Source organism: Rhinatrema bivittatum, chromosome 2 (genome assembly GCF_901001135.1).
Source record: "Rhinatrema bivittatum chromosome 2, aRhiBiv1.1, whole genome shotgun sequence".
Lineage (NCBI taxonomy): Eukaryota > Metazoa > Chordata > Amphibia > Gymnophiona > Rhinatrematidae > Rhinatrema > Rhinatrema bivittatum.
The window spans coordinates 492,671,254-492,743,342 of record NC_042616.1 but is presented as its reverse complement, the minus strand read 5'-3'; the positions used below and the strand labels follow the sequence as shown (position 1 = coordinate 492,743,342).

General features: G+C 44.8%; 1 protein-coding gene across 10 annotated transcripts; it reads right to left on the bottom strand.

Annotated features, from left to right (window-relative positions):
- Positions 1-18,876: 18,876 nt before the first annotated feature.
- LY86 (lymphocyte antigen 86) lies at positions 18,877-64,189 on the bottom strand. 10 transcript variants are annotated; one of them, XM_029590603.1, is made up of 7 exons: positions 63,984-64,189; positions 53,581-53,701; positions 46,033-46,119; positions 43,883-43,893; positions 24,720-24,772; positions 21,418-21,541; positions 18,877-19,118 (listed from the first exon to the last, which is right to left on the bottom strand). In XM_029590603.1, exons 2-7 carry the CDS (start codon positions 53,639-53,641, stop codon positions 19,035-19,037), a joined length of 420 nt encoding a protein of 139 aa, XP_029446463.1. In that variant the 5' UTR covers positions 53,642-53,701; positions 63,984-64,189; the 3' UTR covers positions 18,877-19,034. The 10 variants fall into 10 exon arrangements, 7 of the variants coding, with proteins under 7 accessions (XP_029446463.1, XP_029446464.1, XP_029446460.1 ...); XM_029590604.1 differs by lacking the exon at positions 63,984-64,189 and adding an exon at positions 56,126-56,190; XR_003854700.1 differs by lacking the exon at positions 53,581-53,701 and having other exon boundaries at positions 43,883-44,011; positions 63,984-64,177.
- Between the last annotated feature and the right edge of the window lie 7,900 nt (positions 64,190-72,089).

Below are 72,089 nucleotides of genomic sequence, written 5' to 3'. Positions count from 1 at the left end.
AATCACCCCATCAATGAGAGAGGCAGGGATTGTTGTACTGCCTAAGGAAGAGAAGGATAAGACAAATTGTGGTTCATATATATGCCCATTCACTGCTGAATATAGTCATAAAATTGTTAGCAATAATTTTAGCTAACAGACTAGCTAGTAAGATCCCTGGGTTGGTGCATGCAGATCAGTTGGGGTTCACCCCTGGTAGACACACAGCAGATAACATTAGAAGGGTGCTAAATTTAATTTGAGCAGCACAAATGGATAAAATTTTGGCGGTATTATTAACAATCGACACTGAAAAGGTTTTCGACAGGGTGCACTGGCAGTACTTGTGGGCGATTATGCAGAAAGTAGAGTTGGGGATAATTAGTGTAAATGGGTGAGGCAACTTTACAATGCTCCTACAGTGAAGCTGCGAGAAAATGGAGGGTATTCTGATTCATTTATTTTGGGAAGGGGGGTGAGACAGGATTGCCCTCTGTCTCTGCTGCTCTTTGCTCTTGCCTTGGAACCTTTTGCAGCAAATACACGGGATTCACAAGTCCTCACAGGTATCCTGGTGGGATCCAAGGAGTACTGAATATCATTATATGCAGATGGTGTGCTGTTTACGTTGAAAAACCGGGTAGAATCTTTATATGCTTTGATGCAGGAAATAGATATGGGAGGATCTCGGGTTTTAAGGTAAACCATACAAACTCTGACATCCTGAATATAATGGTCCCTTGGAGGAAGATTGAGTCAATTAGGCGGCAATTCGTTTTTAAGTGGGTGGTTCAAGCCATTCGGTACTTGGGTATTAATCTCTCTGTGCATAGACATCAGCTATTGGGGTTGAACTATGGTCCTTTACTGAAAAAAATATAGAGAGATCTGCTGGTCTGGAACAACGAGCCTATCTCATGGCTAGGAAGAGCTGCTGTATTGAAAATGAATGCGCTGTCTCGTCTTTCATATTTGTTTCAGATACTTCCAATTGAGCTGCCAAAAACAATGCTTAATCAAATTCAGAAGAAATTTTTGGGATTTGGAGGCATAGACCCCCGAGAGTCAGTCATCATATTCTCTATTGCCCCAAGGGCTTAGGTGAGTTGGGTGTAGCTCATATAGAAAAGTATTATACTGCCTTCCAATTGCAAGCATTTGTGGAGTGGCATCAGAGGGGGGTAACTAAACAATGGGTAGATATAGAGCATGGGTTTGTGCATGGGACACCCCTGCGAGTATACCCTTGGGTGGAGAAAAAAATGTTTGATATCTGGGAAAATATTATATAACCCTTACATTAGACATACTTTAAGGATGTGGGACCGATATTCTCAGCAGTTAGTGTCTTGGGGGGAGGATCTCTCCTCTCACACCTATATTTTATAATAGGGGATTTGTGCCAGGAGTACAGAGGGGGATTTTTCAAAAATGGGATTGGCTGGGTTTAACTGTACTAGGGCAATTAGTCTTGAAGGATACCGTGGTAAGCTTTGACGAACTGAAGGATAAGTTCCATGTACCCAATACAGATTTGTATGCGTTTTTCCAAGTATGAAATTACCTTAATCACAAAGTTGGGCAGGTTTGACTAGAGAAAATGGCTACAGAGATGGAAATGCTTTGCTCAAAGAATAATAGTCTAAAGGGTCTGACTTCCAAGGTGTATAAAATACGGTAGTTCTCAGTAAACCCAAGGCAAAGTTATGTCATGAACGAGTATAGGAACGAGATCTGCAAATTCATTGGGACATTAAGAAATGGGAAAATATAAGGGCCTCGGTGATAAAAGCTTCTCTTTCAGTGCAATCGATGGAGAATACACTTACAGGTAGATTTTAAAACCCCTGCGTGCGTAAATTCTGGGGTTTACGCGCATGGCCGGGCCTTATGAGCGCCGGGCAAATTTTCAAACTGGCCCGGCCATGCGCGTAAACCTCAATATGCGAATAAGTGCCGGGGCTGAAAAGGGGTCGGGCTGGGGGAGGCAGGGAGGGGCGGGACTGAAGGCGGCAGGTACAGCGGCCATTTGCTGCTGTGCCGGAGAAGTGCGCATTGACAGCCTGCCGGCGCATGCAAGTTGCTACTGCTCCTAGAAGGGTGCAAAAGCTAAAATAAAAAATTGGGGGTTAGCTAGGATAGGGATAGGGGGCGGGGAGGAGAGGAGAGGGGAAGAGGGAAGAAGGTCAGTTAGATGGGTTGTGAAAGTTCCTTCCTAGTCCGCTCCTTTTATAAAATTTGGCCCCCTTGCGTGCACTGCCTGCACATACATGCAGCCCATGGGTTTTATAACAGGCACGCACATGTTATAAAATCGGCACGTCCATGTGTGCGTGCCAGGAAGTGGGCGAACATGGACACGCGCGCACATATCTTTTAAAATCTACCCCTTAAGATGCATTATAGATGGTACCTAACTCCTCACAAGCTACATAAAATGTACCACAGAGTGTCAGGAGGGAGCTGCTGGAGGGGGTGTGGAGCAGAAGGCACAATGGACATATATGATGGGGATGTGAAGCAATAGTGGTTTTTGGAAGGAGGTTCATAAATTCATACGTACTCTATCGGGGCGGCAACTAAGATGGGATCCCCTAGTGTTTCTTTTTAGTGTAGCTTTGGAAGATGCCCCACATGAAATAAATAAGCTGATCTCTCAAGTACTCAATGCAGCTAGATGTGCCCTTGCTGCTAATTGGAAAAAGGTAGAGGCTCCAGTTCGTATAACTCAAGTTTATAGAAGACTGGAGATGATATACAAGACGGAGAAGCTCCCTGCAATTAGGAAAAATAAACTGTGTATGCTTATGACCATTTGGAAACATTATGAGAAGTGGCAGGCCTAAAGGGGGAGGGGGACAGAAGAACAGAGAAGGGGGGGGGGAAGCTATTGGGGTGGGGGGAGTGTCAACATTATGGGAGAGAACCCTCACTGTATTAAATGTTGCCTTGACATTGTATAAGTTGTTATTGTTACGGATTCTCAATAAATTATTAGTGAAAAAAAGAAAGTCAAAACAGTCAACAACTCCTGCTGCTAAATATCTTTATATTTTTTTTTAGTTATGTCTAAGGTCTTTGAACAGGAGGATGTGGATTTGATTGAATATGCTACATTAATTATAAGTTTGTATTGGAATCTGATAATGATTGGTTATGTAAGCTTTTTTTTTCACTTAATTTCAAAATGTGCATATTTCAGATGTGGCTAGGACTTTTTTTCACATTTGTTAAATAAAGTTTCCCTGCCATCCTCCTCCCCACCCGCACTCACAATAGCACGTAACTCCCTGGTTGTTGGATTTTGAAGATCATTTGTGTGGTAGTTGGAGACAGAGGGTTTTTCTTTTGGTGTTTCCTCTCTATTACATGATAGTGCACAAAGAGAATTTTTCTACCCTCTACAAGGGAAGGAATTTTGGATTCAGTGAGAGGAGAAAGGGTTCGAAGACTTTGTACCATGGATAAAGATGCTTTAGCTTTTGGCATCATGATTATTCTTCTGTTTATGATTTTTTGCAATATTGAGCTGAATCTCTTATTCTTTAAGTTAAAGTAAACTGTTTTTTTCATTGAACACCAGCATTGCCTCTTCGTTATTTTAAGTGGCCTGTCATGCTAAGAGAAGCCATTTACTGGGAGTATTTTGCTCAGTGATTGAGAAGTGTATGAAATTGATTGACTATTTAGACCACACCCACTCCTGCACTAAGGGCCCCAGAGATGTAGACCTCCTCTCTGCCAGTGAACCCCCTGCATTCCAGGAGCAAAGTGATGGAGAAGAGAATCAGAGGTGCGGGGCATTGATAGCCTCCTGGGAATTGTGTGCCCCCCTCCCCCTTAAAGCAGTCTGCCAAATGCTGGGAAGGTTACACACCTCCTCCTCTTCCTGGCCAACGCTTCTTGCTTCTGCCTGTACCAGGTAAATCTTTCTCTGGCTTCTCAGGGTGGAGTGGGCCATGTGGAGCATGAGGCGGGGCTTTTCTACACCTCCTCAAGGTAGGCCGGGTGAGTAGGCTGATCTTCCCTTGGCTCTTCCAGGTTGGTTGAAATAGGGAAGGGAAAAAAGGACTCTGTTGCTGCTTGGAGTGGAGGAGGCCTTCCATGATTCCTTGAGTTCCTGTTTCCCTGCCTCCCCCCCCCCCCCCTGCATAGCTGGCAGAAGGAAGGCGCTTAATATAGCATCAGCTTGTATCTTGCGCGGGGTCAGTCTTGTGGTATGAGCCACATGGTTGGCTCATATAGTGCGATTGACCCCCTCAAAGGAATCTGATCCTGTGTTAAGTGCTGCTCCATCTGCCGGCCACGTGGGAGGAGGGTCGGTGGTGGGGTGATCATTGCAGCTGTGCCGCTTTTTTCAGCTGCAGTTGGGGGGGGGGAGGAGTAAGGCGAGAGAGAGGGAGAAACAGCTTCTTTGCTGTTGTGCACTGCCTCCAAGAATGCTTCTGCACAATGAGGGGAGAAATACATGTACTTAAAGAGCAGACAGTAATCCAAGCCACCATTTGCACATTGTTTTACCCACGGAAATACCTTTCATTATTTATATATGCTCTCTATATATGAGTGGGTGGGACTGATCCCTTTATCTTTATCCTTTACTATAGCACAGAGTCTTACATGCAGTCAGTAGTTAACAACCTTGCTTCTTGTTGTGTGAGGTAAGGACACAATCTAATCTTCCAAAACTTTAAGAACACTTTCTCCCTTTACGTCTGCTTTCTTAGCAGTAAGGCTTTCCATCTGACATTAAATTATGTAATTGAATTTTCCATTCTGCAAATGGAGGGGCTTCTTCTGACCTCCAACAGATGAGAATTGACTTTTTTGCAATTAAGAAAGGCCTTTCTATAAAACAACTTTTTAAGTCTATTCTCAGGTCCCAGGGATGTCAAATCATCAAACAGCACCATCTGCAAAGAAGCCTGGAAAGAAACTTTTGCAACTCATATCTGTATTCAAGAAAGCCTGGGCTAATAAGCACAGAGGATCTCCGAGACAGCGACAAGGATTGTAAAGCTGAATAGTTGGCGTGGATGGGCAGACGAGGCAGGCCATAATGGTCTTTTTCTGCTGTCATGTCTCCATATTTCTATTGCAGTATTTCTCCCCAAAACAGAGTAGAATGATCGCAAAATGAGGAAGAATGATCTATTTTACATTTGACACAAATGAGGACCCTTTGGGGTCTCCACTAGCAGGTGCCATAGCCTCTGACCCTGTAGGGAGTATAGGAGTTACAGTAACCACCTGTGTGGTGGCTGCAGTGGTGGGTGCCTGCCTACTCAAGAGCAGGTGGCATTAGAGATCAGTGTGACATTTAGGTTCAGCTTTTGAAGGAGACGTATCTTTTGTTGATCTCCTGTTTCAGTGTGGATGGTCCTTACACCCCTGGCTGTACCGAACAGGAAGTGAGACTGTACTGTACTAGCCCAAAACCTGCCCAGTAAGTGTGTCTTAGTGTTTTTGGATTGTCTCGTGATTTTTGGATTATATTTTTGCGCTTGTCCCAGATCCCCTAGTCCTGGCTGAGGGAGGGAAATCCCCTGACCTGGGAAGGATGGGGAGAGAGAAGGCCTGCTGATTATGACTAACACCCACGGCTTGGACAGTGGTGACTCCATGCCAGTAGAGCTGCTTGAATATTTTTTAGTGTGTTTTGCCTTTTTAGTTTTGGGAAAAAGATTGTGCCCCCTCTTCCTACCCAGAAGTAGGGAGAGAGAAGAGTTTTCCCTGCTGTGCTGATTTTGGATCTATCAACCAGAATGATCCACTTTAACAGCTGAATGGAGAATGAAGAAGAACGAAGGATTTCATCCAAATTCTCTACCCCTGGAACAGAAAGGACTTGGAGAACTGGAGTCTGTCAAAGCACCCGTGACCTCATATTTTTATGTTGGACATGGATATAAGTGAGAGAAAATGTCTGGTGCCAGCTGATAACCGTTCAAGACTTACTACAGTAAACTTTTGATTTGGAATGCCCTTGTCAAGCATCTAGCTTGGTCATTTGAAACTGCTAAGGAGAAATCAAAGATGCAAATCATCACCCACTGTGGTGATTTTACACCTTCTGCACCTTGAGTCACCTACTTTCAGAGAATCCATTTCCCGGAGTTGAGACTTTGTAAGGAATTAGCCCTATGACTGAGTTTGTCTTCTTGATTTACTACCAGAAGGGTTACACAAGTATTTGTATTATCTATACTTGTTATTTTGTCTTTAAGGCCCAACTTTGATAGATATGAGTCCTTCTCAAACATTTATATTACATTTCTCTTAAAAGAATATTATCAATTATTTCTTTAATACATAAAAAATCATTGCCTAAACTGATTTGCTGTTAAATTTACATTTTTTTCGGCTTTCCACTTATTTAATAAACCATTGATTTTAGTTTCTGGGTCTGTGTTTCCCAACACAGAATAAAGAGAAGAAAAAAATTATTTTTTCCTCCCACCTTACACCAAAGGATATTATCAATATTCTGTTTTTGTGCAACAATCGAGTTGTCCTTGCCAGGCCTGGCGCGACTGGGTTTGCATTCTGCGCATTTGCATGGGGTGGCACACCTGGAGGGCAGCGGCAGGAGCAGGAGAGGCTGTGCAGCCGTTGGCAGAGCACAAATTGCTGACAGCAGAAGAAAAAGAGAGGCCACCTGCGGATCCCAATCCACTGGCGAACGAAAATGAAGAGAGGCCGCAGGCCACCAGTGGACCACAGCCCTCTGGCAGCTGAAATGAGGAGAGGCCACGGGCATGCACGCACAGCTCTCTCCCCACCAGCGCAGAAAGACCAATGGTGCCATGGTGGAGCTCATCCTATCACATGTGTGTTTGTATGTGAGAGCTTGGGTGTGTCTGTGTGAGAGCCTGTGTGCTTGTGTGTGTGTCTGTATGAGAGTCTGTATGCATGTGTGGCTATATGCATGTGTGTGCATGAGCCTGTAAGAGCCTATGTGTCACATATAGGCTCTCACATTCATTTACACACATATAATTTGTCTATGAGGGAGAGAGAGCCTGTGTATGTGAGAGAGGGGGCGTATGTGTGTCAAGATTTGTGGCTTGCAGCTCAGCTCCGGCTACAGGGACCGGCGCCTAACAATGGCAGAGGCATCATCAGAAGCGCCGGTCCCAGATTGCGGTAGGAGGCCACTGTGATCCTAGAGACCAACTTGAAAGAAAGGTATGGAGTGGGAGGGAGAAGTGGAAGTATCGGTGTAGGCGTGGGGAGGTTGCAGATTTGAAATTTTCAATTTATAAGGGAAAGTTAGAGCAGGGGGTGGTGGAAAGGGCAGGGGTACTCCCAGCGCCAAAAATGTAAGTTTGTACATTACACAGCCCTTTTGGGGGGGGGGGGGGGGATGACTTGCTCGGCCCCGTATGTCCTTGGCAACTCAGGTGGTGGGAAGGAGGCAAGGGACAGGCCACAATTTTTTTTTTTAAGCGAACATAACTTAACCAGATATATTCTTTTTTGAATATATCCGGTTAAGTCCAAAGATATATGGCCCCACGAGATCAAATAACTTTATACCTGCTTCCAGCAGGTCTAAAGCTATGCGGCTAACTTAGCTGGATGTACCCAATATTCGGCTAAGTTAGTCAGATAGCAGAAGCCCTCCCCAGAATGTCCCTAAAACTACCCTTTTATATCTGGCTAAATTAATGCCAGATAAGAACATATCTGGCTATAATTTAGCCGGATAATAGGCTCAATTTGCAGTTTAACCCATTTAGATGGATAACGTGTGAGTTATCCATCTAAATGGCTTTTGAAAATGTACCCTTTGCTGTTCCTAAGGGGCTGGATCAACTCTGGCAACTCTGTTACTGTCTCTTTCCTCCAGGCTTGGAGTACTTTGTTGATGGGCGGGGGGAGAATTTCTCTTCCTGGGCCGAGTGCCTTTAGATTTCTTTTCTCTGGGAGAGATAAAGTCTCTTGTCCCACAGTGGGTGCTGTTCATGCCAAAGAAACATTCGGGAGTCACTGACTGAGTGTCCAAACTTAAAAGTCTTTTTCTCATGGTCAAACAGATGAAATATGGCACAATAACTCAGCCCTCAGCAACTCAGAATTTCTTTTTAATTACAGTCCGTTCACTCTATCTGTGCGTGGGTCTCAGTTACCAGGGCCGTGAAAACATCCATCCTCCAGGTCTTGGCTAAATGGAGTTCCCGGGTGAGCAGGGTACCCTTGGATGGGCAGGATAACCTCTTCAAAACTGGTAAAAGGGAAAAAATACAGTCTCTGCACAGAGAGTCCAAATCCCCTTTCTCCCCAGGGGTGAAGACTCCAGAAAGGGGGGTCCTCAATGCTCTCAAAAGCCTCTTACTCACAGTTAGTTGTTTATTCTTTGTCTTTCTCTCACTTTATCAAATCCCTGACGTGAGGGATCCTCTCAGGAACAAGCAGCTCCAGATTTTCCTTAGTAGGGTAGGAAGAGGGGCAGCCAAAACTGCCTACCTGCATACCTGGGAACGCTCCGGATTTGGCCCGGAGACTCAGGAATTCTAAAAGAATTACCGGGTCTCTGGGCCAATACCGGAAATCTCCGGGTGCTGCAGCAAAACCAATCTGCTTGGATCCCGAAAGAAGAAAGGAACGTCATTGGTCTTGCGCGACTGAAAAAGGAGGAACTCGACAGTGATTTCTACCAACTCTGGACCTTTTTAACTCTTGACTTCGCTTCCTCGTGACACCGCCTGCTCCTGCACAGCCTGTTTCCTGTATCCAGCCACTTGTCTGCCCCATCCTGTTTGCCTTGGCCAATCGATATTGTGATTTCCTGCCCGTGCATCAAACGAAGAGTAAGAAACAGGCAGCGTCCACTTCTGCAGCACAGGAGGAGAAGGAAGAGGCTTCTGCTGCTCCAGGAGCCCAAGTTAGAGTCTGCTGTTCCTAGTGTGTTTTGAAAGGGGGGAGGGAGATTGAATGAGCATGTCTGTGAGAGTGAGTGAGTGTGTATTTGTGTAGGAAGAAGAGATCTGAGAGTGTATGTTGGTGAGTAGGAGAAAGCTGAGTGCAAGTGAGCATGGGTGTGAAAGTGAGTGGGCATGTGTGTATGGAAGAGGGAGAGACGTGAATGAGTGAGTGTGTGTGTGTTGGTGGGAGAATGGCAGAAGTAAAGGTGTAAATGGGCATGTGAGAATGTGAGAGAATGAGCAGTGAAAGTAAGTGTGAACATGTAAGAGTGTTTATGAGAGCAAATTTGTGAGCATCCGGTCCAACTGTGCAGTTGCCCTCCCCCCGTTCCCCCACTTCCCCGCTAATCCATGGTAATCTCAGGATGACTGGAAGTCAAAAGTTCCCAGGTATGCCTACCTGTTCTTCTAACCCAAATGTCTTGTACCTAAAAAATGATTCAAAACACTGCAGTGGGTCACCACCATTCTTCTGCTTCCTGGAAAGGTCACAGCGAGGCAGGTCTTCCCTATCCAGGATCTCGCAAAAAAGGTTTCCCCATGACCTCTCCCCAAACACACGTCCCACAGTCTTCTTACCACAAAAACAAGTCTCAAAAGTCCCCAAAACAAACTAGGACAACGAGCCAGCAGCCAAGGAGAGGACTGAAAGCAGCTTCCTCTACCATGCACAGGAACTACAGGCAGGTAGTACCTGAGTGCAAGCATAGACCAAAAATCGAAAATCAGGAAAAGGCTCCAAACATCTCCTATAACTTCAAAAATCAACTACATTATCCCCAGACTCTCAGTGTAGAGCTGCTTATAAAATCTTGCCAGGGGGATGGACATTCCAGCACCCTCAAATGGGAGAGGCTGCATATGAATGGTACCTCCCCCGAATTAGTAACCACATTGTCCCTAGCTAAAGGAGTAACCCAGGATTTAATGGTAATGAACCCAAAGGGTCTATTACATATGCAAGGCTGTAAGGTTTGCCTAGGGTACCTTATACCCTTCCCTTCGAGGGGGGCGCAGGTGTCAGTTTTAATATATACAGATTGCTGGAGGGAGCTTTTTTTGATGGGCTTGGGACAGAGACTGAATGAATCGGGTGGAGATAAAAGCAGTAATTGTTCACACAAGGCAGCAAAAAAACTAGCATCGACCCTGGTCCTTGACCAGTGCACTAGTGCCTAAGTTGTAAATAGGCAAAGAATTCCTTGTCATTCAAGTCACATTCCTGTCTTAATTCCTGAAATGTTCAGAACACTTCATATTTCCTTATTGTTTGAAAAAAAGGACATAATTCCCTTTTTTTTTTCCAATGGCAATTGCATTTTGTATTCCTGGAAGAAAATCTAATTTTCATTGATAGGGTGATTATGGAAAAATCATAGGATTGCAATAGGCATACTTCCAAGCCTTCCTCAATGGCTAAACTAAAATATTATTTCATTAGTGGACCAGTAAGGAATTGGGTTTCACAAGTAATATATGATACACTTTAAATCCAAAGGCCTTACTGATTGTTTTTCAAAACACAAAGGTGCATACATGGCTTTGCCATGTTGCAGGTCTCCTATGGGGCTAGTTTTGTAACAGCCGCATACATTTGATGGCAAAGATGTGCATAAATTATACCAATTTTCATAGCAAACTGATATGCATATGTTTGCTTTGAAAATTTTCCCAAAAAATTATTCGCACACAATCACACCTGCTAATTTGTATGTGGAAGGTCTTGAAAATTTACCCAGACACTTTTGAGACTGGAACAGCAATGCATAACTGCACAGTCCTCCCTGATTCCACCCCTGGAAATACCTCCATTCTCTCCGGGTAACTTATAAGAATATAAGAAGTTGCCATACCAGGTCAGACTGAGAGGCCATAAATCCCAGCATCCTGTTTCCAACAGTGGCCAATCCAGTGGCAAGTACCTAAACATTAAATAGATCCCATGCTACTAAATCCAGTAATAAGCAGTGGCTATTCCCTAAGTCAGTTTGATTAATAGCAGTTTACAGATTTCACTTCCAGGATCTTATCCAAACTTTTTATAAACCCAGCTATTCTAACTGCCTTAACCACCTCCTCTGGCAATGAATTTCAGAGCTTAATTGTGTGTTGAGTAAAAAAGAATTATCTCTGATTTGTTTTAAATGTGCTACTTGCTAACTTCATGGCATGCCCCCTATGTATTATCTGAAAGAGCATATATATGATATAAATGCTTAAGTTTACCCACCTGTCGGGTGGGCAATTTTGTAAAAGGCCTTTTCTGTAGGTAAAACACTGTTTTACCCATATAAATGCATTTGAAAATTTCCATCCCTCTGTCTGGAAACATTAATCCTCCCTGATTTGGTTGTTCATAAGGGACATAAAAACCAATCTTATTTTTTCTCGTGCCCAAAGAAATGTATTTAATATTCTGGATATCTTCTGATTTTTTTGTTTTTGTTTTAGTAATCATTAAAATTAATGATTGAAACAAATAAAGCTCTTTGGGAAAAATTATCATTTTTAAGAGTTATACCGTTACTATTTAATAAAAGTGGACAACTAGCCTGGCGGGCCAAAATATAGTATATCTCGTATAAATTATGCTTTTTAGATAAGAAAACCCTAAGTATTTAAATGAATCTCTTGCCCATTTTAAAGGGAAACTTGTTCCTTATTTATCTTTTAAATTGACTTACAAATCAAAGGACTTAGATTTTTCTGCATTAATCTTTAAACCCATAAATTTCTCAATATTTATAAATTCTTGCATGGTTTGGCTCAAAGTGTCCTGTGGATTGGTGTCATCAGCGTATGCTACTATCTTAAATTCTGACTCACCTGTGTTTACATCACTAACTAAACTGTTTATCTGTATGCTTCTGAGCATACCTGACAACTCTCCGGATTTGGCCCAGAGACCCTGAATTCTAAAGGAATTGCCAGGTTTCCGGGCCAGCATAGGAACACTCAGGGTTGGCTGCTGAAGTGACCCGCATGGTCCAACATAAGTCAGCTGAGCCACACGAGTGGAAAAGAGGAGGAGATGAATCAGTTGCGTGGCCGGAAGGAGAAGTGTTTGGTTGCAGGACAGAAAAAGCAACGTGAATAATATTGGCTCAAATGGCTGGAAGTAGAAGGAGGTCTCCTATTGGTTGTGTAGGTCCAAAGGAGGAGGCTCTTGCATCACTCTGTGGCCTGAAGGAGAAGGTGGAAGAGGCTACTACTACTACTACCACCCTGCAGGACCAAAGAAGGAAGAGGAGGTGGCAGCTTTTCTTGGTGGGTTCAGGTTCGGGAGAGAGCATGTGTGTGAAAGTGAGTGGGAGAAGGAGAGGGAAAGAAATGAGAATGTGAGTGAGCATGGATGAGAGGGAGAAAAGTGTGAGTCAGCATGTGTATGCAATAGTGTGAATTGATGACATGTGTGAGTGGGCATGTGTGTAGAGGAGGGAGGGAAGTAAGCATATGTGTCAGAGTGTGAATGTGTGTGTGTGTGTGTGTGAATGATAGGAGTGAGAGTATGAGTGAGCAGGTGTGTGAGAGAGATCATATGTCTAAGAGTGTGTGTGTGTGTGTGTAAGAATGAGAGTGTATGTGTGTGAGCGTGATCATGTGAGTGAGCCTGTGTGGGAGTCTAAGGATATATGTGTGTGAGCGTGAACATGTGAGTGTGTTAGAGTGTGTATAAGAGAACATCTGTGCACATTACTTCTCCCCCACCCCCGCTAATTCGCAATAATCTCAGGATGACTGGAAATCAAAAGTTCCCAGGTATGCTTCTGAGTACGGACTCCAAAGAGAGAATAAAAAGAATAGATGATAAAAGGCACAACTGTCTTGTTCCTCTTATAAGGACCTATTGACTAGAACCAAAGCTATATGATTTTGATAAAGCATTTAGATAGCTTCAGCAATATTTTCTACTATACCAAAAATTAAAAGAAAAATAGCTCCATGATACCCCGTTGAACACCTTTTCAATATCAAAATTAATCATGAGAGGAAATGTTATGGTTTACAGTGTTCCATAGAAGCTAATATTCTTTGAATATTTGTTGGCAAACAGCTATTGCTCATGAAGCCCACCTGGTCCTCAGAGACCAAAAAAGGAATAATCTGAACAAGCCTGTTTGCCAATATCTTTCCAAACAGCTTCACGTTGAAATGAAGTAAGTAAATTGACCAAAATAAAGCAGGGGATAGCAGAATCTAGCCTGCTTTTGGCCTATACTCTTATTGACATTGTTGCTATGCTGTTTTATGTTTTATTTTATTATGACTGTATTGTAATGTAAATCACCTAGTGCCTCAGTTTAGGTGATCAATAAACTCTTATTAAACCTAAAACTGTGATTTTTAATGGTTATTCAGACATGGATCAGCATTGGGGGTGATATGTATTAGAGGGCTTGGAAGGAGCAGAGAGGGTATCAGATGAGTGCAGCATCACCATCGGGTGGAGCTGAGGTGAGGGGAGAGATGTAGGGGCATCAGTGGTGAAGGGGATGGGGTTAGGGAGGAGTCAGAGGGGGGGGCAAGCTGGAGGAGGGTGGCATACATAAGAACATAAGATATGCTATACTGGATCAGACCAAGGGTCCATCAAGCCCAGCATCCTCTGTCCAACAGTGGCCAATCCAAGTCACAAGTACCTGGTAGAGATGTGAATCGTGTGATCGATTGTCTTAACGATCGATTTCGGCTGGGAGGGGGAGGGAATCGGATCGTCGCCGTTTGGGTTTTTAAAATATCGTGAAAATCGTGTAAATCGAAAACCGGCACACTAAAACATCCCTAAAACCCACCTCGACCCTTTAAAATAAATCCCCCACCCTCCCGAACCCCCCCCCAAATGCCTTAAATTACCTGGGGTCCAGTGGGGGGGAGGGCGGGAAAACCGGCACACTAAAACAACCCTAAAACCCACCCCGACCCTTTAAAATAAATCCTCCACCCTCCCGAACCCCCCCCAAATGCCTTAAATTACCTGGGGTCCAGAGGAAGGGTCCCGGTGTGATCTTTTACTCTCGGACCTCCGGTGCTTGTAGAAATGGCGCCGGCGCTACCATTGCCTTGTCATATGACAGGTCAAAGGTAGCACCGGCGCCATTTTGTTTTTTGTCCCCCGAGGTCAGGAGCATAGGAGATCGCTCCCGGACCCCCGCTGGACCCCCAGGAACTTTTGGCCAGCTTGGGGGGGCCTCCTGACCCCCACAAGACTTGCCAAAAGTCCAGCGGGGGTCCGGGAACTACTTCCTGCATGCGAATCGTTTTTCCGTACGGAAAAACGATTCGCGGCAGGAGATCGCTCCCGGACCCCTGCTGGACCCCCAGGGACTTTTGGCTAGCTTGGGGGGCCTCCTGACCCCCACAAGACTTGCCAAAAGTCCAGCGGGGGTCTGGGAGCGATCTCCTGCCGCGAATCGTTTTTCCGTACGGAAAAACCAAAGGTAGCGCCGGCGCCATTTCTACAAGCACCGGAGGTCCGAGAGTAAAAGATCACACCGGCACCCTTCCTCTGGACCCCAGGTAATTTAAGGCATTTTGGGGGGGTTCGGGAGGGTGGGGGATTTATTTTAAAGGGTCGGGGTGGGTTTTAGGGTTGATTTAGTGTGCCGGTTTTCCCGCTCTCCCCCTTCCCCTCCCCCTTCCCCCTATTTACGATTTTTTTATGATAAATCGGGGGCTCTAACGATTTTTGACGATTTAAAATATATCGGACGATATTTTAAATCGTCAAAAAACGATTCACATCCCTAGTACCTGGCAAATACTCAAACATTAAATAGATCCCAAGCTCCTAATCCTTATTAATAGCATTTTATGGACTTCTCCGCTAGGACATTATCCAAATCTAGTTTAAACCCAGTTACACTAACTGACATAACCTCATCTTCTGTCAATGAATTCCAGAGCTTAACTATGCATTGAGTTAAAAAGAATTTTCTTTGATTTGTTTTAAATGAGCTACTTGCTAACTTCATGGACTGCTCCTTAGTCCTTCTATTACCTGAGAGAATAAATAAATCATTTTCATTAACTTGATCAAGTTCTTTCAATGTTTTGTAGACCTCTATCATATCCCCCCTCAGCCATCTCTTCTCCAAACTGAACAGCCCTAACCTCATTAGCCTTTTGGTCACCCTTCTCTGCACTTTCTTCAATGCAACTATATATTTTTGAAATGCAGTGACCAGAATTACCCACAGTATTCAAGATGTGGTTTCACCATGAGCAATACAGAGGCATTATGACATTCACCATTTTATTTGTCATTCCCTTCCTAATAATTCCTAAAATTCTGTTTGCTTTTTTGACTGCTGCAGCACACTGAGCCGACAATTTCAAAATATTATTACTATGACGCCTAGATCTTTTTCCCGGGTAGTAACTCCTAATATGGAACCTAACATTGTGTAACTATATCAAGGGCTACTTTTCCTTATATGCATCACCTTGCACTTGTCCACATTAAATTTCATCTGCTATTTGGAAGCCCAATCTTCCAGTCTCACAATGTCCTCCTACAAGTTTTCACAATCCGGTTGAGATTTAACTATTCTGCATAATTTTGTGTCATCTGCAAAGTTGATCACCTCATTCATTGTACCCCTTTCCAGATCATTTATAAATATATTATAAAGCACCAGTTCAAGTACAGATTCCTGAGACACTCAACTGTTTACCTTTTTCCACTGTGAAAACAGACTATTTAATCCTACTCTGTTTCCTGCCTTTTAACCAGTTTGCAATCCACAAAAGGACATTATCTCCTATCCCATAACTTTTTAGTTTTCTTAGAAGCCTCTCATGAGGGACTTTGTTGAATGCCTTCTGAAAATCCAAATACACCAAATCTACCTGTTCACCTTTGTCCACATGTTTATTCATCCCTTCAAAAAAAATGTAGATTTGTGAATCAAGACTTCCCTTGGGTAAATCCATGCTGGCTGTGTCCCATTAAACCATGTCTATCTAAATGTTTTGTGATTTTGTTCTTTATAACAGTTTCCACAATGTTTCCTGGCACTGAAGTCGGGTTCACTGGTCTATAGGTTCCTGGATCACCCCTGGAGCCCTTTTTAAATATCGGGGTTACATTGGCTACCTTTTAGTCTTCAGGTACAATGGATGATTTTAATGATAGGCTATAAATTAATTGTAATAGTTCTGAGATTTCATTTTTGAATTCTTTCAGAATCCTGGGGTGTATACCATCCAGTCCAGGTGATTTACTACTCTTTTTAGTTTTTCAATGTGGCCTACTACATCTTCCAGATACACCATGATTTGGTTCAGTTCATCTGAATCGTCACCCTTGAAAAGTGTCTCTGGAACAAGTATCTCCCCAATATCCTCTTCAGTAAATACCAAAGCAAAGAATTAGAAGTTTCAGCATTGATGAGGAAGGGGTTATTGAGAGAGGGGTAGTATGCAAAGGGGGCAGAATCAGAAATGTGTGTGTGTGTTGGGGCAGAATCAAAGAGGGTGTGAACAGGAGGGAGCATCAGAGGCCAGAGAAAGCATGTAGAGAGAGGGCATTATCAGGAGCTTGCACAAACAACGCAACACATGGAAAAAGGGCGGAGTTAGGGGCTGTTAGGGGTGTGCCCGGGCGTGGCCAACATTTTCACATGTGGATACGGATTTTAAATCCAACGCCCACAGCACACATTGGGCTGTTACCCATGCTTATTTACTTCTGCTCTTCAGTTCTAAGTCTGAAGAAAACTTGTTCTAGGTCTAAATGACTGGGTGAGGGGTCTGGGTAAATTGGAGGGAATGCAGGCTAAAGAGCCAGGAGGGTCTTGATGACCAAGAGAGAGACTGGGCAAACTGGTGGACTAATTGGTCAAACTGGCTATTTCCTTCACGCACACATTTTAAAATCAACTTAGCTGCACGTGTTAAAGCTGACAAATTCCTAAGGAAGATAACGCGAATAATGTTTGCTCGTGTAACTGCTTAAAATTAGGAATACATCATAATTGCGCACTTGTGTGGACGATTTAAAATTTGTGTATGTGCGCTCACGCGTGCATATGCATATGGGGGTGCACACACGCTCGTTTTAAAGTTGCCGTCTATGTGTCTGGATGCGGGGGGGGGGGGGGGGAAGCTGGAAGGAGGGATAGCAGTAGGAAGGTGTGTGTGATGAAGAGACAGAGACAGAGGAAGTGAATGAGAGGGATTATGTCACCAAGGGCCGGAGGCAAAGAAGTGGGTCTGGGGAAGCAGGAAGGGGGGACTGTTAATGGCAGAAGGGATATATGTTGAGGAGAAGTCAGAGATGTTTTCCACTGTTCCTTATAGAAAACTGGTCATCAAACTAGCCAATATGACAGTAGGACCGAAAGTTGATAACTGGGTGAGAACTGATTCATCAAAATGTATGTCACCTTTACTATAGAAATCAATGTCTTCACAGACCCTGAATGTGTAAGGTCAGAAAGAGGAGTATGTAGTGGCCCTTGTCACTCCCCAGAGAGAGATGTCTTACAGAGAGTGTGTTTTTAACAACATTCATGAGCTACTTTGGCTTGAGTTCTGATCCTTCAGTCTCCTGTCCTGAGAGGATGGCTGGGACCCACAGGTGTAGTTCCCTGTCTTTAGGACTTGAGACATTTTCTTGAGATCCAAGGAAGACCTTGCATGTGGAAAGGACCAAGAGGTGATGGGAATTTCTATTGCCAGACTGGTAAGTCCATGTGCCAGCTGGAGAAGCTTGAATGCTTGTAGGATATCACTTTGCATATCATTAGCCCGATGAATCAAGTGAAATAGTCCATTTTAATTCATGCATTCTTTCTGCAAGATTACCTCTGCTAAGCATAGAAAAGTAATATACTAGTGAATCTGTTCAATAGATTCTGAACCCAGGATACAAATGCATACTGGTGCAACCCTTTTTCATTGGAGGGGCATAATCTCCAAGGGCACACAAAAATTAATGTATACCTTTGGGGCTAGCTTCATGGATATATGTCTTTCCCTCCTCTATCCAGTGGAAGCTGATACTTATAACCCGGATGGGGAGATGTCGGGTTTTTTTTTTCTAACAGTGTGTGTAATTCCTTCTATGTTCCATGATGCTTTAGAGCTACAGGGACAAAGTCACCGGACATAGAGCTGACTGTTCAAATAATAGTTTACTGATCTTTTTTTCAAATGTAATCAATGTCCAACTAGTAAATAAACCAAAGTTACAGCTGAATGTTGCTTCTCTCTGTGTAAGTGGTGATGACTCAGGTTCTTGGGGTGATTCCTAACACTCCTACAGTAGTTGGGTAAGAGGTCCAGTCTCTAAGGGAAATCCTGCTCTGCTTGGGATCCCATTAAACATCAAAGAGTCCTACCTGAGTTCAAGATTGTTTTCTTCTACCCAGCCTGTGCTCGTTTCCCTGGGGGGAGATCCAGTGGTGGGTCTCCAATTCTGGTCTTCTTCCTATTCCTCCAACTCAGTCCTTGGTGATCTTCCAAAGGAAATCTACTAAAAAAAAATGTCCAAAAATCCTCTGGAACACTACTGTCCCTGCAGCTCTTCTGTGACCTCGAAGGGTGCCGACAGATCTTCAGAGCCTCGGCCTCCGGATCTGAGGAATGGTCATCATCAGGAGAACCAGGCTGCACTCCAGCAAATCAAAAGCAGCAAAAATCTTCAAAGTCTCTTTCTGTAAACAGAGGGTTATCCAACCTGGCAGGGAGTGCACAGGAAGGAGCATCCTCCAAAAATATGCAAAATCTGAACTAAAATGCTACATCTCTTTCTGTCTTAGTTCCTGCTTATAAGTAAAGGCCCACTCACTCAGACAGCCTCTAGAGGAGGTGCTGAAAAGTGGTATGCCTTTCTAGGTAGATGGTCAGGAACTAGGGACAACTAGTGGCTAGGCCAGAGGGCTGCCACATCAGTAAAGGCAGAGAAAGGAAGTAGGTGCCAAGGATGATATCATTTACCCACGGTCACAAGAAGGAAGTAGAGTACTTTGAAGATAATGAATTGTCCATTTATTTAATACATTTTCCAGTCATGGCTTTATTTTAATACATCCTTGCCAGTATATATATACAGTTCAAAGCATTTTGCTGGACTGCAGTCTTTCAAATTATTTCTTTGATTGTCAAGATGAACTGAAAAAATAGTCAGTGGCCAATCAGAGTAATATTGACACAAGCAATATTGTACATGTCTTCATTAATGAGCTCCAGTGACAAATCATATTCTTCCTGTAGAAAGGCACAGAGGGAGAAGTATGTTAGTACACAAATAGAAAATTCAGAACAAGAATAAGGTATCATGTTTCACATTACAGAGTTTTCCTTTCACCTGTTACTGTTTGAGTTTATTTGCATTTTCACCCCCTGTTAAATGTAAACTAGCGTGATGTGATCCTTATCTCGAATGCCGATATAGAAAAGCACTAAATAAATAAATAAATTACATTACTCTTAAAGCAGTGTTTAAGCTGTGCGGAGATAGGTAATAATCTAGAGAACATAACCCCATCTCTAACCGTATAGTAAAGTTTTCCACACTGGTTACGGGAGCATTTAAACAGTCGCAAATCCGATTATGTTAAAGTGTGCGTTTGCTAGAGCATAGCACTAGAAAACACTTTCACGCTTTAGTTACTTAGCCGCTCAGTGACTGCATTTTAGTTTAAATGGTTATGCCAATACTGTAAACAATCCTACCAATTTAATTCTATCCAGGCGAAAAGGGAATGCGTTGAAGATGGCATGACACCCTGATTATTTACTGATCTCTGGTCACCTTGAATTGCATCTAAAGAGGGAGTCAAACTTTGATTTTGATACCTTATTATGTGGCACAATGCAGTGCATAGCCCTGTATATCTAAGGATGTATACATGCACACACACACATACACATGGGACTTAATTTGTGGGAAATGGCAGACTAAGGGTGGAGTCCGCACCGGAAGGGGAGGAGTCGGGGTGGCATCGGGGCGGACTCTCCGACGACTTCGCTGACGGCGAAAAGGTAGGACACCTTATCACTGCTAGTAGCGCGCCCAATAGTACCACCTTTCACGGTGGCGCTATTGGGTGCGACAGCCGGCAGAGATTGCACCGCGGAGGTGCGATCGCTGCCGGCTTTCGTAGGCCCGCCCCCCGCTCCGCCCCCCATTACCGCCGGATTCTCTAAGGTCTGCGACCTTAGAAACTCCAGGCCTAAGACTCCTAAAAAGCTGTTTTAGCCTGGTCCAGTAAGAAGCACATCATTCAGAGAAACTCCTTGAAACTAAGCGCTTGAACCAAATACAATCCTGATTTGACCAGGTTTCTGATGATGGTATACACCAAAGGTAGAAAGATACCAGCACTCTTCTCCTTCTTTCAGTGGTGGAGCTCTGCATGACCACTGTAAAATATATTTTTCATGAAAGCCACAAAATTATCCTTTGTCTTTGGTTTTCTCTACAGAGCCTGACGCAAGGAAGCAAGCCAGGACAGGTCCTCCTATCTGTTACTGGGAAGCCAAGGATGGGCATGCAGAATGGAAGTGGCGCCACTGAGCTGTTTGACTCATCTTTGAAGAATTCCTTATTCATTATCATCAGGTGTTTTTGCCTTCCATTGAAATGGAGGTTTATTTTAATCTCTTGTATTCTGGAACACTCTGCTTCCAAGATCCTCATCACAGTTCTCTGTTGTGAAAGTGTTCAGGTAGGTTTGTGCAGCATGACCTGGTTGTTCTTTGTAGCCAGGCATTTCTTTAATGAAGAAATGACCATTTTATATTTTGAACCTTGGGAAGTCCATTTTTCCTGAAGGCTGTATGGCAGTTTCTTCAAGAAGGGCCTTACTCCATGGGCATTATCTAAATAGCAGAAGCATGGAAGAAATTAGTCACCTTTAGCTGCCTCGAATTCCATCTCCATGTTTTTGCAGCATGTGATTATCTTTGTTTGAGATGTTTTGGAAAGTTCTCAATCCTCTTTAAACAGAGCATTTTCAATTCTTCTGGGCTACCATAGCATTGTTCAAGTCTTTACCACATTACACTGAGGCCCACTGAGGGATTATGAAGGTTCACTGATTTTAGTCTCTTTGTGTGTTCTGAAGATTTATTCCCTTACCATTTCACCAACAGGTTAATATCCTCACTTTGGCTAATGTTCACTTCCGAGATGATGCCTCTGAATAGAAATTTCCATGCTCTGTACTTTTCTAGATGGTCATCAAAGTTGGCGATCCCTGTATTGACAAGCTCCTGATGAATCATATATTTAGCAAGATCTAACATGCCTGTGACCCCACTCTTTGTATGATGAAATACTTGTGGGATACTCTTGAAAGTTATATGTCTTTGTTTTATCACCTGGCATGTCAGTTTTGAATACCAAAGGAGGGCAAGGTTGGACAGGTGCACTCTGGCTGTGTGAAGGGCATGTGTCAGGTATTCTTGGTGGAAACAAGGTTGCAGTCATAGCATGACCCCCAATTCATGTGTGGTTGTTGAGTGTGGGCATGAGGTAGTGGGTATCTCTGTACAGATGTACCTGGATCTGGAAGCAGTGGTAGAGCATCCATGGTAGGGCATGCATTGAGCTGGTCTCTCTCAGGAGCAATATCTGCTTTATGAGAAGACTACATTGTCTCAACATCTGATGCATTTTCATCGACCTGAAAGAATGAGTTGGAAGGAGAATGGCTTAGTGCATAGTCTTTGGTGTGCTGAGCTGGAACTTCTGAGGCAATTTTACTAATCCAGTTCTCACCGTCCTGTCCTGCAGCTCTTTCAAGGATTTCAGCCTGGGCCTTAGCTGCAGCTGCTTCCTTTTTCTGTTCTAATATTTCTAGGTTAGCTTCTAACTCGGCTTTCTTGCATGCAGCAACAGCGGCAGCGGTGACAGCAGCTATTCTGAACCTGCTTTTTCAACTCAGCTTTCTTATATGTAGCAGTGGCAGCAGCAGTGGCAGCAGTGCTCTGCTCCTGCTCCTCAGCTCTAGCTTGTTTCAGTTTTAAGGCTCTCTTTACTACTATATGATGCACGTACCTGTGCAGCTTCTGTTTCAGCATGTGCTCTGGTGGTGGCTGCGCTCGTTGAAGATAGCTTTGAGCACACTAATCTTGAGGATTTTATGGTGCATCTAGAGAACCTGGAGCATTGTGATGCAGTTTCTTTTGAACATTTCATTTTAGATTCTACGTATACTATAATTTTTATTATCAAACTGTTATATTCCTCATCAGTATTTGCAAACTCGTCTGAATTAATCCATGTTAGAAAACTGAGGTATGTTTGTGACAGGAGTTGGTAGCTTCTGTAAGTGGGGCTAGGCTGGCTCAAAGCTTGTTTACTTGCTGGGCTTGTAATATTGCACATGTCATTCTGAATCTTTTCCCAGGCTTTATCTAATTTCTCATGATACTGGTCTCTGACAGTTTCATAGTTTTCTCTAGCCTTCTCTGTGAGAGTCACAGTCCTCTTAGGCCTGAATTTGCTAAGGTGAGATTTCAGCCTTTGTAGTTTCTTGGGAAAAAAAAAAGTTCTGCCTGTGGGCTTAGGTTCTGCCATGATGCACTGCTTATGAGTCTGTAGCACTGGTAACAAACTTAAAAGGTAATTACCTTGCAATAAGGATAAAAGTTGATGGAGTTAAGATTGCACTGATTACAACCTGCTGGTGGATCAGCCGCAGCGGTCAGTGGAACAGAGTGTCTGGAGTCTGTGCTTAGCTCCTGGATCTGACTGTATGTCGGAAGCATGGCCATAAGGAAAGGCCTGACTGTAGTCACAGGGGCAAATCTGCTGTGAGTGCACTTAGGTGCGGCTTCTTTACTAACCCTATTCTCTCTCCCTTATGCATTTCCTGTGCACAGCTTTAACGGATAGCTTAACTCAGTCCTTACTCGCAGACAGAGGAGGCCACTTCTTTAACTCCAAAGTTTATTAACAGTCAAAACAGTTAACAGAGTCCTACTGTGCATAAAATAAAAGATTACAGTGACCAGCATAGTCTGGGCCACTGAAATAAGGACAGGAAAAATGAAAATAATTATGCAGAGATAGCCAGATTAGCTGCTGATTCACATAGGCCTGACCAGAAATGACTGAAACAAGCCCATGAGGCAAGAAATTCCCAGACTTCAGTCAGAGATTAACCCTTTAGAGTCAGTTGCACTGAATATAGCAGAAGCTGTGAATGTGCAAGCTGACCATCAGTTGACAGTACAACAGCAAACACAGAAACTATGCAGAGTAAGGCATGACTAACAGAATTAGTAACAAGTAGAAAAGCTGCTGTGGAAGCAGGACACTGTGAAAACAGGACAACAGTGAATAAATAGGAAAGTACCTGTGGAAATGGGACAAGGGGATTTGAGGGAAGGGCAAACGAATGAATAATGGGATCCAGGGTTGTGAATAAAGGGATTTGAGGGACTGCAAGGTGAGAGTGAGATGAGCAAAGCAGGGGAACAGTTTGTGAGTGAGGCAATCAGAATAGGGTGGGGAAATAGTGAATGAGAGGAGAGGAGAGAGAAGTGCAGTGCTGCTCCCTTCCTACCTCCCTGAGGAGGCAAAGAGTAGGTTGTGCTTTTGAACTCAGTGCTCACTTTTTCACTGTCAAAAGAGGCTGAGAAGAACAGGTGATGCACACCAGTCTGCCCCATCCCCTAGGGCAGAGGAGAGCCAGATAATTCCAGCTCGAAAAGGAGATCTGTGGATTGCTGGTTAAGAAAGGAGAGGAGGAGACCTGCTAGAGATGGCAGTTTTTGGGGAAGTGGAATTAGTAGTCATCTGGGGGGGGGGGGGGGGGGGGCAGCTAAAAGACCACCAGGGTTTGGATGTGAGGTTTGAGGGTTCCAGGATTACTTGGTGGGGGGGGGACAAGGACCACTGGGGAACTCATAGGGAATAGGTGGACTGGGAAGGAAGAACCAGGGTCACCAGGTAAGAGAGGAGGAGAAGAAGGGTAGGGAGAAAGGACCCCATTGATGTACTGGTGGGTACAAGATGTCTGGGAGTTGAGCACCATGGGGGCTGGGAATACAGGATCACTGGGATAAGGAGGAGAAAGCGTATGATGAGTGTGTTTGTGTGTGTTTGTGTGTGTGTGTGTGTGTTTGGGAGAGAGAGCGTTCACACCTGGCAATGGTCGCACCACCTCACACAAGTCATGCCTGTCCCTGGCTCAGCTCCCTCCTACCTCCCTAACCCTCCAGTTCCACTTCCTTTTTGTCTACAAATTAAGTCCTGTATATGGTGTACGTATATAAATATGTATCTTTGTGTAAATGGGAGCGGTGTCAAACAGCCAGTGTTATACATTCTCATCTATCTTCTTCTTTTCTTTCCTCTTCATGCGTTCTTTTCCCTATTTTTTATAATTTATTTTTCTTAAAGATCTCTTTGTCGCATCCTTTTTTCATTCTGTTGTCTACCTTCACATTTAAAAAGTTTTAAGATGCTGCGTCCTCGGAAACCAATCCATGGGTCATTCCTTGGAGCAGCGCTTCCTTCCTTCAGTGACTGAGAGCTGGCATTATCTTTATTTGCATTAGTACAGAAGTGTAAGGTATTCATGAACTGCAGCAACAAAAATATCACATTTTGTAGTGTACACAAAAACCACCGATCTGAAGAAAAGTTTCACTGTTGTGACAAGAACAACTAACTTACGGTCTACAGGCAGCAATGCTACTACTCAGCTCACAGAGCCCTTTTGTGTTTCTTAAGTCTGTTTCTTATCTCCCATCAGAAGAAGGGCTCACTCACCAGACAGGCATGCAGTCCATCTTGGTGATTCCCTTAAATTTATACATTACCCCATAGGAATTAACCAAAAAATAACTCACTTTAGGAACTGTACTGATTCCAGACTTGATAGGTCCTTCAAAATAGATAAATTCTGAAAAACAAAACAAAAAAAAGGCATGCATTATACACAAAATACAAAAGGCAAAAATGGATACTATTGGGATCCACATACGACAATTTACTAATTCTTCTTGAGGAAATGTTGCACATATTCTAAAATTCCTAAAAAATCAGTCTGAGGTAGATATTCACTGCCTCGGTGCTAAAGATAACCAAGCCTGGTTAAGTTTATCAAGGTAATAGAGATATACTGACCCCCAAGGGAGGGGTAAAGCTGTGCCCCTTGCATCCATGGGCAAAGATAGACAGAGTGGGGGTTGCGGGTTACCTTATAGCCACTGGAACACAGGAGTCCTGTGCCCGTCCGACCCACCATTCCCCTTTTTCTCACCTGGATACCCTTTCCCACCCCACTCCTGGGAACAGGGTACAGCAGGAAAAATTGACACACCAAGTGAAAGGGGGGTGGGGGGGGCAATAATGGAATATAAGTCAGCAAATACTGACATAAAAGGTGCAAATATAAATGCTGGTAATGTCGTAGGTATGCACAGAATAAATTTATAAATTTTTATCAAATCACCACTAGTACTTAATTACTGGGTACCCAGGAAGTTTAGAAAAAGATATAAACATGACGGCAGAAAAAGACCGTATGGCCTATCTAGCCTGCCCATCCACCCAACTAATTTAGCTTTACAATTCCCATTACTCCTTCAAAAGATCCCTTGTACTTATCCCATGCTTTCTTGAATTCAGATAGTTTTTAGCTCCATCACCTCTACTGGGAGGCCGTTCCATGCATCCACTAGGGGTGTGAATCGTGTGATCAATCGTCTTAACGATCGATTTTGGCTGGGGGGGGGAGGGAAATCTGATCGTCGTGTTTTTTGTTTTTTTTTTAAAATCGTTAAAAATCGTAAATCGGGGGAGGGCGGGAAAACCGGCACATCAAAACAACTCTAAAACCCACCCCAAACCTTTAAAACAAATCCCCCACCCTCCCGAACCCCTCCAAAATGTTTTAAATTACCTGGGGTCCAGTGGGGGGGGGGGGGGGGGGAAATCCCGGCGCGATCTCCAGCTCTCTGGCCACGGCTGCGTTGAGAAATGGCGCCGGTGGCCCTTTGCCCTTATCATGTGACGGGGCAAAGGTAGCGCTGGCGCCATTTTGGTTCCTGGCTCCCGATGTCACGCGTGCAGGAGATCGCTCCCGGACCCCCGCTGGATCCCCAGGGACTTTTGGCCAGCTTGGGGGGGGGCCTCCTGACCCCCACAAGACTTGCCAAAAGTCCAGCGAGGGTCCGGGAGCGACCTCCTGCACGCGGGCCGTATTGCCAATCTGGTCGCCCGTATGACATAGTGAGGGCAAAGGTAGCGCCGGCGCCATTTTGAAGATTGGCAATATGGCCCGCGTGCAGGAGTGGATATTTTAATACTTTTCAGTCTTTCTGCTCTTTCCTTGATGCTCTCTTTTTCTCATTCCTCCTTTCTCCTCCGTTCCTCATTCCCTTTTTCCTTCATTATCTTCCAGGATTCCCCGCACCTCAAAATCCAAGGTCATCTCTCTCTCTCTCCCTCATCCCCAGATCTCTCCTTTTCCAGTCCTCCTTCTCTCTGTCCATCCAATACCCAGTCCACTCTCCCTCTCCCCTATCCAGTGATCTTTCTCTTCTCCCAGATCTCTCCCCCTAGTCCAGGTCTCCCTTTCTCTCCATAATCCTCAGTCATTTCTCCACATCCATTTTCCCAGTACCTGGTCCTCTCTCTCTCTCTCTCTCCTGGGTCTTCTTCCCCTTCCTCTCAGTCTCTGGTCCTTTCTCTCTCTCTTCTCCTGCACCATCCGGGTCCCCCCTCCCTTCACTTTCATACCTGATCCTCTTGCTCTCTCCCTACCCCCCCCCCCCATCCCCTTCCCTGATATGCCTTGGCTTTTCTTCCCAATTCTTTCACTGCCCCTGGAAGGCAGGAGCGGTAATGCATAATATTGTGTCAGCATCCTGTGCCACCTCCCCCAAGCATCCACATCCCTTCCTTACCTCCCCTAACATTCACCACCCCAAGCATTCACCCACTTCTCCCCTCACTCCCTTTCAGCATTCACCCCTTCCCACAAATCATTCTTGCCTGACTGGAGCGGCAGGTGGCTCCCTACTCTGCCGTCAGCTGAGTCTCAAGTCCCTGCAGCACAGACACCTAAGGCCTGGGGCTGTGACTCGCCAAGCACAGCAGTGTTGCCACAACTCCAACTTGCAGAAAGTCCCCAGATCCACTGTGAAAAGACTCCAAATTGGGTAAAAAGAAGCTAAAACGGCACATGGGAACAAGGGCTTTTAAAATGATTCAGTGTTCATTACCTTTAAAATTTTAAAATCTTTCACTTTCTTTTCCTGTACCCCACCCCTGTCAAAAGAAAAAGAGAACTGGGCCCACTGCTGCCCTGCACAGTCCCAGGAGATATTACCAGATTCTAGTCTAGGATTGTAATTCAACTACCAAACCAGGGGCTATTTTCTTAACTCGGGTGGCTTATTCTTTCCTGCGGTCCCACTCCACACAGAAGGTGGCACAATGCTGCTGAAAATGGCTCAGAGCCTGACATGCACTCAGTCAATGCCAGATTCCCACCCCTCTCTGCTCGTGCTGTGTGCACTTACTGGAGTTTCAGACAGCTAGCTGTAGGCATGTGCAAGTGCATGCTGATGGTGCTGCTGCTGCTGCTGCTTCTCATTCCACTACTGAGACTTAGAATCACCTCCCTCTCCCACTTCCTATGCAGCTGAGGCAGAGGGCTGGACACCCATGATTCCTCCTACCCTGCAACACTTTCCTAATGGCTGTGTGAGTCTGTGTCCTAATATTCTACTCCTGGCCCTCAAATACTATTGGTTGGTGAGAATAGCTACATCAGAACAGGACACAGTTTGAAATATTGCAAAGCACAATTCTACAAACTTGTCTCATGTCTCTATCCCCTCAACTATTTTTACTGCTGCAGGGGTGGGAGGCTAGACTCACTGAAATACCAGCATCAAAATAATATGATTGCCATAGCGATGAAAGCAAGAATAAAGGAAAGGATCCCTCGCAAATAGTGAAGCAGCTGCTTCCATTTCTAGCAGGTGACTCACCGGTCTGTCCTCTAAGAGCAGGATCTCATGTTGCCAGTTTTCCAAGTCTGTCTGGCCCTGGCCTCTCAGTGCATCTGGTGGACGAGAGACTGAACCAGCAGCCCGGATCAGGTCCTGGAGCCAACCTGCCCGTGTGGAGGAGGAGTCAGGTGCTGGGGTGGGTAGAGGTGGTTTGCCAGCCTGACACTCTAGCCAGAGGAGAAGTCACTCTGGTACTTTTCTGCAGTACTCTAGCCAGAGGTCTTACTCTGTTATCCAGACATACTCAGTAAAGTGGGAAACCGGATGAAAATTTCAGAACGGTGAAAAAATCACTAGATTTGTAGCTAACTTGTTAAAAAAAATCTCTATATTAGCCCCCTGTCTTATTTGCAGTTCAAAAGTTGCCATGGGGTTTAAAAAGTTGTTAGATCTAGCCACAAAATCACTAAACTGGCAACACTGAAGCAAAGAAAAGCACTGCACTCCAGGTAGCAGAAGGGGGTTGGGGAGTGGACAGGTGGGGAGGGGCTGAAACAGGAAGCAGAGGCTCTGCTCTGCCACTCACTGCCACAGTGCTGGCTCCCTGCTCCTGTCTCCCCACTTTCAGTTGTCCTCAGTGCTGTCTGGTTGCAATGGGGATAGAACAATGGCTTGGAGCAGCAAGCAGGAGATTTGAGATACCATCCATCAGAGTCAGAGCAGGAGCCCAGGGAGAAGGATATTGCTGGGGCTGCCAGCACTCTAGCACAGGAAGAACTTTCTCAAGGCACACCAGTCCCTTGGCTTGGCTAGATCCCTCTTCATGTTTTCCACACCTTCCTGACTTTCTGCTCTGTTGCAGGGTTTTTTTTTATCAATGACAAAAAGACAAACTTTTCCCATCAATCCTTCCGCAATGTCACAAATGAAAGCTTTGAAAAGAACCAGTCCAAGGACCGATTCCTGAGACACACCACTAGTAGTAACTTTCTCCTGCTCAGAGTAAACTCCATTTAACACTGCTGTTCGTCACCTCCCATTCTAACCCAGTCATTCTAGTGCCCATACCAAGGGCATTCAATTTATTTATGTCACCTATGCAGAACCGTGTCAAAAGCCTTACTGAAGTCCAAGTATGCTATGCTCTCTCCTTTGATCCAACTCTCTGGTCACCCTATCAAAGAAATTGAGTACATTTGTCTAACAAGATCAATCTTTGGAAAAACCATACTGCCTCTGATCCTGCAGTCCTTTGAATTCCAGAATGTTACCCAGGTAGAGAGTCCATCAAGCTAGGTGGAGAGAACATTGCACTAATCTCATCTTTGGGTGAGTTTCCTCTCTCCGTAGGTCATCAAATCTTCACAAGAGACCACTGTTCTGTTCGTACGTCTCACGTTGAATGTCAAGGTGGCCCCTAGCCCCCTACACTAATACGTAAACCTCACCTCGAGTTACTAGGTGGGACTCCCATAGGGATATAAATCTCTCTCTCTCTCTCTCTCTCTCTCTCACTCACTCTCACTCTCACTCTCACTCTCTCTCTCTCTCTCATATTAATTGTATTGTTTTGAGGGTCATTGCCAGACATATATTAAATAAATCCATAGTCTAAAAGTACTTTAGGTTAGATTTACAATCAATAAAAAATCAACAAAATGATGATACAGGTAGTAGTCCAGTAAGGAGAGAGAGGCTTTTCATGTTATGAATCCCGGCCGCCGGTCGCTGGCCCGGCCCCTAGGATGATGTCAGACGCCACTGGGTATTTAAACCCAGCAGCTGCTTCTATGCTTTGCCTTGCAACGAGATTCACTCTTTTGAGTCACTAGTTGCTGCGTTCCTGATCCTGCTGTTCTTGATCCTGCTCCAGTTCCTGCTTCCGAGTCCTCGCTCCAGTCCCAGCTTCCTCTTGGCTTGTCTTCCTGGTTCCTGACTTCGGCTTTGCTTCTGGTGCTCTGTGTCTGCTGCCCGTCCTGATCCTTTGTCCGTCCATGGCCTTCGCTGTTCTGCTGCCTGCCCCGACTACTGGTCTGTTTCCTCATTGTGCTTCTCTGCCACTTGCCTCGACCTCTGGACTCTCTCTGACTACGTTTCTTCTCCGCCTGCCTTGACCCGGACTTCTCCTCGGACTCTTCTTCACCAGGAGTCTGCACCTAAGTCCAAGCGGCCCGGGTCCCCAAGGGCTCCACCCAGGGGAACTTCAGGCTTCCAGTGATGAAGTTCCAGTTGGTCTCCTGGCCTTGATCTGCCTCCCGGCTACAGTCTCCACTGTGGGCCACCCCTCAGCAGCCTCTCATTGTCTTCTAGCCAGCCCAAGGGTCCACTCCACAACATTTCAGTCTTTTGCACGGAGTGACACAAGTATGATTATCTCCTGGCTGGTGAGTGGTTATATGTGTGTGCTAAGGGCAAAGAGCTCCAAGTTCTCATAAAGCTCTGGAGGCAAGAGTGGCAGACCTGGAGTAGCTAAGGGAGATAGAGAGGTACGGTATATAGAGGAGATCTTCAGGGACATAGTAGAGAAGTCCCATCTCCAATCTGGTAGACCCTGTTCTGCTTTGGAGGAGAAAGGTCATCTGAAAGGAGAGCATCGGCTTGATGAGGCAGGAAGCAATCCTGTAGCCAGGATCAGCCCTCAAGATAATGTGGTATCATCTCGTACCAAGGACAGGTTTCCAGGGGCACGTCCCCAGAAGGGAAGGATTAGGACAGCAGTTCTAGTTAGTGATTCAATTATTAAGAAGGTTAATAGCTGGGTGGCTGGTAGACATGAAGATCACTTGGTAAGATGCCTGCCTCGTGCACAGGTGGCAAACCTCACGCATCACATATATAGGATTTTAGATAGTGCTGGGGAGGAACTGGCTGCTTGGTACATGTGGGTACCAATGACATAGGAAAGTGCAGAAAGGAGACTCTGGAAGTGAAATTTAGGGTTATGGTAGAAAGCTGAAATTGAGAACCTCCAGGGTAGCATTCTCAGAAATGATCCCCGTTCTAAATGAAAGGACTCCAGATGCAGGAAGAGCTCCAAAGACTCAATTTGTTGATGAGACGATGGTGCAAGAAAGAAGGTTTTAGATTTGTTAGGAACTGGGCTTCATTTTGCGGAAGAGGGGGCCTTTTCCCAAAGGATGGGCTCGACCTTAACAAGAGTGAAACCAGGCTGTTGGCACTATCCTTTAAAAAGGAGATAGCGCAGCTTTTAAACGAGATGATGGGAGAAAGCCAACAGTTGCTGAGAAGCATATGGCTCAGAATAGAAACATAGAAACATAGAAATGACGGCAGAAGAAGACCAAACGGCCCATCCAGTCTGCCCAGCAAGCTATGCACTTTTTCTTTTTTGTTTTTTTTTTTTGTTTTGGTTTTTTTTTATTTCTCTCATACTTCTGTTACTCTTGGCTCTTAGTAACCCTTTGGTTCCATTTCCCCTCCACCCGCACCATTAATGTAGAGAGCAGTGTTGGAACTGCATCCAAGTGAATATCTACCAAACTGTAAAGGCCCGCGTTAGAAAGAGTGCGGCAGTGCCGGGCGCACCCTCGTTCCCCGCACGCCACAGTTCACTTCACATACCGCTCGATACTCTATGTAAATTGCTTGCAAATGCAAGCCGCGTCTGCGAAAGCGTTAGGGCCCCGCGCAAACCCATTTACTGTATAGGCGCTTAATACAGCGCCTATACAGTATCCTGGGTGCGCTGGTACCTGTCATTTCAAATGTCATTTCAACTGACATTTGAAATGACAGGTACCAGGAAGTGGATGGTTCCCCCTCTCCCGAAGCAAGGCGCAGGGCGAAAATTAAAACAAAAGGGAATAAAGTGTAAAAAAAAAGTAAACTTACTGGCGGGAGCCGGCGGGCGCGCGTTCGATCCAGGCGGCGGCAGGAGCCGGCGGGCGGGTGGGCACCTGTTCATCCAGGCGGCGGCGGCGGGAGCCGGCGGGCGGGTGGGCGCGCATTCGATCCGGCGGCGGTGGCGGGAGACGGCGGGTGGGTGCGCGTTCAATCCAGGCGGTGGCGGGCGGGTGGGCGCCCGTTCATCCAGGCGGCGGCGGCGGGAGCAGGCGGTGCGGGGTGGGCGCCCGTTCATCCAGGCGGCGGGTGGGAGCCAGCGGGCGGGTGGGCGTGCGTTTGATCCAGGCGGTGGCGGGAGCAGGCGGGCGGGTGGGCATGCATTCATCCAGGCGGAGGGAGCCGGCGGCAAAAGCGGCCTCCGGCAGCCCCCGCTGACAGTGAATGAATGCACGCCTGTGTACGCCCGTGCAATTTCGGCGCTCGAGGCGTGACGTCTCGACGCTTGACGTCACGGCATGTGACATCGGCGTTCGCTAATGCACTGCCCCCAATTAGGGGTAGTAACTGCTGCAATAAGCAAGCTGCACCCATGCCTTTGTTTACCCAGACTATGTAACTCAGTCCTTGTTGGTTATTGACTGTATATAGATCCACCTTTCTACGTTCCCCCTGCCATTGAAGCAGAGAGCTATGCTGGTTGTGTTGAAAGTGAAGTATCAGACTTTCTCCCTTGCTGTAGAAGCAGAGAGCTATGTTGGATATGTGTGATGTATCAGACTTCCTCCCCTGCCATAGAAGCAGAGAGCTGTGTTGGATATGCGTTGAAAGTGAAGTATCAGACTTTCTCCCTTGCTGTAGAAGCAGAGAGCTATGTTGGATATGCGCTGAAAGTGAAGTATCAGACTTTCTCCCCTGCCGTAGAAGCAGAGAGCTGTGTTGGATATGCGTTGAAAGTGAAGTATCAGACTTTCTCCCCTACCGTAGAAGCAGAGAGCTATGTTGGATTTGCTTGAAGTATCAGACTTCCTCCCCTGTCTTGAAGCAGAGAGCTATGCTGGATATGCGTGAATTATCAGACTTCCTCCCCTGCCGTAAAAGCAGAGAGCTATGTTGGATATGCGTGAAGTATCAGACTTCCTCCCCTGCCGTAGAAGCAGAGAGCTATGTTGGATATGCGTGAAGTATCAGACTTTCTCCCCTGCGTAGAAGCAGAGAGCTATGTTGGATTTGCTTGAAGTATCAGACTTCTCCCCTGCCGTTGAAGCAGAGAGCTATGCTGGATATGCATTGAAAGTAAAGTATCTGGCCTATTTAGTTTGGGGCAGCAACCGCCGTGACAAGCAAGCCACTCCCCGCTTTTCGTGAATACAAATCCTTTTTTTTTCCACACTTCCTCCTGCCGCTGAAGCCCAGAGCAACGCTGGAGTCGCACCAACCGTGCGTATGATATTGAATAAGGGCATAATCTCCAGGCAGTAGCCGTCACTTCCGTGAGCCACCCACTCTTCATTCACGTCCTCTAGACTTGATGGATCCACAGTGTTTATCCCACGCCCCTTTGAAGTCCTTCACAGTTCTGGTCTTCACCACTTCCTCCGGAAGGGCATTCCAGGCATCCATCACCCTCTCCGTGAAGAAATACTTCCTGACATTGGTTCTGAGTCTTCCTCCTTGGAGCTTCAACTCGTGACCCCTGGTTCTGCTGATTTTTTTCTGACAGAAAAGGTTTGTCTGTCGGAGTGCAGTCTAACCTGCTTCAGACTGCCAGGAGTACAGTACTTTCCCTGGACTGCTTTGTGCAGCATTTCCTTTCCTGTGCTGGTTCTGCTCCCGCAGATGTGGGACAGGGTGGTCCGTGATCAGACCAGTCATACTGGCAGTGTAGGGCGCCCTGAGGGACAGTGCCAACGTCACCCTTCCTGCTTGTTTCAGAGTCTACGTCTACAGTATCTTGCTTTAGAGTCTACGTCTACAGTCTATGGTTCCTGAGTCTTGTCATCTGTTTTCGAACCTTCGTCTGCCCACACCCTGAGTCCGGCCTGCTGCCTCTTGCCATCCCAGCGGCAGGTCCGGAAGGGCGGGGAATGTTCGGAGGACTGTTCATCACCAACACTCCACAAGTTGGTTGCAGAGGCATGCAGGTCCGACTGGGGGTCGGGTCCATGCTACACCTACCCTTGGTGCGGGATCGTGCCAGGGGCCCAAGGGCACACTCTTTCTAATGGGGACCGCTCTCCTAGTGCTCCCTGGTAACATAATTGGCATCTCAGAGACCTGGTGGAAGGAGGATAATCAATGGGACACTATGATACCAGAGTATAAATTATATCGAAATAATTATGAGCAGCTAAATTTAGCCACTTAGTGAAACTTAGGTGGATAAATTTAGTCATTCAGACCAGCAAACTTTCAAAGGCTTTGATCTAGCCTTTACTTAACTGGCTAGATCCTTTGAATAGTTACCTGTCTATGGAACTTTAGAGACTGAAATTTTGCAACTGTGAAAAAATATCACATGATGCCCAATGTAATAAGCTCCTGGTCCCATATTTTCTGGGGCCACAAGACCTCCCTCGCAACCCAGTTTGAATATATGTACATTTGAACTGTCACGTTTGGAAGAAGCAAGCCCCTATATGGAAACCTTATGAGGATTATGAAGCCAGACCATACAGAGAACTATAGCACAAATTACTGCCATGCCACAATGAATGCCTTCTAAGGAACAATTTGTCTCATTGTTTGAAACATGGCACCTGTATCTGAGGTTCAGGATATTTCCTTTCCATTGCTTTTTTGAGGTGACATGAAAGTTACAGGCAACATCACTCTCTGTAATATGTAACACATAATAAATATTCACAAGCTACCCAACTGTAATGAAATTATTACAGCCATTATCAGAAACTAGATAAGTAGAAAGCATACTGTACAACCAATTATAGACCTGCATAAAAATCATGTGGGAAATACCAAATGTGGGACACAGAATACTACATGCTAAAATCATTTTATCCCTGCAATTATAAATGCAGTCTCTAAAGCAGGCTTAAAAATGAAAACTGAAATGCATATCTGAGATGATCTTTGGATACCATAATGCTTTTATCACATTTGGAATATGTACTCTTTGTGGACTCAGATAACAGCAGAGGTGGACAGATTTTGCATACATGGACTGCCAGTGGATGAGCCCTGTTTTTTTTTCTTTATCACCTTGCTGGACCATAACCAGTCACCACCAGTAACCTTCTGGCATCAACCTGGATGGTTTCAGGGAAGCTGTAGCCTGCTGGTTGAAATCTGGCTATCCCATGGCCTACAGTTTCCTAGGTCATGCTTCCTTTATCTGCCCTTTATTTTTGCCTTGTCTCTGCTCTCAAAGGACTGAAAGGTGAGTTGTTTGCAATACTGCATCTGCTCCATCTTCTTCCTACCACTGTCTGAAATACTTGTTCCAAACATGCTTGAATTTTGTCTTAGTACTGGTTTCTACCACCTCTCTTGGTAGGTTATCCTGGGCATCTACCACCCGCTTGGTAAAGGAGTTCTTGTCTATGAACTTTCCTTCCTTTTATCTCATGCCATGACCCAGCTCTGAATTAACCATTAAGCAAAATAAATATGTGCATAGGGCACCAAGGGAAGGCAGGGGCACCACAGAGTGTTGAAAATTTGCATTTTTTTCTGTTGCCCCCTAGTTAAAAGTAAATAATTTGCTTATATTGCTTACTGCTATTTCGTGTTAAATAAATAAAATTTAAAAGTTTATATTTAATGTAGTTCTGGGATCTGGTCTAGGGGATAATCTGGAAGAAAACTGAATTTTTAATCTCTTATTTCACCTTCAGCCCTTATTGAGTCTTAATGTCTTGTCAGTTAAGCAATGGAAGGGCCGAGGGGGCACCATTTGTGGGCTGTGGTTAGGGTATCAATTGGCCTTAATTCAGCCCTGCCATGACCCGTTCACCTTGGAGTTCCTTTTGTATGGAAAATTTCCCCTACCTCCGTAGGGAACCACATTGGCCTCTTTTTCCTTATCTGTTTGTTAATAATCCTTAAACAGAGATTTGTTCCCTTTAATTGATGACCAACGTTTCTTTCTACCCTTCAGCTCTCAGGTTCCCAGTTGGGCCTCCTCAGCATTATCACTCATCTTTCTTAAGTTAATAGGGTTTCCAAATGGCTCCGGATTTTCAGGACAGGGTAATGCCTGAATAGATATGTAGTTCTTCTGAGCTCCCTATTGAGTTCCCTAGAAAAGCAAGATTACAAATCCATGTAGGCCCTTCCAGGACTGGGCCATCCTGTACCTGAAAATCTGGAGCCAATTGGCAACCCTAGAAGTAAGTGCCGCCCTCAGTCCAGGGCCCTGGTCTTAGCACACTTCTTCAGGTCAGCATTTAATGATGAACCACACAGAAACACAGGTTATTACAGCAGATAAGAACCATAAGGTGCATCTAGTCTGCCCAAATTAATTCCTGTTGAACTGCCTGAGGTCCCAGTTGATCTCCGTGTTCCCATGCACTCCTTCCTAACCAAGGAGCCTCTATGCTTATCTCAGGCCTTCTTCAATTCTGTTAATATTTTAGTCTCCACCACTTCCCCTGGGAGGCTTTCCATGCATCCACCAATGACCATTATTCTTGTACCACTGTTTGACCTGGTAAAAACCGCTTCTAAAATACCTGATTTACCACTGGCCATGGCAGATATCTCTTGGAATAAATATTTGGAAGAGACAGCACTTTTTCTTCCAGGATTTACTGATTTTTGACTTGTTTCTCAGACAGCAGATATCTCACCTAGTATCCAGCAGCACGCTTTCTAGTACCCCTCCCTTCCTCCCACCCGCCACCTCCCTCCAAGGTCTTTTCTTAGTGCTAGAGTGTGAGAATGCTAATTAAAAGTCTCAGTGCCACGTAGGATTTGAGAAAGAGAGGTGCAATAATATATATATTTATAGGCATTTTTTTTTTATCAGAAGAGGCTGAGTTAATGGCTTACAGGATTCACTCAGGAAAATCCCAAATGCAAATAGGCCCAATTTAGAACAGAAAAGTGCTGGAAAGTGATGTAATTAATAGGGTTACCTGACAATCTATTTCTGGAGAAAAGTATTCAGTGGTATAGACTGTAGGCACTGACCTAATGTGCTACACAGTTTACTGCAATCATTTCTTCTTCTTTTTTTGGGAAGAAAGGCAGGATATCTGTCTCTGTCTTCCTGCTCCTTTGGGTTTCCAGATCAATTGGAACCCAGCCTAGGATCTGACATGATAAGACTTCAGCTAGTTGGGGATGTTTTTCCTCTATTTTAAATCACTGCTCAGCACATAAATTCTCACTCGTTGCAGCCTGTTTAACGTTTTCAGTGTAAATAAAAAAAACAAAACACAAAATCCAACTCAGACCAGTCTTGGAACCACACCAGCTGAGTTGTCTGAAATTATTGGGAACAAAGTCACAGAACTGTATCAGCAGCTACTAAGAGGAAAGTGTGCTTTAATGGTGAATTCTGGCTCCACCACACTATCTGCTAGGCCAAGCAATTTCAAAACCCTAAGAACCAATCAGGGCATCCTCCCCTGAGTAATCAACAACAAAAGGAGAGAAGAATCTAACCAAGGCTTAGGGCATATCCTTATCTGAGTGTGCAGTGAATGTGTTTGTGAACAAAATAATATGCAGAAGGTATGGGCAGGCCTGTTAGTGCAAATGAATGCGTTCCACATGGCCTGATGAGCGGTGTGTGCGCTGAATGATTCTGAGTGTTGAGGATGTGACATGTTTAATGAGCACTGAGTGAGTGTGGCTTGCGAATGAAGCACCGAGTGTGTGTGACTGTGTATGACTGGGTGATAACAAAAGATAACTGTGAACAACAGAGGAGACAAATGCAAAACAAATATGAAGGAGAAATAGATGTTGGGTGATAGCAACATAGGGTGAAGAAAGGATGAGAGAAGAAACTGCTTCTCCCCCGCTCCCCCCACCCCCACCCCCTAATTCTAGAGATCAGTTTTCATAGAGTTGAGGTTAAGGCAAAAGGGAGAACAGTAGATAAAAATAAGAAGGGAATATGAAGGAAAAAAATAATGGAAGAAGGGGACTCAGATATTAAGCTGGAGAAGAAAGTGCTGGAAATACAACAAAGTCCAGAAAGGAGAAATTACTACTTACCTGATAATTTCCTTTCCTCTAGTAAGGGCAGGTTAATCCCCACAAGTGGATTATGCACCTCTACCAGAAGATGGAGATGGAGCAAAAGCTGACATCAAAGCCATATAGTCCCGCCCTGACATCAGCCCACCAGTATTCTCTGGAAAAGCCAAACTGTGGACTAAACTGATTATACTTCATCATTATTAACAACAGCCAACCATTCATGTTTCCCAACCAACAGAAACACTACCTCAACCACAAGAATGACTATATCTAGCAAATTAAGGTTTTCAATGAAGAGCAGGAATCATACTCTACGTAGCTCTCCCGAAGAAAGGCGAATCACAAATTTAAACATCGGCAGCTGTAGGCGGGTTGGGGATTGACCTGCCCTTACTCGAGGAAAGGAAATTATCCTGTAAGTAGTCATTTCTTCTTCCTCAGCGTTTGGGCACGTCATTCCCCATGAGTGGGATGTACTAAAGCTAATCTCAAAAAGGGCGGGAGGCTGCCAGCGGTCCAGTCAATACCGGGCACACAAACATAGCACCCTCCCTAGCCCTACCATCCAAGCGGTAATGCTTAGAGAATGTCTGCAATGAAGACCATGTTGCTGTTTTGCAAATTTCAGCAGGTGACAACAAATGAAGTTCCGCCCATGATGCTGCCTGAACCCTCATGAAATGCGGTCTTATCTGTTTCAACAAGGCTACCGAGTGGCCACATAAGCTGCCGCAATGACTTCCTTAACCCAGCAGGCTATAGTTGACCATGTCGCCAGTGCTCCCTGTTTACTTTCACCATGGAACACAAACAGGCAATCAGACTTCTGAACAACTTTAGTCATCTCCAGGTAACACAGGAATAGAAAAGATGGTACTCAGCTTAATCTCTGTCCCTGTCCAAAACAGACAGAGAAATAGATTGATTCAAATGAACCTCCAAACCATTTTGGGCAAAAAAGAAAGCATAGTCAGAAGTTGAACCGCACTCAGAGTCATACAGAGATAGAATCGTCCTGGATTCTTGTGCAGAATGGACCTTGACGAAACTTATCCATCTGAGACAGTAGCTTGAGGGGACTGCCCCCCAGAAGTCTCTGGAAATCGGCATAGCACGACCTTCAAGTACAATCTGGAGCCACTAAAAGGATAGCATTGGTATGACTTGCAATTTTCTGGACCAACCTGCCTACCAGAGGCCAGGGCGGAAATGCATATAAAAGGGCGCCACATGGCCATTCCTGAACAAGATCGTCAATGCCCATTGCTTTTGGATCATGCCTCTGACTGATAAAGTGTGGAACTTCTATGTTGTTAAAGGTCGCCAACAGGTCTAGATCCAGTAGGCCCCAGCGGTTCACCAGGAGTTGAAGGGCTTTGTCTGCCAGCTCCTATTCTCCTGGGAACAGGTTTCTCCTGCTGAGGAAATCGGCTCTGATATTGTCCTTTCCAGCAATGTGAAAGGCGGATATGCTTAGGAGATGCTGCTCTAATTGCTTGGCACACCTCAGGCACGCCAGTTGAACCACTTGTGCCTCCAGTTTCTTGATGTTACAATGCCGCTCTGCTAAATTCCAGCGCCTGTACCAACAACTCCTGACAATGAGCCCCCCAACCCTGGAGGCTTGCATCTGTCAGGAGTACCAACCAATCTGGCGTCATCAGGAAAATTCCCTTCCTGAGATGATCTGCCTGTAACCACAAGTCCAACTGGGATTTCACCTCTAATAGGAGGAGGAGCCTCACCACATAGTTCTGTGACTGCAGACTCCATCGGGAGAGCAATGTGCACTGGAGGGTGCATATGTGCCCTTGCCCAGGGAACCACTTATAAGTGGCAACCTTCAACCCCAGAACCAGGAGATAAGACCACACAGTTGAACAAACAGAGTTCCTCAGGGATTGAACTCACAGCATCAACATGTAGATCTGAGACTCTGGGAGAAATACTCTGCCCTGCTTGTATCAAATCGAACCTCGAGATTCTCCAGGCTCTGAGACGATGCAAATTGCTCTTGGCCAGATTCATCATCCAGCCTATTTCCTGTAGCAAGGAAACCACTCTGTGGGAAGTGCAAAGACTCTCTTTCACAGTCCTGGCTTGAATCAACCAGTCATCCAGATAGGGGTGAACTAGAATGCTCTCCTTGCAGAGGGTCGCCGCTACCACAAACATGACCTTGGAAAATTGGGCACTGTGGCTAGCCCAAATGGCAAGGCCAGAAACTGGTAATGACGATCCAGAACAGCAAATCGGAGGAACCGCAATGTTCCCGATGGATAGGGATATGCAGATAGACCTCCATCAGATCCATAGATGTGAGGTACTCTCCTGCTTGAACAGTCATTATAACAGAGCACACCGTATCCACCTTGGAATGCATGACTCATAAATTTCACTTGACGCCCTTGATATCCAGTATGGGCTGAAACGACTCTTGCTTCTTGAGCATGACAAAATTAATGGAATAACAATCCGTATTTTTCTGTGACTTGGGAACAGGAATCACCGCTTTCAGATTCAACATCCGTTTTAATGTCGCTTCCACTTCTACCCTCTTCTGAGGGAAGTTACATGGAGATTCCATGAAGGCATCCAGAGGAATGCGAAGAAATTCTAGAGCATACCTGACCCGTATCACTTTGAGAACCCATTGATCTGAGGTAATCTGGACCCACCTTTTTCTGCCCATGTAGGAGGCTGTAAACCAGGAGTCTTCTCCTGCCTACCCAGATACAGCTGTCCTGCTTCTCCTCACTCACTCCTGTTCTGGCTCATGGCTGTTGTATTGTGGCCGCTACTTCTGGCTCATGGCTGTTGTATTGTGGCCGCTACTTCTCTTGTTACACTGCTCCTTCTCATTCATAGCCAGTAATCTTCCTGGTGCTGCTGAGGAGTGACATGTTCCTTCTGAGTTCACACCCTTAAAGATGCAGGGAAGCATAGGCCAGTGGCAAATCCAATGCTGCCAGCCTACAGTTGGGTTGCCTTGTGTGAGTTGTCTCTTCTGCCAGGTCCACATCCAGGCAGCACCGGTGATGCCAGCAGTTCCTGGGGAACCCTTCATCTCATAAGAACATAAGAAATTGCCATGCTAGGTCAGACCAAGGGTCCATCAAGCCCAGCATCCTGTTTCCAACAGAGGCCAAACCAGGCCACAAGAACCTGGCAAGTACCCAAACACCAAGAAGATCACATGCTACGGATGCCAGTAAAAGCAAAGGCCATTCCCTAAGTCAACTCGATTAATAGCAGTTAACGGACTTCTCCTCCAAGAATTTATCAAAACTTTTTTTAAACCCAGCCACACTAACTGCACTAACCACATCCTCTGGCAACAAACTTCAGAACTTAATTGTGAATTGCACTCTTTTCTTCATCCCCATCCTCTAGCCTTAAGCTAGAGGATGTTTATGCCATGCCCCTTTGAAATCTTTTACTGTTTTTGTCTTCACCACCACCTTTATGCACATTCTTCAGAACCAACAGCTCCTGGAGAGTGCATTGAGATTGCACTCAGAGAGAATAGTTTCCATTGCGCAGGAATGGGAGGTGAGTCCCATACCTTGGTTCCCTCTGCCAGCACTGATATCATCACTATTTCTAAGCTGGCAGTGGTGACCCTAGATTCTCTGTGGGAGATCCTTTATAAGCTGGGAACTGCTTTTATTGAAATTCTGTAAAGGTGAATTCAATTCATCAATATTGGATTCTTTAGAATCTACCTAAGCTTCCAAATTTCAAGATTTAACTGATAAAATTTCTCAGCTGGAAGATAAATTTACCACTATCAAGGCAGTTAACTCTATATTATAAAGAATGTGAGACCCTAAATCAGAGGTTAGAATTTGTGGAAGATTTCCTTAGAAGATTTAACTTAAGGATCTTTTATTTTCCAAGCGTGGTGGGGGAATTGCCTAAAATGACACTTCGAAGATATTTGGTGGAGACTTTATATATTTCATCTGAGAATATTCTAGCATTTAAAAAATGTATTTATTGCCTTTTAAGAAGAATATTAATCAGCCCACTACTCAGGATTTGAATTTAATGGATGTTTTGGAATCATCTGCCTTTGAAATTTCTGAGGAACAACCCAGTTAGGTTTTTTTTTTCCTGATCATGAATTTAGCTATATTATGAAGTGTTATTTAAAAATTTTAAATACTCAATTTATGGGTCAAACGATCAGAATTTTTCCTGATTTTGCAAGGGCAATCCAGGAGAGAAGGAAAGGCCAGAAGGTTCAGGCTGCGGGTGCAACCTTCCCCCCTGAGGTACCCTTGCAAATGTTTTGTTCAATTTCAGAATGAGTCTTCTTGGTTTTTTCTTCCAGAACAGTTGAAGACTTTTGTGGAATCAAAGAAACTGTTGTTAATCTTACCATCCCATACTTAATTTCTGGGATAGATGCTGTATAATTAATTGCAGGATTCTTTCATGCTAATTGCCTTTTTTTTTTGTTAATAACATGGGAGGCATAATGTACTGCCCCATGCACTCTCATGGGCCTCTCTGCTGCCCACATGAACCCTTTAGATCCTCGCTGCCTGCATGCATCCTTTGAACCTCCCCAGCTGACCCAATAGGGGACCATTTTCAAAGCTATTTCTGCGGGTCAAAAGCGTTTTACCCATGTTAACCAACAAGCTGAATAATTGCCCTCCTTCAATGCAGTTAAAAGTCAGCATATTTTCCCACAACATTCCTACTTTTAGCTGCATTAAGAGGAGAGCTTCCCGTGCCGGTGTCTAGGTTGGGGAGAGGAAAGGTGGGTGCGTGGAAGGCATGTTGAAATCTTCACAATTTACTTTTCCAAAAAACATCTACCCACAGGCAAAGCAGATAAAAGCAAATATACTTACCTTGTATCTGAAACCAGTTTCAAAGTGAAAGGACATCTGATCTTTGTCCCAATGTGAATCGCTTGAAAATTGCCCCCATCATATTCTTTCCTCAGCATTTGGGCAGGTCAGTCCCCACAATTGGGTTATGCACCTCTTCCAGCAGATGGAGACGGAGCAAAAGCTGACATCATGGTCATATAGTCCCTCCCTGACATCAGCCTGCCAGTATTCTCCGTCTCCAGCAGATGGTGGACATGAATTTCCCTTCGAGGGATTGCCTGTGAGTAAAAAACAAAATAAAAGAAGAAGATGAAGAAAGAAGAATAAAAGAAGAAAGAAGTTGGAAAGGAGATATCGGAAAGAAGAAACATCTATATAGCACCACTTACCTCTTGAGGTGATACCGTGCGGTCTCTCCCTCAGTAGAGTGCCTCAGTCCGGGAGCTTTGAGTGGCGTAGATCTAAATTCAATTAGAGGCTGCAGGCCAAGAGAGGCTCGGCGATGAAGGCTTTAGCCTTCTTCCCCTGTAGCTGGGACCTGTTTCTGCTCTCAGCCAGGGAGGGCTGAGCTCAGGTAAAAGTTTTTTCTTAAGTCAATAACTTGGTCATCAATAAAAGGGAACAAATCTCTGTTTAAGGCTTATTAACAAACGGATAAGGAAAAAGAGGCAAATGTGGTTCCCTATGGATGTAGGGGAAATTATCCATAGAAAAAGAACTCCAAGGTGAATGGGTCATGGCAGGGCTGGAATAAGGCCAACTGATACCCTAACCACAGCTCAGCAATGGTGCCCCCCTCGGCCCTTCCATTTCTTAACTGACAAGACATTAAGACTCAATAAGGGCTGAAGGTGAAATAAAAGAATAAAGATTCAGTTTTCTTCCAGACCATCCCCTAGACCAGACCACAGAACTATATTAAATATAAACTTTTTTATTGTATTTAACACTAAATAACAGTAAGCAATATAAGCAAATTATTTACAGCAGCTAACAGCAATCCATGAATTAGGTATTTAAAAATTTATTTTAATATAAAATCTGTTCTGAAATAACCACATCAGTGGGTGCAGGAATGTCTAAAACAGGTGTCAGAGCTACTCAGAACAAAGATAAAACAATGGACATTTACTTCTATTTAGTATAAACCCATTTTACACTGGTACATAGAAGGACATTATGTGAAAAGAACTTAAAAATGATTCCATAAAAAGAGCAGTGACTTGCCTCCTTTTTTTCTTCCACAGAAAGAATAATATGTAGATGTTTGTTCGCAGAGAGGGTAAGAGAAGGAAAACAGTTTCAGACTTTGTTTGAAGATACTTATTTTAAGAACAAGCTGTCTGATATCTCGTCCTGATAAAGAGGAAAACATAGTTTAGTAAAATATTTTCTTTTTTTCTTCCACCATATTTTGGATTGTACATGTGTAAATTCCAATAGTAGTCATAGGAGGATTTAGGCATAGACAATGGAAGCAACTATCTCTGGTGCCACATTTTGATAGCAGCTGGAATGCCACCGCCTCCATCCAGGCCTGCGGCCTCAGTCCTCCTCCGTGGGCCTGACAGCAACAGCAGCAGCAACTCAAGCATGGTCGCAAGCCCTCTTGCGGCTCCACCCACTCCCACGGGTCTTGCTGTTACCATGGAAACATGTGCAGAGGATGGAGGTGGGCTGAGAGGCCGAGTGCTTAAGGTTTCTTCAAGGAGTTGCTGCTGCTGCAACCAGCAGAAGAGGACAGTGGCCACAGTCCTCCCCTCCTGCCTAATGATCTCTGGAGGTGAGAATGGATGCAATAAGTTGGTCAAGTGGAAAGGGAAAGATCTGGATGGTGTGATCCAAGGAGCCACCACCTCACCCTCCATGATGGTTTTGGGGGGACTTCCCCTGCACCTTCCAATGATTCAGTGATTTTTTTCTGGGATGGTCCCCCACTCCCTCCAATGACTTTCTGAAAGGGAAGGGTTGACAGGGACATCTCCCCACAAGTCCAATCACTTCTGGGGACAGAGAGGGCTGCCCTCTGCCTATGGACACCCAAGTTTAAATCTGGCCCTGACTCATAAGGTTTATGATTTCAGACAGAAAGACGAAATTTCATAGCTATAATTTATAATTACCCTTTGATGTCAAAGCACTACATGTTGACGTTTGTTGCTAGGAATACATTGACTGTAAAGTTAATTAAGCCCTTTATGATAGACTTGGTGCTGGATATAATAGAGACTCCAACAAAATGTAGCGTGTAAGAGTAAAATATACATAGATTCCATGGAAATGTGGAGACACACCTAGCAGCTATAGTAAGCTGGATTCAAGGGAAAAAGGACAAATTGAAGAAAAACGGAGATACAAGTGAAACATCAAATACCTATTAATTAAAAACATTTAGCATCTTCATTTTCAAAATAGTAGGGGTAAATTTTCAAAGGCTTAAGAAGAAACCAAGTGGACAAACTCAGGGGTTGAATGGCTGAATCCTCGTAAGTGGATTTTCATGCTTCTATAAATATTCACACACTTTCACAATGAGAATATTTTTAGCTGTAGTAAAAAGAGGCATTTCTGTAGGGGAGGGAGGGCATGACTTGGGGGATAAAGTTTTGAATGCGTACTCATGTAGTAGACACGTGTGCTGCGCATTATAGGCTGGATTTTAAAAACTTATGTGCGTAAAAACCCGGGGTTTACGCATGTGGCCGGGCCTTATGCACGCTAGACAAATTTTTAAAGGGCCCAGCCACGCGCGTAAATCCCCGGGATGCGTGTAAGTCCCGGGGCTGGCTAAAGAGGAGGTCTGGGGGGGGGGCGGGGTAGGCCAGGTGGGTTGGGGCAGGGCCATTTGCTGCTGTGCCGGGGGATCGCGTGCTGGCAGCCTGCTCGGAAGCAGGAGAAAAGGTAAGATAAATTTGGTGGTATTTAGGATAGGGATAGGGGGAGGGCAGGATAGGGGAAGGGAGGTTAGGCTAGGGGGTTGGGAAGTTTCCTCCCAGTTCGCTCTTTAATTGGAGCAGACTGGGAGAGAATTGGCGAAGGCCCTGATGCGTCGCCGCACGTACCTGCAATAGTCTACCCCCCCTTGCATGCGCCAACCCGAAATTTAATATTCTGCGCTCGCCAGCGCGCGCATGTCATAAAATCGCACATCCATGTGTGTGTACCTCTTGAAAATCTACCCCTATTGCTTTACGTGGTGTAAGTGTACACACCTAGTTTTAGGTGAATAATAAGTCAATTTTCAAATGCAAAGTACATGAAACCTTGTGTTTGAATACCGGCTGGATTTGTGCAGGTTAAAAAGTAGGTGCATAGAGTGCCAGTCATCTACTGAAAAATTATGCCTTTATTCATATGCGATATATAATCTTACTTACTCAAAAGCAGAGCGAGTTTAATATGCAAGACGTCAGGTAGAACTTTGGTGCAGGGCTCCATGCTAAAACCAATATCTTGCAATGGATCTGCAAAAAAAAAAAAAATTACAATTTATGATTTGTGTAAATAAGAGATGAGTGAAAATAATTTATTGCATCCTGAGATGCCTATGATCCTGCTGGTTGATTATTGTGTGATTGTACTCTATTAACTTCACCCATACCTCATAAGTCACTCTCACTGTGAGGATTACACTAACAACAGTCACCCTCTTAACCAAATCATCTACCTCTATATAATACCACAGTGACATTGTCCCCTTAAATATTTCTCCATTATAACCTCCAAAACCTATAAAACTTGTAATCCCTGTTGACTCAGAAGTTTAGCAGTATGTTCACCAACATCACCAGAATTCGAAACTCAGACAGCACTACAAAGGAGATTTCCATGTTCCCCTGGCAGAAAATATGACCTCTCTTCTTGTCTTCTAAAGACATAAGCAGACGTCTTCAATGGCGTCACTAATGGACAACATTTTGACAATTTTCAGCAGTCTGATGAGGAAATTCAGGTATCTGAGATGGTGTTATGAAGTCTTGTAGAGGTGATTGACAAGTTAGGAGTGCTATTTTACTACTGGGGTATTTTACTACGCTTGCTATGAGAGAGAATTCAGTTATGAAGAAGACAGGTAATATGCATTGTAGATTGCAGCAATATTATCCAAAAAAAACCCAAAACAAAACATCAGGCACATCCTAGCTTGCTTTGTTCTGCTTGTTATGTTTTTGTAAAGAAGTGAACCCTGGGCCGTGATGAGAGGTGTATTCACTGTATTGCAGAAACTCAGGGACTAGATTAGTGGTATGAGTGGCACAGGAGGTTTGTGTGGGGACTTGGGGATGGAGGGGGCTGGAAGGACTCAGGAATTGGTAAGAGTGAAAGAGCGTGGACTCAAAGACTAGATTGGGGTATGAACAGTGATTGTAGTTTTTAATTAATTATTGGCTTGTTGCAGTTTCTGGTTCGGATTTTGTCTGCTTGTTTCTATTTATGTTTTATGGTCTCTTTATTTTGTATTTTGTGAGGGTCTGCTTGTGTTTCTCCTATGTGACTGAAGTGAGATATTCTGCTAGCACGTAGTTTCACTGTAGGGATCAGATGGAACCTTGGTCTGACCCAGTATGGCATATCTTATGTTTTTATGTTCTATGTTCTTATGGCCCTGTTGGGCCCATGCTCCTTCCACCCCAATCTCCTTACAAATTTGTAAAAATATGCCGGGATCCAGTGTCTCCCCCCAAGCCCCTTTCCCAGTTCTCTGCATAACAAATACTATTGCTGCCACTGGGCCCTTCCCTTCTTGCCTCCCCACAGTTTAAATATCCAGTACCACATCTCCCTATCCCCTGACCCCAAAAAATCACTGTGGGGAGGAGGATCAGAACTTACCTGATCCTGGCAATCTCCAGGACAACCTCTGCATACACTGCACTGGAAGTGTAAACTATGCACAATTTATGATTCCAGACTTAATTAGATGGATAAGTGGCTGAATATCCCTAATTTACCATTTAGATGGATAATTCGGGAATTATCCATTGAAATGGCTTCTGAATATGGACCTCCTAATGTTTTCTCCCATTTTTCTCTTTGTGGAGAAAGTACTACTAGATCAATATTCAAAAGATTTACCCATCTAAAACTGAGTTTTAGGTGGGTAAATCGTACCTGCTCAAAATTCCCCACTTTACCCTGGCTAATTTGAGTGGGCAGCATCTTTACCCACACTAATATAGCCCTGTTGCACTCTTCATTTTCTCTTCCCACATTCCTCACCAGTTCTCTAAGCAGAGGAGCAGGTCCTGGGTTTGATTTACAGTCGATAACAACATCTGCCTTCCCTTTTCTGTTCTTCGCAATTAGCACCAATGGTGCCACCACCCCTCTCACTCCTTACCAGGAAGAGCAGCAAGGGTGCTACTCGAGAAGAGCACAATTTATAACATATACAACCCTTTGAACACTGTGCATGATTAGAACAGTGTTTCCCAACTCTCTTCTGGAAGCACACCTAACCAGTCGGGTTTTTAAGATTGCCACAATGAATATGCATGAAATAGATTTGCATAACCTGGTTTACAATGTATGCAAATCTATCTCATGAATATTTATTGTGGATATTTATTTATTTATTTATTTATTTATTTATTTATTTATTTATTTAAAACTTTTCTATACCAACATTAGTGTACAACATCATACCGGTTTACATTTGAACTGAAAGGTAGGAAAATACAATGAACAGGGGTAGGGGATATCCTGAAAACTGGTCTGATTAGGCGTGCCTCCAGAAGAGGGTTGGAAAACACTGGATCAGACAAGCATGTAACCTGGAGAACATTAACGTAAATAGAATATATTATGCAATGCACAAATGAACAAGAATATTTATAGAAAATTAAACATATGAGCAGTAAGAAACAATTAAGTACTTTCAATATATTACAACAAAAGCAAGTTGTAATATTCTATTCTGACCACTAGAGGTCAACAATTCTGAGATAAATCAGATGTTAGTCTGGTGGTAACAATGAATGCAATAGGATTTAAAATATCAGATGCTGTTCACCAACCAGCCATCAGATGGTGCAGTAGCATTGACAGTAAAAATCTCTGTAGGTGAGGCCTGACAAAAAATACCACAAGCTCTGTGAGGATAGTTGAAAGGCCATAAGCTTGCTTCCCTGCTGTGAGCATTTCCTCTAGTAATTGGAGCTCAGCATACAGAAGTGTATAGTGAAACAAATAAATGTTTCTGGCAACTACACAGTCACAGATGTCTTTAGATCTCTTGGATTGAAACTCAGTCTGTTGCAGTTCATGCTTTAAGCTATCTAAAACCGATTGAATGGTACAGGTTCAAATTCACATTGGAGATTAAGGTCCACACTGATCTGTCTCTGATCCTGCAGATCCTTGGATGATTCATAGTAATTTCTGGTGAAAGAAAGTCCAGGGATGTAGTGTCCTCAAGTCTCAGCAACACAAAATATGGTGATATGGTACTGGTTGAAACTCTCCCACTGACAGAAATTATAGAGCAAGTCCCACCTTTTAAACATGCAGTTTACAGGTACCATACTATCAGTCACCTTGATTATAGGGAGGTTTAAAGATTTTGTCTTTATTGCACACACATTCAAACCCAGGGCTCTAACTGGTAAAAGGCTGAATGAGTCAGGCAAAATCCAGGAGCACACAGCTGTGCTTGGCCAGTCCTTGCTCCTAGCCCAAACAGTTTTTTCTTAAAATGAAAAAGTTCTTGTTCTCTCTCCCCTCTTTCTGACTGGGACTTAGTGTTGCGATCCTGGTTGCGGGTCCCGCACCCGGGATCTTACCTTCTTCGGGCCTCTCGGCATGCCGCAACATTCCCTGACGCTCCCCGGGCCTTAGCAGGCCTTCGCCGCGGCGGCGTCCCCATGCGCACACAAGGGGCTCAGATTTAAAGGGACAATGGTGGGAAAAATGCCAGCAGGGTATTTAAACCCCAGCTGCTGCTTCAGATCTTTGCCTTGCAACAAGGTTCACTCCCTGGAGTCGTCAAATTGCAGTTCCTGATTCAGCCTTGTTCCTGATCCAGCCCTGTTCCTGATCCTCTTGGCTTGTCTTCCTGGTTCCTGACTTCGGTACGTCTTTGGAGTTCCTGTCTGCTGCCAGCCCCGACCTTCGGACCATCCTTACGTTCTGCTTCTTGGCCTCCACTGTGACTTCCGGATTTCACCTTGGACTTTCCTCTCTGGGAGACCACACCTAAGTCCAAGCAGCTCGGGTCCCCAAGGGCTTATCTCGGGGGGACCTCAGGCTTCCAGTGGTGAAGCTCCTGGTTGGTCTCCTGGCTCTGTTCCACCTCCTGGCCACGACATCTTCTGTAGACTTCTTCTCAGCATTCCTTCAACATCCACTGGCTGGCCCAAGGGTCCACTAACCATAACAGTTTGCAAGGCCATGAACCTGGCGGATATCTCCGGACTACAGGCCATTTCTGGAATGGCACAACAGCTACAGCAGCAGCAGCACTGTCTGGACATTCTGGCAGCCACCATCGAGCGATTGGCTAATTGCTTGGACTCCAATCCACCGGAGGCTCCCTCGGTTCACCCTCCGGTTCCAGTTCCTGGACCGGCTGCTTCCACGCAATTTCTGGCTCCACCCCGATTCTCTGGTGATGCCAAGCACTGCCGGGGGTTCCTAAACCAATGTTATATAAGGTTCTCCCTTCTTCCGACTCAGTTCCCGTCTGATTCAGTAAAAATTGCTTACATCCTCCAGCAATTTTTGCACAACTTCAAGCAAGTGTTTGACGAGCCAGCACGCCACTCCACTGCCACCATGGAACTCCTACAGCTGCGCCAGGGTTCTCGGTCACTGGCAGATTATGCCATCGAGTTCCGCACTCTAGCTACAGAGTTGGGATGGCGAGAGGACAGTTTACGCGGTATTTTCCTGGAGGGATTGTCCGTTCGCATAAAGGATGAACTAGCAGCCAGAGACCTTCCAGATGATCTCAACAACCTGATTGATCTAGCGGGTAGAATCGATCGCTGGCTTCAACAGAGGGCTCTAGAGGTTAGACCGCCCCGGAGGCATGTCTCTCTGGCCCCGGCTTTCTCCAGGTCTCTGATGTCCTCCACAAACCTCAATCAAACCCTCATACTGATTCTCCTACAGATGAACCCATGCAGCTGGGACGTAGCTCCTTGACTCCGGAGGAAAGGAGATGAAGTTGAACATGGGGCCTCTTCCTGTACTGTGGTGGCAAGTGCCACTTTTTGGCCCAGTATAGAGAGTGTTCGGAAAACACAAAAGCCTAAGTATCATAGGAGAGCTGTCCCTAGGCTGCATCAACCCTGCTCCTCAATGTACGGTCCCAGTAACCCTTGAGTATCCCGGAGGGGCGTTCTACACGCTTCGCATTTATTGACTCAGGAGCAGGAGGGAACTTTATCCTGTCCAACTTCGTACAACAGCTACAGATTCTGGTTCTTCCTTGTAACCCACCATTGCGGATTACTTCCATTCATGGCACATTGCTCTCGGGGTATGTTTCTTCTGCCTCGACCACACCAGTGACCCTCTGAACAGGAGTCCTTCATACGGAGAAGATCTACTTCCTGGTCTTGGAAAAATCCGTCCACCCCATCATGTTGAGGTTACCCTTGACTCCAGAAACACTCCCCTGTTATCCATTGGGGCACCCTACAAGTCGCAGCCTAGAGTTCGAATTGTTTTTCGTCCTGCTTGCCAAAGTTGCCTCGGCCCTGTGTGGCATTAATGACCACCTCGCTCACTACTTTCCCAGTATGCAGAATTTGCAGACATGTTTTCCAGAGAAAAGGCTGAACTTCTACCACAGCACCGACCGTTTGACTGTGCTATTGATTTATTGCCTGGTACAACTGTTATGCCCTTCAGGCTATGTAATGCCCCGGCGATCTTCCAAAACTTGATGAATGGAGTACTCCGGGAGATGCTACAACTCATCCATCATTGTTTACCTAGATGATGTCTTGATTACTCTAAAGATGTGACTACTCATCATCAGCACGTGAGACGGGTCTTAAGATCTTGAGAGACAACCGTCTCTGCGAAATTGGAGAAATGCTTGTTTTGAGAAGGAGTCCCTTCCATTCTTGGGCTATATTGTGTTGTCTACTGGATTCCTGTTGCGTCCGTCGCTGCTCGACGCCCTCACTCCGCCCTTTTTACCTCTGTGGTGACTCCCTCCGGGTCTGATGGACTGCTAGCTGCCGTGAAGTCTTCTTGCCATCTCTTTCCGGCATCCCCGGACCGGCACGATGCTGCAGATCCGCCATGTTCCTGATGACGTAGGGCGCGCACTCCGATGTATGTACCACCAAGGGCGCGAACCTCGGGGGCGTCCCCGAGATGACGTCATCCACTTCCAATATAAAAGGTCTCAGTATTTGCTAACAGATCAAGTTAGCAAGGATTCGTCCAAGCTACTCTGCCTCCTCGAACTTACCAGGGGTACCCGCTCCTCGGGGGCCTCGCTCTCTTTTCTTTATTTCAGATTGCCGATACGAACCGGTCCTCGCTCCTCGAGGGCTCATTTTCCTAAACACTCTGAAGATTCTCTACTGCCTGGAAGCTATAGCAGATACAGACATTTGTGAGTTATCTTTATTCAGTTTGCTGATAGGAACCGGTACTTCGCGACTCCTCGAGGGCCCATGTTCCTATAAACACTCTGAAGATTCTCTACTGCCTGGAAGCTATAGCAGATACAGACATTTCTGAGTATCTTTTATTTCAGTTTGCCAATAGGAACTGTTACTCGCTCCTCGAGGGCCCATGTTCCTAAACACTCTGAAGATTCTCTTCTGCCTAGAAGCATTGCAGATACAGACACCTGTGAGTTACCACTGCTCTTTCAGAGCTTTCCCTGAACCAGGACTACTCGCTCCTTGAGGGCCTAACCCTTTCCAGCTACTGAGCTTCTTAAGACCTTATTGATGTAGTTGTCATCTAGTTCTGGCTATGAACACAGCATACCCTGTCTACTCATTATCTATAGTTTTCTCTACAGCTCAACCCCTGGATCGTGGTTCCAGTACCTGAGGGACCTTTAAACCCTGTCCGGGCATATCTGCCTCACTACTGCCACCTCTGGTGGTTCTACTACCTGTCTAATAAAGATATCTGTGTCTGTATCCATACTTGTATTTTCCAGGGCCAGCTCTTCCATTAGGCGGGGGGGGGGGGGGGGGGGGGGGGGTGTGGCACTAGGGGGTTCTGCTATGCATAAGAACTCAAGACTCTGCCCTAATGATTCTATTGGCAAGTGTCCAATCTCAGACAGCAAAGAACAGCCTTCTGCTCCCTGCTTCAGTCTCTCCTCTCCCAAGCAGCATGCAGGTAACAGGAAGATGGGGGTGAACCTGGAGCAGACTGAGCCAAGAGCAGAGCAGAGAAGAGCCACTCTGTTCCCTAATCCAGCCCCTCCCCCCGAGCCATTCAGGGACCGAAGGAAAGGGGGTGAGCCTGGAGCAGATATTGGTGAGAAAAGAAGTCTTTCTGCTCCCTAATCCAGCCCCTCCCTCCGTTGTATCCCCATCCCTCCTGTCCCGCAGAAAACACGAGGGGACATGAGTGGAATGATGAGACTGGACTAGAATGAATGTTTTTTTCTGTATATTTCTAATTTGTGGTCACTTCTCTATTTGACGAGGGTTTTTCTGTGTTCTGTATGTCTAGCCAACATGAGATATTCTGCTAATGTATAACTTCTGTGTACTCTAGCTTGTTCTGTTTTCCCAATAGGAGGTCTGGTGCTCATAGTACATTTGGATTTTTATCCTGCCTTTCCTGGTACAAAATTTCTCTTCCCTAAACAGTTTACAGTTGCAGAGAGCCTACCAGGAGTATATGATTTCACCAAAACAGGGGAGAAACAGAGTTAAGGGGGGAAAGAGGAATAGCTACCCCATGAGGGAGCCTGTAATGGTGTGCTCCCATCCTACCATAGCCACCAGTTTGTGTTGTGGAATCTTGAGTTGCTCCTTCCATGGACAGCATGTCCATGACTGCCGCTTGGTTTTGTTTATTTTTGAGGAAGGGCTCTGGAATCTTTAGGGTTGAGACCTGGGTTCAGAAAGGAGACAGAGAATGTTTACTCGATTAAGGACCATGTTTTTCCGAATTTTTATTTTCTCTTGAAAAGAGAGTTTTTCCACCCTCCTCATCTCATATTTTGGTATTCCCAATGCATTAAGGCTTTCCTTTTCTTTTACTATTTGTCCTCTTACACAGGGACTAAGGCTTTTTGTTTCATATCCAAAGGATCCTCTGTCAGTGTCATATCTTTCACTGATAGAGGACCAAAGGATCATCAATATTCTCATGGAGAGATGAGACTCGAGTCATCTACAGGGAGGAGTGAAGTGGGGAAGAAAAAGATTTTGTGGACCCTCTATGAGGTTTACTTTCACCTCAAAGGAGATAACAGGAATAGAGGCGTGATTCAGGTGCCCGTCAGGTACTATGAGTAGTAAGGAGGAGAAGAATGAAGAACTACGAGAGAGGTAGGAGAATTGGAATATTGTTATTAGAACCAACTAAATTCACTGAAGAGAAATCTCTTATCAGTTGGGAGAGAGGGTAATCCCACCACCTGACTGGACAGGAGAATTATTAAATTTGGACAATTGCCATTCAATTAACATCAGAAGAAATTGAAGTTAAATCTAAGAGTCACAGATTTATTACAAAATAATATCAGATTTTTTACATCATGTTCTGAGACATGAGAACTGTAAAGAACTTCCATGAATTACAACATTCATCAGTAAAAATTGTGCAGGAAACTATATTAGCTTCTGGCATGAATCTTGCTGCTATCTAAACTTAACTGATCATCAGTGCTGTACACAAGATCTTTACAGTGAAATTTAAGTAATTGCAATGCACAGGACCTGGAAAATGATTCTCTTCCACTTCCCTCTTCTGCTCAGGAAACCATGGACACTCAGATGAATTTACAGTTTGGGCAGATTTAGCTTTTAAGAGAATTTGAGGTGTGGTCCATGATTATTAGCCCAGGGGTTAAGAAAATAAGAACATGCTATACAGGGTCAGACCAAGGGTCCATCAAGCCCAGCATCCTGTTTCCAACAGTGGCCAACCCAGGCCATAACAACCTGGCAAGTACCAAAAAACTAAGTTTATTACAAGTTACCATTGCTAGTAATATCAGTGGCTATTTTCTAAGTCAACTCAATTAATAGCAGGTAATGGGCTTCTCCTCCAAGAACTTATCCAATCCTTTTTTAAACACAGCTATACTAACTGCACTAACCACATCCTCTGGCAACAAATTCCAGAGTTTAATTGTGCGTTGAGTGAAAAAGAACTTTCTCCGATTAGTTTTAAATGTGCCACATGCTAACTTCATCGAGTGCCCCCTAGTCTTTCTACTATCCGAAAGAGTAAATAATAGGGATGCGCAGACAAAAAGTTTATTTTCATAAGTCCATAAGTCGAAAGGGGGGGGTCAATTTCAGTCAATATGGACATATGGAGAATTCCATAAGTTGAGTCTATGTCCATACGTGCACCGATTCCCTAAATAAAAATTTAAACCCCTCACCCTCCTTAATCCCCCCCCCAAGACTTACCAAAACTCCCTGGTGGTCCAGCGGAGAGTCAGGACGCCATTTCTATATTCCTTTGCGAGGAGCACGTGACGTCGGCGTCACGTCGGAGTGACGCGGACGTCACGTGATTCCCCGCGCGTTCGCTCCGGGACACAACCGGACACAACCGGAACTTTTGGCCAGCTTGGGGGGGCCTCCTGACCCCCCCAAGCTGGCCAAAAGTTCCGGTTGTGTCCAACGAGGGTCCGGTTGTGTCCCGGAGCGAATGCGCGGCGAATCACGTGATGTCCGCGTCACTCCGACGTGACGCCGACGTCACGTGATTCCCCGTGTGTTCGCTCCGGGACACAACCGGACACAACCGGAACTTTTGGCCAGCTTGGGGGGGCCTCCTGACCCCCCCAAGCTGGCCAAAAGTTCCGGTTGTGTCCAACGAGGGTCCGGTTGTGTCCCAGAGCGAACGAGCGGGGAATCACGTGACGTCCGCGTCGGGGGACAAAAAACAAAATGGCGCCGGCGCTACCTTTGCCCTGTCATATGACAGGAAAAAGGTAGTGCCGGCTCCATTTCTACAATGCACCGGAGGCCCGAGAGTAAAAGATCACACCGGGACCCCCCCCACTGGACCCCAGGTAATTTAAGGCATTTTGTGGGGGGGTTCGGGAGGGTGGGGGATTTATTTTAAAGGGTCGGGGTGGGTTTTAGTGTTGTTTTAGTGTGCTGGTTTTCCCGCCCTCCCCCTTCCCCTCCCCCTTCCCCCGATTTACGATTTTTGACGATAAATTGGGGGAATTCCTATTAAATATCGCCTCTAACGATTTTTGACGATTTAAAATATATCGGACGATATTTTAAATCGTCAAAAAACGATTCACATCCCTAATCTGAGGCAATGGGAGAAAATGCGACTTACTCAAGGTGACAAGGAGTCTCAAGAGGGGAAATGGTTTCCTTATTTCTCAGCTCCACTCCTTTTCCCTGCTGGGAAGAATAGTATTGCTGTTTTATTTAGGTCTGGTAAAATACTTGAAGTGTTTTCTTTTCATAGATAGGGTCGTTGCTTTTTGAGTTCTGGGAATTAGTCCAGTTTTGGTGTGGCAGGTTTGTTCTATAGGTTCTGAGTGACTTTTTTTTTGCAGAGTTTTGTCTTAATTCATAGCATACCCAAATAACAATGTAGACCCAAGGGGGGTGATGCAATATGTAACTATAAGTAATAAAGAGCAAAAATAAATCTCTAAAACTTTATACAAGGAGAGGATATAGCAATAACCATTGTTTATTGGCAATTATTCCAAATAGTGCTCACTCACAATGCACTGTGATATTAAAATTATTATGAACCTGAACAATAAAATATCACAGAGATATTCAATAGCTAAGTAACTATGGACATTAATTCCCTTTATGCAAGCATCCCCCAAGAGGAGGTGCTTTTGATAATTGAACAAACATTTGAGTTGAGAACTAGACCCCCAAAAAGTACCTACTTTGTTCATTTTATGGTTGTCATCCATTGCTTTAAAAAAGAATTATTTTGTCTTTGACAATACATTTTACCAACAAATATCTGGAATTGCAATGGGTACCACCATGGCACCTTCGTTAGCTAATCTTCACATGGCGGCCTTTGAAAAATCATGGATTGATTGCTCTCCATTTCTTGCTAATATCAAGATATGGAAAAGATATATAGGTGACATATTCATGTTATGGAATGGCACTATTGCAGAACTCCACTCTTTTCATAAGAGGATCAATAGTTGTAATGACCATATTCAGTTTACTCTACAGTTTGATTTGTTGAGCATCAATTTCCTTGATGTAGTTATTTACAAAAATGAAGAAAGGGTTTTGATTACCAGATTATAACTACAGTTTGTTAAAATATGATAGTGCTCATCCACAAACACGGAAGGACAGTTTACCTATATCGCAGTTTCTTAGAATCAGATATAATTGCAGTGACAGTGGCGATTATAAGAGGGAATCTAGGATTTTAAGTGCAAAATTATGTGAGAGAGGATATCCATACAAATATATCAGACAAACCTATAAAAGAGGATTATACTGCAGTCGTAATCTTTTACTCAATAGTAATCCCAAGAATGAATCTGAGTCTGATGTATTTACTTGTATATTGCATCATGCGACTATTTCAGACAAACTATCTAGGATATTGGAAAAGAACTGGAGATTATTATCCACCGTTCCTTGTATGAGAAACAAAAGAATCATGTTCGCCTATTCAAGAGATACCAATTTGAGGGAGAAAGTTTGTCCAGCTATGTTACCAGGGATTTCTATGAATCAATCTGATCTGACTGTAAGTAAAATTGTGGGTAATTTTAAGTGTGAAATCATGCAGAAAACAGATTTTTTTCATAAATCCTTTTGATCACAAAAGATACCATATTAAAGGTTTATTTAGTTGCAATAGTAATTTTGTCATTGCCCTTGTCCGAAAGTGTATGTAGAGAAAACTATCAGATCTGTTAAAACCAGAATATCTGAACATCGCAGTTGCCTATGGCTCAAAAAAATGACTGCACCATTGGTTGCTCATTGTTTGCAATACAATCATGAATTCAGGGAACTGAAGCGTATTACCTTGGATGGATTAGTTCATCACCCTAGAGGAGGTAATCGAGATTTGGCACTTTGCCGTATAGAGCAGAGATGGATCTACAAATTAAACATTGTTGAACCTTTTGGGTTAAACACAGTAGCAAAGAGTGGAACTTGTTCCTGTGAATCATAAAAATAGATTCATCGTATGGTGAAATATTAAATGAGAAAATGATTTACATGTGTATATTACTCTGTGATTTCATCATATAAAAACAATTTATCACCTCAGAGGAGGTAATTAAGATCTGTTTTTTTGCTGTATGGAGCTGAGATGGATTCACATATTAAATAATGTTGAACTTTTTGGGTCAAACAGCAGCATAGAGTGGTACTTATTTCTATGAATCATAAAAATAGATTTCTTGTATGGCAACAAATTGAAAATAATAGATATATATATCATTTTTATAATCTGTGATTTAGTTGTATAAGAATAATTATAGTATTATCATTTTAGAACTATGAGAATTAGCCTATTTATAAAAATGCATGCTGATTGGTTATCTCTTTTATTATGTGCTGACACTTATATGTCAATGCCACTGTGTCAGACGATGGTGATTTTGATTAAGAATTGTACGCAGTCACAGCTGCAATAGGGCGCCATGTTTGAAGATGCCGTATAAGCTACTTTTGCCAGTTTGTGGTGATGTGATGCTCATAATACCAGCTAAAAAGTGAGTATGTATATTTTATAAGGGGGAGTTACGCCTGTCTAAGTTGTACAAATAAATTTTGTGAAATGTTATTCTTGTTGTAGAAGTTATGAATAAAGACGCTGGATTAAAAGTGAATGGTGAGTCACATTGCCAAGTAATTCCTGCCATAGAACGGTGATCAGGGAGATACTGGATGAGAATTTTAATTGTTTCCAGTATAAAACGGTGACCGGGGAGCAGTGTTTTGTGAGATGCTGGGCAGAAAGTTTTATTGTGTTCCACCAGGACCAGTACAGTTTGAGAAAGCGACCAAAGGTTTGAACTGTCTTTAACAATATTTTAGAAGACCATCAAACGTGGGACATCGTTTGTCTATACAAATATGTTGAAGGAAATTTTGCAATGTTCTATATAAAGGACTCTCTCCTGAGAGCTGTTAAATTGTTTTGGCAGTTAAGATTTAAATTCTAAATGTGAAAGAAATATCAATAGCCAGGTACATGTAAATGATCCTGATGCAGTTATGTGAAACATGACAACTATATAAGCTTTAGTTTTTGATAATATCACATTATGTGAGATCCCAGCAAAGGATCCTGTGTATACAATCAAGTAATTTCATAATATCTGCAAAAAGTACTTAGCTATTGAACATCTCTGTGAGATTTTATTGTTCAGGTTCATAATAATTTTTATATTACAGTGCGTTTTGTGTGTGTGAGCACTATTTGGAATAATTGCCAATAAACAATGGTTACTGCTATATCCTCTCCTTGTATACAATTTTAGAGATTTACCAATCAGAAATTGGATAACTGTTTGTGCTGTTTTTTTCTCTTATTACTTATATTTACTTCATAGCTTGCCTAGTAATGGAGGAATTTGTGTCAGTGTTACTGACAAATGAATCTGAAAATTTTTTGCATGGTGAGTAGTAAAGGGAATTAATGCAGCAGGTGTATTGCAAAAGTGTGTAAATGGTCCATATGAAATAGAGCTAAAGACAAACTAATTGACAACAGCAATTATGTATTTCCAGGTTTTGCAACACACCTGCTGCATTAATTAGTTTTATAGTGTGTTTGCTTGTCACTCCACACCCTTCTGTGGCTTTGAGTAGTAAAGGGAAACATCCTAGGTCAGTCCTGCCAGCAGTTCATTTTAGAGATTACCTTCAGACAACGCGGAATAGATTTCTTTTAATTTATACATTTTGAGGTCCATATTCAATAGACCGGTTAGTGAACAAATTATCCAGCTAAAGTTAGCTGGTTAACTTGTCCCATGTATTCAGCAGGATAAACGTCCTGCCGAATACACCAGCTTAAAGTTATCCGGCTACCTATGGACGGATAACTAAATACTTAACCGGCTGTTTGAATATAGCCTGGTAGGTTTTTTAGTTATTCGCCTTGTGAGGCCGGATAACGTGCTACTTAACCGGATATCTTTAAAAATTATCTGGCTAAGTAGTGCTGTCATCACCCAAGAAGATAAAGCATCAGCAGGGCAATCCCCTTCCTCCCCTTTAAAAGCATAATACTAAGGTCCTGTTAGGCTGAGATTTCCAAGCTGTCCCCATCCCCCCCAAAAAACCTTTTTAAATACTTAGGGAGAGGCCAGCATTGTACACTGGCCCCAATTCTCACTTACAAACATAATTGGGCTGTTTCTCCCACCCACCCTACAAGGAAGAATAGTGGTGCCTGCCCCTCCCCCCAACCTCCTGACTCTCCTCATCTAACCCAATACCTTTTTTATCCGAGCTGGGAGTAAGGAACCCTCTGCTCTGCTCCTGATGCCTTCAGCGCTGCTCTGACAGAGGCAGCATCAGGAGAATAAACTTCAATGTAAGCTTATGCTTCCAGCGCTGCTTCTGTCAAAGCAATGCTGGAGGTGCTAGGAGAGGGGTAGAGAGTCCCTCATAAATGGCTCGGATAAAAAAGGTAAGAACATAAGAACATAAGAAATTGCCATACTGGGTCAGACCAAGGGTCCATCAAGCCCAGCCTCCTGTTTCCAAAAGTGGCCAAACCAGGCCACAAGAACCTGGCAATTACCCAAACACTAAGAAGATCCCATGCTACTGATGCAATTAATAGCAGAGGCCATTCCCTAAGTAAATTTGATTAACAGCAGTTAATGTACTTCTCCAAGAACTTATCCAAACCTTTTTTAAACCCAGCTACACTAACTGCACTAACCACATCCTCTGGCAACAAATTCCAGAGCTTAATTGTGTGTTGAGTGAAAAAGAACTTTCTCTGATTAGTTTTAAATATGTTGCCTGCTAACTTCATGGAATGCCCCCTAGTCCTTCTTTTATTCGAAAGAGTAAATAACCAATTCAAATCTACCCATTCTAGACACTGCATGCAGGAAGATCACAACACCCCTGGTGTCAGGGTTAGGGCACTGTGTGCAGGAAGATCACAACACTCCTGGTATTAATAGGGATAGGGCACTGTGTGCAGGAAGATCACAACACCCCTGGTGTCAGGGTTAGGGCACTGTGTACAGGAAGATCACAACACTCCTGGTATTAATAGGGATAGGGCACTGTGTGCAGGAAGATCACAACACCCCTGGTATCAGGGTTAGGGCACTGTGTGCAGGAAGATCACAACACTCCTGATATTAATAGGGATAGGGCACTGTGTGCAGGAAGATCACAACACCCCTGGTGTCAGGGTTAGGGCACTGTGTGCAGGAAGATCACAGCACCCCTAGTATCAGGGTTAGGGCACTGTGTGTAGGAAGATCACAACACTCCTGGTATTAATAGGGATAGGGCACTGTGTGCAAGAAGATCACATCACCCCTGGTATCAGGGTTAGGGCACTGTGTGGACTATGAACCAGGAGACCAGCGTTCGAGTCCTGCTGTCGCTCCTTGTGACCTTGGGCATGTCAGTTTACCCTCCATTGCCTCAGGTACAAAAACTTAGATTGTAAGCCCTCTGGGGACAGAGAAATACCTACAGTACCTGAATGTAAACCAGTGTGATATCTCGATTGAGATCAAATGTCAGTATATAATGATGTTAGGTAGGGATGTGAATCGTTTTTCAACGATTAAAATTATCGTCTGATAATTTTAATATCGTCTTAAATCGTTATAGAACACAATACAATAGAAATTCTAACGATTTATCGTTAAAAATCGTTAAATCGTGTTAGTGCGCACTAACTCCCGTTAGTGCGCAATAACAGAAAATGATACAAATTGACACTTTCCAGGTCAGTAAAGGTCAGTTAGGAATGAATATGTGTTCCTATTGGCTGCCCTCTTATTTATTCATGTTACCAAGGTTCCAACTGAGGTGATGGTTGGGGGGATGGGAAACGGAAACTGTTGGTAGTTGACAAAAAAAGTAATGTTATCAGTCAATATGACCAGAACTTGTGCCCTATTCCTGATACCAGGGGTGTTGTGATCTTCCTGCACTCAGTGCCCTATCCCTGATACCAGGGCTGTTGTGATCTTCCTGCACACAGTGCCCTAACCCTGACACCAGGGGTGTTGTGATCTTCCTGCACACAGTGCCCTATCCCTATTAATACCAGGAGTGTTGTGATCTTCCTGCACACAGTGCCCTAACCCTGATACCAGGGGTGTTGTGATCTTCCTGCACACAGTGCCCTATCCCTATTAATACCAGGAGTGTTGTGATCTTCCTGCACACAGTGCCCTAACCCTGACACCAGGGGTGTTGTGATCTTCCTGCACACAGTGCCCTATCCCTATTAATACCAGGAGTGTTGTGATCTTCCTGCACACAGTGCCCTATCCCTATTAATACCAGGAGTGTTGTGATCTTCCTGCACACAGTGGTCACGGTGGTCCTTTTGTGGAGCAGGTAGGTTGCGGCGACGATGTCATCCAGGGGGCGGTCCTCTCGGAGAGGGAGGCACAGCTTGGCCTAGGTCGGCTCTAGATGGTGTGCTCCTGACCCCGATTGGTCTCATGCCGATTGCGGGGAGCGGAGGAAGTGTCGGCCGGCACACGAGGGAGCTTGCCTGGACATCAGGGCTGGTGCAAAGAGGGTGTCTGTGGTTGCGGTGGTCCTTTTGTAGAGCAGGTAGGTCATGATGATGACATCATCTGGGGGCGGTCCTCTCAGGGAGGGAGGTGCGGCTTGGCCTAGGTCGGCTCCAGATGGCGTGCTCCTGACCCCAATAGGTCTCACGCCGATTGCGGGGAGCAGAGGTGGTGTCGGCTGGCATACAAGGGAGCTTGTCTGGAAGTTGGGGCCGGCACAAATAGGGTGCCTGCGGTTGTGATGGTCCTTTTGTGGAACAGGTAAGTCACGGCGATGATGTCATCCGGGGGGTGGTCCTCTCGGGGAGGGAGGCGCAGCTTAGTCTAGGTCGGCTCCGGACGGCGTGCTTTGCACCAGTTCTCAAAGGGAAGGTACCGGCAGACTTTCCATTTGAGCTATGGATAGTTATGGGAACTTTTAGGGGAGATAATTTTCAAAAAGCCCCTTTTACTCAGGTAAATTGGTGTTTACCTGCTTAAAAGTCCTGGGAGGGGTGGTAGTGGTGTCATTGTGGAGGGGGAAAGGAGGAGGAAAGCGAGTTGTGGCCTCTAGGCCAGAAAGTTAATGGGGAGATGACAAAGCTGAAGGTTCACCTATTGTGCCTAATACCCTTGCACCAGTCCTATATTATTAAGAAATTGAAACTACAAGCCCCCTGCATGCAATGAGAGGAAAGCCAGGACTGGCTCAGCCTCTGCCTGCTGACATGGAGCTGCATAGTAACCATGCTTATGGTAGGGATCTAATCTAATGCTAATGTCAACGAGATACACAGCCACAAGAATTGCCCCTTGTGTGAAAGACAGAGCAATGCAGATTCAGGGTCACAATGTTAACCAAAGTCTCCCCCTTCCCCCCTCCAAAATAAAATGCCAGACTGCAGTAAATGTTTTTCCATCAACAAATGAAATATCACTTATTGTCCTAAATACTAGACATAAAGGAGGTCAGCCTAGCAGCAGAGCCTACTAGTATGGCTTAAACACCCTCATCATTGTTGTTGAACTGAGGCTGGTGGCAAATAAAGAGGAACTACAGCAACACTTCCATCCTGTGACTTAGGGCAAATGGCTAGCTCAGCCTAGGGAAATACAGATGTCAAGCCTACGGAACTCAGAGCTATTTTTTTGTTTTCAACATAATTGTTTCAATTGCTGGCAGTCTGTGCTTTTGCCTCTCTGTGTGACATGTAGCCTCCTGTGCATATTATTACTGGAGCTTTTAAGCTGCTTTGCCAGATCTCAATGAATTGAAATCACAAATTTCTAATTGAGTGACCAGGGTAAGGAGCAAGACACCCTCAGCAAAGAGGCAGGGTTTATTGGCCCCTCAGCCATTTCACAGCTCTGCAAGCAGTCAATGAAAACGTACATATCTTCAGGGACCACTTTCAGTCTATCCTAAAAAAAAAAACCCAAAAAAGGTTTAAACAAACTCACCACAACTTCTATAATAGACTTTCAGATCCGACTCTCTGCAGACTGTGTGCGAGGGCCATTCCTTGCTATCAGAGAAAAGAAAAAAGATATGAACTGCAACAATAAAGTTCTTCATCTTGTGACGGACTTTTTATTTTCTTCTGATCTGGCGGGCAGGTTTCACTTCCTTATTTGTGTGATTGTTATAAGAAAGAGAAGGTAACCCCTCCCCCATGCTGTTCTGTGCCTGGCACAGCATAAGGTCTCTCCCTCTCTGGTATCACTGTTTGCAAAATCAAGCTGTTTGCCTTGGTACTGAACAAAAAGTGCTTTAAAGCCATGGACGTGCACCGTGTGGGGAGATTTGTTGCGTGCTGTGAAGGGTCTGATTGTTTAATCAGAGGATTTTTTTCCCCCTTTGGGCACAGAATGGGAGAAAAGTTTGATAATAATATTGATCTCTCTCTACTCAGAGTAGCTTTTACCTCAGCAGTGTTCCCCTGCTGATGTAAAAATTACTCTGTTGTGCGTAGAGATCAATATAGTCCAAGAACATTGCGATTTTCAAAATGCAGATGGCAAAACAAGAAGTCAGTAGGCACTGGCAGTAGCCTGCTTCTTTTCTGATAGTCTTCAGGACTTGCAGCTGCCAGCCATTACTTTTGACAGCAGCGGTGTCATTCTTATGATCAAAATGTAGTAAGAGTGTCAGATGAATCTGATGAGCTGCCCCTTCAAAGGGGGTCCGCTGCAACAGGCCGCTTCTTCCGGAGATCTGGGGAAGAGGATAGGGGGATGTTTCCACGGGGAGATCTGCAGCGAGGGTGCTGATATTTCTGGCAGAAGTCAGGATTCCAAGAGGTGGGCTGTGATGGGGGCATCAGCACTTCCAACCAGGGTCAGATTTACCTCTTCAGCGTCCCTAGGCATGGGAAGGTCTCCCTCCAAAAATGCAGTGACAGGGGCGCTACCTCCTCCACAGGGTAGCACTCTCTTTCATGTGCCATTCATCTTAAGAAACGTCCTGTTAAAGGCAGAGGGGGTTGGGAGGGGGGGGGTGCCAGTAGTGATTCTACAATGCTCTGGATACTGCTGGCCCACCCCTGAGCCTTTATAGGGGTGGGTCTGACAGGACACTGCTGATCAGACTGAGCAGCATTTAGAAGAAACTAAGAAAGTGATGCTTGTGGGCAGAAAATACAAGTTTTTCTGGATATTTCTCATACGATTCAACTATGGAGGAAGCAGCTCCTCAAGTTGAAACAACAAATGTTAGCCATAGGGACTACATTTCTCTCTCATTTCCTTGCAAATGTATTATTATTTATCAAAAAAAATAAGTTTATATTTTCTAACCCTTTACATTTGGAAACTTTTCTTAGGGATAAGAATATGGTTAAGCGAGGTTTCTCTGCAACCGTAACCATTGATTTATTTAATAGGTGACTGATGGAGTGATTTTTGGCAGGCCTGCTTAGTTTTACTATTTCTTTTTCTATTTTTCTTATCTCTCCCACTGTTTTCTTTCTTCTCTAATTAAGGAGACTTGATGTGAAGTGCAAATTTTTTTTTAATAAGATTTTATGTTTTTCCTTTTTGTTATTTCTTTTTTGTATATTCATGATTGCTCGATATTACTTCTTTTGGTGTTAACGATTAATATGCCAATAAAAATTAAATGGATGGAGGAGGAGGTGCTAGTAGACAGCTGTCTACCCTGCCTAGTGGTAAATCCAAGTCTAGTTGCAAGGGGAAAGGGGGTACCAGCAGTGCACATTTATACGGGCTACTAGGAAGAAAGAAATTACACTTCCTGCTAGTAGTTTCTTGTGGTAAGTGGCCAGCATTAGTATGCTAAGAATGCAATAGTAGATATACTTACCAGCATTAATACATAACAAGCCCATTAACTTTCATTTTTTAACTAAACATCTCATTTGTATATGTAGAGACTCCATTGTGATGCTAAAGGAGGACTAGGAAACAGCAGAAAAATTGAATGAATTCTTTGCCTCAGTCTTTACTGAGGAGGAGGTTGGGAATGTACCCACATTGGACAATTTTTCTTTAATGGTGATGATTCTAGGCAATTAAAACAAGTCTTCGTGATAATGGAGAATTTAATCAAACTGATGTGTTAGAGAAAGTGTGCATAATGAGAATGTGCTGTGTTAAGGTGGTAATTTTCTTCCTAAGGGAAATCCTATAGGGTTTAGTTAATGGAACTGGGAAGGTTCCAGTGACTAAAGGGTAAGGGTGTAACACACACTCTTTGACAGATAGTTTGTTATAGCATCTTTGAGCATGTTTAAGGAGAAGGTTATAAAAACACTGACTACATCTGGTCTTGGCCTTGTAGTATAAATGCCAGTGACCCAAACAAGAATGTGCATCAGTGAGTTTGAGGCCTGCAGCTATACACACACACACTGAACCAAAAAGTACAGGGCTAAGTAACACAAAAATAGAATCTTCAGCCACATGATGATCTTTGCAACTTCATATGAGACTGCTACTTACACAGAAAAGAAGAAGCTGCAATTGTTCTTCCATATCAGACATTTGTCAGCACCTCAAAATATGAGATAAGAACCTTGAATAAGAACTTGCCCTTGATGAAAGCACTTCTGCTAATGACCTTTATCAGAATATTCATATGCATCTGGACTCAGATGACATCATTTGCATTCCATTAATCCTGTGTCTAAAGAAGGTGGTAACATCCAATCAAGATCCACGTTGGATCCCTATGTAACTGAATATGCAATGAGATTCTGGACATAGATAAGGATTATGAATTATTCAGACTGTGGCTTTTCCCCATGGATTACTCGAGAGCTTTGTTAAGAGAGCTTTTGTTTCCAGAATTTTGACTGATGCAGCAAAATTGCAAGTAAGACTGAGTTTCATTCTCAACTATTCTTTGAATGAATTAAAGCTAAGAGCTTCTTTACCCTATTTTGCCAATATATCTCATAGAGATGTCTGTGAGATCTTTGAGTTCTAACTGTCATCTGTCTGCACAGGGAGTTGCTAGATTTGCCCCCTGGCATATGGAGACAAATTTCAGACTTCTGCAGGAGTATGATCTGGAGCAATTAAGGGTGAAAGCACTTACTTAATTACCTTTCAGTTGAGTTAATTAGTTTGGCATTGTGTAATTACTAAGTGAAAGTTAGCTTAGAGATAACCCTTATAAGTTCTGTTTATCTTGCTGTGGCCGACCCTTCAGTTTGCCACTAGTCCCTTACCATCAGGACTAGTAACAGCATTGAGACCAAGCTGACTGTGATTGGTTATCCTAGAGCAATAAGGCAGAGCTAGAGATAGAGAATATGTGGCCATTTTGAGCTAAGTGTTGAAGAGTAAGGAACTTTTTTCTTTTCCCCCTTCTGAGTTGGGCCTACTAACCCAGTTTAGTGTTTTCTTTGTGTTTAGAAGAGATTCTTCATCAGTATCCTCCCTGTCTGAGAGGGTCTGCCTCCCTTTTTGAGGACAGAGAGGTGTTTTTGGTAGTTTTTGGTCACAGTTTTGATAAGTTTTTTCATGTTCTGGAGAACAACTTCATCGCTAATTACTCCACCCTAGCTGCTCCACTCACCGCCATGACTAGGAAGGGATGTGACCTTCGAGTGTGGAGCCCCAAGGCCCAGTCAGCATTTCAGGCCTTGAAAGAAGCCTTCTATACCGGACTGTGCCTACGACATCCAGATCCTAATCACCCCTTCATCGTCGAAGTCGACGCATCCACCATCGGAGCAGGGGCAGACTTGAACCAATACTCCACTAAGGAAACTCTAGTACCATGCTCCTTCTACTCATATAAATTCTCCTCCACTGAGTAAAATTATACTATAGGGGATCGTGAACTCCTAGCAGTAAAATTTGCCCTCCAGGAATGGCGTCCCTGGCTGGAAGGAGCGCAACACAAATTCACAATATTAACTGACCACAAGAATCTAGGTCACCTAAAGGAGGCCCAGTTACTTAATCCAAGACAAGCCTGCTGGGCCCTGTTCTTTTAATGCTTCAACTTCGAGCTCCACTATCAGCCTGCAGCTAAAACCCTCCGCACAGAAGCACTCTCTTGTTCCATTGAGCCAGAGGACACATCCGAAACGCCTAAGCACATCATTGATCCTGCTTGCATATCAGTAGCAGTTACCAACACAGTACCAACTGGGAAGACGGTGGTCCCCCGCCATCTCCATGAGCGCATGCCCCGTTGGGCTCATGACTCTAAGCTGGCCGGCCATCCAGGTCAGGCCCGGACTCTCGAGATGCTTCAAAGGCAATATTGGTGGCCTAGTATGATAAAGGACTCCTGCAAATATGTGGACTCCTGTCCAGTTTGCGCACAGCAAAACCCCCCGACTGGCTGCCCATAGGTGCTTCTCCAACCGCTTCCTGCACCTACCGAGCCCTGGTCAAGCCTTTCCACTGATTTTATCGTGGACCTCCCTTCTTCAAAAGGGAATACTGTAATCTGGGTCATCATTGACCGATTCGCAAAAATGGCCCACTTTGTACCATTACCTGGTCTCCCTTCAGCTCCAGAGCTAGCTAAACTCTTCTTGACCAACGTATTCCGTTTACATGGACTGCCACAAGAAATTGTCTCCGATCGTGGACCTCAATTTGCTGCTAAATATTGGAGGTCTCTTTGTAAAAAGTTCAATATTAACTTAAACTTAACATCGGCCTACCATCCGCAATCAAATGCCCAAGCCGAAAGGACTAATCGCTCCTTGAAAACATTCCTGCAATCATATGTCAATGATCACACCAGCAAGATAACTGGTCCGACCTTCTGCCATGGGCAGAGCTATCCCATAACACCCATATTGCCTCTGCCACCGATGTTTCACCCTTTGCAGTAGTCTTTGGCCGCCAACCACGCCTACCCCTACCAGTTCCACTCAGTGTGCCCTCGCCTGCAGCTCAGTCTACTGCACAAACCATACATAGGCTTTGGAACCAGGTAAAAGCAGCAGGCCAAGCAGCTGATCTGGCAAAACACTTCACTGACATCCATCGTCGTGCCACACCGTTGTTCCGGCCTGGCCAGAAAATCTGGCTCAGAACAAAGCACATCTGACTGCAATTTCCATCTCAACAGCTCGCCCCCAGATTCATCGGACCATTTCCCATCCTTCGACGCATAGGAGCAATCACCTACCAGCTACAACTCCCAGCCTCCATGGGAATTCACAACACGTTCCACGTGTCACTCCTTAAGCCCTTGGTCCTGTCCTGGCCTTCCTGAAGACCTCCTCCTCCTACACAGCATACCGCAGAACCGGAAGAGACCTTACAGGTCAAGGAGGGCCTAGACGTGCGACGCCGTTGAGGCCACTGGGAGTACCTCCTGTCATGGGAGGGCTTTGGCCCATAATAAAATTCCTGGGAGCCCTCTCACCACATTTATGACAAGACTCTCCTACAAGATTTCCATCGCACCCATCATAAGAAACCGAAACCGGTAAGGGGAGGCCTAGAAGGGGGGGGGGGGGGGGTACTGTTGCGCGCTCCAGCCACGTTGGCACCGCCGCTGGACCTGCTCACCTCACGTGACCCTTCATGAGCGCTGGCCTTGCCGCCGCCAACTCCCAGCATCCGCGGCATCCTGCAGCTTCTCCCGGGCCTTCAAGGCCCTCTACCTCTCCAAGATCCTCACTCCAAGGCTCAGCGTCCACAATGGCGTTGGGTCCACCCCTAAGCGCACACACGGAACTCCCAGTCATTTAAAGGGCCAAGTACTGGAAACCCCTCCTTGGCACGCCATGATGACATCACCTGAGTCCTGTATCTAAGACTGGGCTCAGTCCCTTGATCCTTGCCTTGGCAATTGGGTCAACATCGTTGGTACTCTAGTTTGCCTCGTGTGTTCCAGGGTCTCCTGTTCCAGCGTCTCCTGTTCCCTGTGGCTCCATGTGTTCCTGTAGCCTTCTCATGTAGTACCTCACCGGACTGACCTCTGGTACTGACCTCTGCCTGCCTGACCATTCTTCTGTCTGCTGCCTGGAACTGACCACTGCCTGCCTGACCATTCTTCTGTCTGCTGCCTGGAACTGACCTCTGCCTGCCTGACCATTCTCCCGTCTGCTGTCTGGAACTTATCCTGGTATTGACCTTGCTTTGGCTGACTATTCCTGGACTGATACTCTGGCTCTGACCCTTGCGCTTTACTCGGACACTCTCTTCTGGGCTACTGTGACTACCAGACCAACCTGCTTGGAACCTCACCACGGCTTCCACTTGACTAGACCCGCAGGCGCTGCCTGTCTCGCCTGGAGAACCTCCCTGCACTGCTACCTCCCTGAGGTCTCCGGAACTTCCAGTTCGGGTCTAGTCCATCCATTCTGCATCAGCCATGCACCTTTGTCCGTGGTGGGCTCACCCCTCCACTATCTCTCTGGGAGACCACCAGAGGCCCACCTAAGTCCAGGCGGTCCAGGTACCCAAAAGCTCAACCTCCAGAAACCCCGGACTGTTATTGGTGAAGCTCCAGTTAGCCTCTGTCTCCTCATGTGCTCCATCTCCTGGTAGCAGGTGCTCTCTGGGTCCGACCAGAGGGCCGTAGCAATCCTGCACCAGGCCAAGGGTCCACCTCTAGTGCAACACATTATCCACACCAGATATTTCTTACAGGTTTCTCCACAGTAACAGAGAAAGGAGGAGGATATAGCTGTGACCCTCTCCAGGGGTTAAAGGGGGAGAAGCAGGACTTTCAGGCAGAGATACTGTCAGTGTCTCAGGTGAGCATGAAGGAAAAAGTACTGTGGTTGGGTGTTTAGAAGAGTCAAAACAACAGAGTATTTTAACTGTGGTGAGAACTTACTTGGGCCAGGAGGCAAACTATGACAGCATCAACTTAAACGGTGTTACGATCTGCTCCTCTAGAGGGGAGGAGCTAGCAATCTGTTATGATCTGCTCCTCCAGAAGGGGGGGGTTAGCAATCTCTTAGGATCTGCTATGCTGATGAGAGGAGCAAGCAGATGAGAGTTAGCAGTCTGTTGTGCTCAGCTCCTGAAGTGGGAGGAGTGAGCACTTTAATGTAAATAGGTGAATCATTGGGCCGATGGCAGATGACAGCGCCCCTAGGAGGATATCCTGAGAGGAACCACTAGCTAGGCTTGGGTTTGGAGACAGACACAGACAGTTCTTTATTAGACAGGTTAGTATAACCACCAGAGGTGGCAGTAGTGAGCTGAAATGCCCAGCAGGGCTGAAGTCCCTCAGATACTGGAACTGCGATCCCAGGGTTGCTGAGCTGTAGAGAGACTATAGATAGTGAGTAGACAGGGTATGCTGTATACATAGCCAGTAGTAGATGACACACTCACAATTGTCTGTATCTGTAATGGCTTCAGGCAGTAGAGAATCTTAATTGTATTCAGGAACATGGGCCCTCGAGGAGCGAGTACCGGTTCTTCTCTGTAATCTGAAATAGTAACTCACAAATGTCTGTATCTGCAATCGCTTCCAGGCAATAGAGAGTCTTCTGGGTGTTCAGGAACATAGGCCCTCAAGGAGCGAGTACCGGTTCCTGTCTGCAATCTGAAATCAAGAAAAGAGAGCGAGGCCCCTGAGGAGTGGGTACCCCTGGTAAGTCCAAGGAGGCAGAGTAGCGTAGAGAGAAGTGGGTCCAGATGAATCCCCGCAATCAATCCTTGCTAACTCAAATCATAAGTGCAAGTGAAGACATTTTATGTTGGAAACGGATGATGTGAATACAGGGGGATGCCCCTGAGGTTCGCGCCCTTGCTGGTACATACTTCGGAGCACGCGCACGCCCTACATCACCAGGATCATGGCGGATCCACAGCGTCGAGCCGGTCCGGGGACACCAGGGACAAGCGGCATGGAGACACTGCGGCAGCAAGGCATCCATCAGATCTGGAGGGAGTCGCCACAGAGGTAGAGAGGGTGGAGCGAGGGCGAAGAGCAGCCACGAGCGCAACAAACGGGACTTGGTTGATTCCTGTCTGAAGAGACAGATGGATTTCTTCCATGAGCTGATCAGGCTAATGCAAGTTAACTAATTTGGGTGCATAAAAAATAAAAGGGCCAGGGTAGGCCGAAGAAGAAATTGTGTTAATGGAAGAAAATATGAACTATGTACT

Excerpts from the sequence above, each read along its gene's own strand:
- LY86 (XM_029590600.1), bottom strand. The coding sequence starts at position 64,098 with ATGAAGAACTTTATTGTTGCAGTTCATATCTTTTTTCTTTTCTCTGAT. Across the intron at positions 46,120-63,983 it reads AGTCTATTATAGAAGTTGTG|ATCCATTGCAAGATATTGGT; the intron begins GTGAGTTTGTTT and ends TTTTTTTTGCAG. Across the intron at positions 21,542-24,719 it reads GAATCAGTACAGTTCCTAAA|GTCGATGAAAATGCATCAGA; the intron begins GTGAGTTATTTT and ends TCATTCTTTCAG.